The 68493-nt window shown below is 56.2% G+C and overlaps 3 protein-coding genes across 3 annotated transcripts; all 3 read left to right on the top strand.

The window, feature by feature from the left end:
* The first annotated feature begins 23296 nt into the window (after window positions 1-23296).
* On the top strand, window positions 23297-46038 carry IREB2 (iron responsive element binding protein 2). The gene is made up of 20 exons (XM_081114890.1): window positions 23297-23349; window positions 24676-24813; window positions 25501-25725; window positions 27595-27664; window positions 28021-28204; window positions 28916-29055; window positions 31290-31461; window positions 31912-32012; window positions 32947-33063; window positions 34059-34218; window positions 34891-35026; window positions 36231-36315; window positions 36626-36782; window positions 37069-37193; window positions 39162-39266; window positions 39356-39498; window positions 40588-40735; window positions 40819-40941; window positions 42599-42784; window positions 43369-46038. The coding sequence occupies exons 2-20, from the start codon at window positions 24689-24691 to the stop codon at window positions 43477-43479; spliced, it is 2613 nt and encodes an 870-aa protein (XP_080971016.1). The 5' UTR covers window positions 23297-23349; window positions 24676-24688; the 3' UTR covers window positions 43480-46038.
* Window positions 46039-47643: 1605 nt separating this feature from the next.
* HYKK (hydroxylysine kinase) lies at window positions 47644-58504 on the top strand. Its single transcript, XM_081114873.1, has 5 exons — window positions 47644-47788; window positions 52345-52709; window positions 54444-54583; window positions 56322-56505; window positions 57527-58504. The coding sequence occupies exons 2-5, from the start codon at window positions 52364-52366 to the stop codon at window positions 57994-57996; spliced, it is 1140 nt and encodes a 379-aa protein (XP_080970999.1). The 5' UTR covers window positions 47644-47788; window positions 52345-52363; the 3' UTR covers window positions 57997-58504.
* Window positions 58505-59379: 875 nt separating this feature from the next.
* PSMA4 (proteasome 20S subunit alpha 4) lies at window positions 59380-67432 on the top strand. Its single transcript, XM_081114895.1, has 9 exons — window positions 59380-59485; window positions 61276-61299; window positions 61515-61557; window positions 61821-61983; window positions 63386-63463; window positions 63738-63826; window positions 64276-64406; window positions 65513-65636; window positions 67065-67432. The coding sequence occupies exons 2-9, from the start codon at window positions 61297-61299 to the stop codon at window positions 67217-67219; spliced, it is 786 nt and encodes a 261-aa protein (XP_080971021.1). The 5' UTR covers window positions 59380-59485; window positions 61276-61296; the 3' UTR covers window positions 67220-67432.
* The last annotated feature ends 1061 nt before the right edge of the window (window positions 67433-68493 follow it).

The raw sequence follows: 68493 nt of genomic DNA, 5'->3' as shown, positions 1-68493 counted from the left end.
TCGGTTGCGGGCACATCCCCAGGAGGGGGAGTGCAGGAGGCAGCTGATCAATGTTTCTCTCTCATCGATGTTTCTAACTCTCTATCCCTCTCCCTTCCTCTCTGTAAAAAATCAATGAAATATATTAAAAAAAATAAAGAAACACCAGCCACTCTTAAAACCAAGCCGTCATCACAGTCACGGCCGTGAAGAAGGAGCCGCCGGGGAGGGGAGGGGAGGGGAGGGGAGGGGAGGCCGTGTACGTGTGGCCTAAAGCGGCCCCCGGGTCCCCGTGGAGGTGTCTTGTCTTGGCAAAGGAATCACACTGAGCCCGGAGGTCGCCCTCCTTGCAGACGGCTCCGTGCGTGGCGTGTGGGCAGGTGTGAAGCAGGGACCGGAGCAGCAGCTCTGGGACCTCCCCGGTGCCCCCCCTCCCACCTCCCCGTCCCCCCCAACCTCGCCCACGCCCCAAGCTTGTCCAGGTGGGCAGGGCCCAGGCGAGACGGTCTGCGTCTCTGTCCACCTGGGGAGGAGCCAGGCTCGGCCCAGCAAGGTCACGGCAGGTGGTGAGATCAGCATGTCTGGGGGAGCCATCTGTGCTGGGACCACCTCCTGCTCCCCAGCCTCTCAGAGGGAGGCCCCGTGCTCACCTGCTCTGTCCCAGTCTTGCACCTGCTCCCTCCTGAGTCCCAGCTTTCAGGACGTTAAGAACACACCGTGGCAGCCCGGCCAGCGTGGCTCAGTGGTTGAGCGTCAACCTTGAGCCAGGAGGTCACGGTTCGATGCCCGGTCGGGGCACAGGCCCGGGTTGTGGGCTCCATCCCCAGGGTGGGGCGTGCAGGAGGCAGCCGATCCGTGATGCTCTCTCATCATGGATGTTCCTCTCTCTCTTTCCCACTCTCCCTTCCTCTCTGAGAGCAATAAAAATATATATATTTTTAAAAAGTACCTACAAGGTACGTAGCCCAGAGGCCGTCACACAGAAACCTTCACTAAATATGAATCAGCAGCTCTCACCAAAGGAATGGAGAGGCTGGTCCGATAGAAGCTCAGGCATCAAGTCAGAGAGGTGGGGAGGGAGGGATTCTTGCTGCTGCCTTTTAAAAAATATCTATCTTTATTGATTCCAGAGAGGAAGGGAGAGGGAGAGAGATAGAAACATCCATGATGAGAGAGAATCATGGATCGGCTGCCTCCTGCACGCCCCCCACTGGGGATGGAGCCCGCAACCCGGGCCTGTGCCCTGACCGGGGATCGAACCCTGACCTCCTGGTTCCTAGGTCGGTGCTCAACCCCTGACCCACGCCGGCCAGGCCATGTTGGAGCCTTAATGCTTATGTGACCTTGTGTGACCTTGAGCAAGATGCTGGACTGGCTGCCTCCTTCTCCGGCCCTGATAGGCGCGCCCCCTCCCCTCCCAGTGTCTCCCGCCACTCACTCTGCAGAATCTGGTTCTCATTGCCGTCATCTTTCGGGGCCTCCAAGCGAGTTCCGGCGCCTGCTCAACAGGGATAAGTACTTCCACCTGCCTCAGCTATGCGTTCCCGGGGACACAGGACGGGGCAAGCCTCCCCCGCCCCCCGAGTCCCCCAGTCCCGTCCCCCCCCCTCCCCCCGCCCCGACCCGGCAGGGCCTGGCTGCCTCGCATGTGCTGGGGAATCGCTTGCAATGTTGGCCCTTTCCCTCCCCACCACCCTCTCTCTCTCCCTCACCTCCCCCTGGTCCTCCTCCTCCTCCCCCTGCTCCCCCACCCCACCACCTCCCCAGGCTCAGGGCTGGATGCTCCCAGTGCCACGTGGCCAGGGGGTGCCCTTCCCGTGGTGCAGCTCGCTGCCTCTGATGAGCAGTGAAGGACCAGGGTCCAGACCCCATTGGGCTATTTCCTGCCCCCGCTCCGACTCAGGCCACGAAGCCAGCACCGGCTCTTTGCACAGGGGCCCTGAGGTGGGAGAGTTTATCCAAGTCCCAGAGCGGCTGGCGGGCAGGGGCAGGGGCAGGGCAGAGTCCCAGAGGTCTGAGACCTCACCCAGCAAGTCTGATGAAGGCAGGCCCAGGAGGGCGGCTGTGGGCTCCGGCCGACCCGGCTCAGTCCTGTGCTCTGCGTCCGTCCCCAGCCTCTGGGCGGAGACCAGAGGCACCTCGCAGTATCAGGCAGGACGATGCACGCAAGGCTCATGCGGGCCTGGGCTTGACGCCTGGAATCCCACCTCTAGGACCCGGCATCAGCGTGGCTCAGTGGCTGAGCATCCACCTAGGAACCAGGAGGTCACGGTTCGATTCCCGGTCAGGGCACAGGCCCGGGTTGGGGGGCTGGATCCCTAGTGGGGGGCGTGCAGGAGGCGGCAGATCCATGATTCTCTCTCATTACTGATGTTTCTTTTTTTTTTTTTAACTTTATTTTTTTAAAATTGTTTTATTGCTTAAAGTATTACAAAGGGTATTACATATGTCTCCTTTTTTCCCCGCCCTTGACAATCCCCCGGCCTCCCCTACCCCCCAGTGTCTTGTGTCCACTGGTTATGCTTATCTGCATGCATACAAGTCCTTCGGTTGATCTCTTACCCGCCCCCCTTCTGCCCCCCAACCCTCCCTGGCCTTCCCGCTGCAGTTGGACAGTCTGTTCGAGGCAGCTCTGCCTCTGTATCTATTTTTGTTCATAAGTTTATAATGGTCTTTATTATCCATGAATGAGTGAGATCATGTGGTATTTTTCCTTCATTGACTGGCTTATTTCACTTAGCATAATGCTCTCCAGTTCCATCCATGACGTTGCAAATGGTAAGAGTTCCTTCTTTTGCCATAACCGGTGTGGCTCAGTGGATAGAGCGTCGGCCTGCGGACTGAAGGGTCCCGGGTTCGATTCCGGTCAAGGGCATGTACCTGGGTTGCAGGCACATCCCCGGTGGGAGATGTGCAGGAGGCAGCTGATCCATGTTTCTCTCTCATCGATGTTTCTGACTCTCTGTCTCTCTCCCTTCCTCTCTGTAAAAAATCAATAAAATATATTAAAAAAAAAAAGAAAGAAAAGTTTATCAATTTTTTTAAAATCCTCACCCAAGGATATTTTTCCCATTGATTTTTAGAGAGAGTGGAAGGGAGAGACAGAGAGAGACACCAATGTGAGAGGGAGACATCGATTGACCAGTCCCCCCCCGACCCCTCCCCGACCCCCCCCCCGCCCCGCATGCCCCCAATCAGGGCAGGAGCTCACAACCAAGGTACGCGCCTTTGACCGGAATCGAACCCGGGACCCTTCGGTCCGCAGGCCGATGCTCTATCCACTGCGCAACACCGGCCAGGGCTTCCCATTGGTTTTTAAGAGAGTGGGAAGGAGGGGGAGAGACAGAGAGATAAACGTCGATGTGGGAGAGACACATCCTTCGGCTGCCTTCTTCCCGTGCCCTGAGCAAGGCGGGGCATCGGGATGGAAACCGCAACCGAGGGACATGCCCTGGACTGGAATCAAACCTGGGACCTGCCAGTCCACTGGCCGACGCTCTATCCACTGAGCCAGGCCAGCGAGGGCTTGCGTCTCCCCTTTATTCACTGTGATTGCTCTTCCTGTCTGGGTCCCCTTCATCGCCCGCTTGGCCCTTTGTGGGGGGGCGCCAACACCCCCATCCCACCCCAGCAGCTTGTAGGAGCGAAATTCAGAGCGACGGGGACCTGGGAGGGAATCGCTCACATCTTCCCTTGAGGCCCCGACCTGTCTGACAGCCAGGCCTCCCCCCCCCCCCCCCCGTCTCCCTCCCCCAGCCAGACCTGGCCTCAATGCCCAGATCCAGGTGGACTTGATCCCGCCTCAGCCCCCTGGATTCCCCCCACTTCCTGCCCCCGCGGCCCAGGCGCCTCTCAGTGTGGTTTTGGTTTAGCTCACACCTCTCGGTCTGGCCTTGCAGCCGCCCCGACCACACACCTCAGCAGAGGGGAGGGGAAATTCAGACAGCGTCGCACTAGTCCTTTCAACAGCAATGTGCTTTTTTCCTCAAAAACCTTTTTTTAAAAAAAAGTATATATTTCTTTTAGCCCTAACCGGTGTGGCTCAGTGGATAGAGCGTCGGCCTGCGGACTGAAGGGTCCCAGGTTCGATTCTGGTCAAGGGCATGTACCTTGGTTGCGGGCACATCCCCAGCGGGAGATGTGCAGGAGGCAGCTGATCGATGTTTCTCTCTCATCGATGTTTCTAACTCTCTGTCCCTCTCCCTTCCTCTCTGTAAACAATCAATAAAATATATTTTTTAAAAAGCCCAGCCTTTAAAATATATATATTTCAGAGAAGGAGAGGGAGAGAGAAGCATCCACGATGAGAGAGAATCACAGATCGGCTGCCTCCTGCACGCCCCCCACTGGGGATCCAGCCCACAACCCCGGGGCCTGTGCCCTGACCAGGAATCGAACCGTGACCTCCTGGTTCCTAGGTTGAAACGCAACCACTGAGCCACGCCGGCCGGGCTCAAAAACCTTTTATTTTAAAATAATTATAGACTCACGGAAACTAGCAAAAACAATACAGAGAGGTTCTTTGTGCCCAGCTTCCTCCTGTGGGGACCTTTGGGGACACGTGGGCCGGGATCTAGCGTAAAGGGGGTTGGAGCTCCAACCCTGTCATCGCACGGGAACTTCTGCCGCGGCTCCTTGGGACGTCTGGTCTCTCCTTTTCCCGGGACTTGGCTCACGCATCGCTCCAGCAAGCAGTCTTCCTCAGCCAGGGACTCGGGTGGCCCTAGCCTAGCCACATGCGATTTACTGGGGAGGCGGGGGGCGGGGAGACTGGGCTGCACCCACGTCCGAGGGAAGGCTGGGGAACCGAGGGAGAGCCAGGACAAGGATCAGGACAATTAGAATCCTTGGCCAGCCCCGAGGGAAGGGTGCTGCCCTGGTTAGGAACCCATTGTTTGTTTTTTTTTTCTTTTAAATGTTTTTTATTGATTTGAGAGAGGGAGAGGGAGAGAAACATCAATGATGAGCAAGAATCATGGACCGGCTGCCTCATGGATGCCCCCCTACTGGGGATGGAGCCTGCACCCCCGGGGCATGTGCCCTGACCGGGAATCGAACCGGGGACCTATAGGTGCATGGGACGATGCTCTACCAGCTGAGCCACACTGGCCGGGTTCCGGTGCTTTTTGTGTCGTTTCGTTTTCCCGTCCTTGGTCAACCCTCCGCGAAGCTTTTCCACATCTCGAAGCTAGAATGGCTTTCTCTTCCTCTGGCCCCGAGGGACAGCCCTTCCCAGCTGGAGTTTGTTTCCTGGGTGTGTGTGTGTGTGTGTGTCAAATTCTCAGGTCTGTATCGTCCATAATAGTGACTCAACATAGGAAACCAAGCAGGGTTATGAACAAGTCAATTCTGGTGCCTGCGGCGGTTCATTTATTTTGCCCAGTTCTTTGATGTTTTGCATCACCCACAGGAGGGGGGGAAACCACTTATTTTAAACATTTTCAGCTCCTCTGCTGAGTGGGCGTGTCAGAGCAGCCAGGGAGTGAGTTGGGCTTTTTACAATCACCCGACCGCACTTTTATGGAGCCCATGAACTTGCAAGTAACAGCTACAGAAGGTTGTCATCAGCATGAACCAAAAAAATTAAAAAGGCACTTGACCTAGAGGTGCCCTTCTTGAAAACATGGAATCAGGCCCTACCCGGTGTGGCTCAGTGGATAGAGCCTCGGCCTGCGGAGGGAAGGGTCCTGGGTTCGATTCTGCACCAGGGGCACATGTGCCTGGGTTGTGGGCTGGATCCCCAGTAAGGGGGTGTGCAAGGAGGCAGCTGACCCATGATTCTCCTCTTTGATGTTTCTCTCTCTTCCTCTCTGAAATCGATAGAAACCTGATGAACAAAAAGATAGATACAGAGGCAGAGAAGCATGCAACAGACTGTCAAATTACAGTGGGAAGGCTGGGGAGGGTTGGGGGGAGGTAAGAGATCACCCGAAGGACTTGTATGCATGCATATAAGCATAACCAATGGACGCAAGACACTGGGAGGGGGGTGACGGCATATGGGGGGGGGCAGGGGAAGGTTAATGGGGGAAAAAGGGACACATATGTACTACTATTTGTAATACTTTAAACCAGTGGTTCTCAACCTTCCTAATGCTGCGACCTTTAGACCCTTTAATACAGTTCCTCATGTTGTGGTGACCCCCTAACTATAACATTATTTTCGTTGCTGCTTCATCACTGTAATGTTGCTACTGTTATGAATCGTCATGTAAATATCTGAACTGCAGGATGGATTTTCATGGTTACACATTGAACATAACGAAAGCACAGTGATTAATCACAAAAACAATATGTAATTATATATGAGTTTTCCGATGGTCTTAGGCGACCCCTGTGAAAGGGTCGTTCGACCCCCAAAGGGGTTGCGACCCACAGGTTGAGAACTGCTTTAAACAATAAAATAAAATATGTATTTTAAATAAAAGTGGGATCAGGGGAGCGGCCACCTGCCTGTTCCGGGGGTGCAAGGTGCCTGGGGCACTTGGCATGTGAGGAGGAGGAGGAGAAGTTCTGCAAACACAAGCCGTTTCCAGATCCCGTTATAGCTGAACGCCCTCTGGTGAACGATTCTGCAAACTGTGCATAACGGGTTTCCCATTCATTGGTTTCTCATCCACCTGGGAGCTGCCTATGGATGGCCGTGGTTGCTATTATTTTTTATTTAAAAAAATATATTTTATTGATTTTTTACAGAGAAGAAGGGTGAGGGATAGAGAGTTAGAAACATCGATGAGAGAGAAACATCCATCAGCTGCCTCCTGCACACCCTCCACTGGGGATCGAGCCCACAACCAAGGTACATTCCCTTGACCGGAATCGAACCCGGGACCTCTCAGTCCGCAGGCCAACGCTCTATCCACTGAGCCACACCAGTTAGGGCTTATTATTATTTTTAAAATGTATATTTATTGACTTCAGATAAGAAGGGAGAAAGAGATAGAAACATCCATGAGAGGGAATCATGCATCGCCTGCCTTCTGCATGCCCCACCCTGGGGATCGAGCCTGCAACCCCAGCAGGTGCCCTGACCTCCTGGTTCATAGGTCAACGCTCAATCACTATATCTTCCCTTCCCCCTTCCTCTCTGAAATCAATAAAAATATTTAAAAAATAAACAAACGAGGGGACAGAGGGTAAGGACGCGAGGGTGAGGGAAGGCGGGCGTGTGCGCGGAGGGGAGGGTGGCCGCGGCATGGCGAGCACCGCACGGGCAGCTGCCAGCGGGAGATAAGGCAGCGGGTGCGGGGAGCCAGCGGAGGGACGGAGCCGGAGCCCGGGGACTCGCCGCCGGGAGGGAAGGAGCAGGCGGCGCCGGCCACCGCGTCCCGGGCGCGCACGTGGATGCCACGCCGCACAGGCGAACCCAGGCTATCCATCCCTAGGGGAACGCCGACTTCCGCCCCGCTCCGTCCCGCCCACCCAGCGGAGCGCCCAGCCCTAGCGGGACACGTGGGGCCGCACTAAGTAACGGGCCGCCAAACCCGCGACGCCCGCTGCCTACCCTCCCGGCTGGAGATCGCGCGAGGACACGCCTCGCTCTAGCCCCGCCCCGCCTCTTCCTTTGTTTCCTCCATCTGGAGATATCGCGAGAACGGCGCAGCAAATCTCGCGAGCGCGGACTCGGGCCGGCTGGGCTGCTGCTCTCGCGGTGTTTAGGGCGAGACTGCGACCTTCCTTCCTCCTGGCCGCTCGGCCGCCTTCTCCCCTTCCCCTCCCGGCGTCCCCTCCTTCCTTCCCGGTGGCCCGTCCCCGCGGGCTAATATGGTCTCCGGCGATGGACGCCCCAAGTGCAGGTCAGTGCCGTCCGCCGCCTGGGTCCGCCGCCGGGTCCCGGTGTGTGTTTCCGTCCGGAGTCGCCCGGCCAGCGCGCGGGCCTCGGGCTCGGGTCGCTCCCCGAGGCCTCCCTGCGGGGCCCGGTCCGCCCCGGGCCCACTCGCGCCCGGGTCCCGCCGGCTCCTCGTCCCGTTAGGGTCGGGGTAGGGCGGGGGCAGGATCTCCAGGCCCCTCCCCGCGTCCTCGCCCCTCGAAGCGGAGTGGGAGGCGGCCCAGGCCGGGCGTCGGTGGGCCAGGCCCCCGGGCGGGCCACGCACGGCGGCGCCGGGCCTGCTCCTCGCGGTCCCCGCTCCGTCGGGTCCGGGAGGCTCGGACGGCGCTGCAGGCGGGTCCCCCGGGCTGGTCTCCTCCTCGGACCGAGGGCGCCCGGCCAGGCCTCGGGGGCTGCGCACCCACCCACCGCCGGGAGCGCATCGTGCCTGCCCGCGAGGCCGTCCCCCGCCGCCCCCACACCCCCCGGGACGTCCGGACCCCCGAGGCCCCAGCCTCCGTGGTTCCGTCTCCGTTCGTGCAGAACCGGGAAGAGCGCGTCCTCCTTTAGGGAGAAGCGGCCCATTCACCCGAAGGTGTTGTTGCACTTTTGCTTTCACTCTCCAGGCCTGTTGGGGTCTCTCTTACCCGTTACGTGTTGGGTTTTGATTTTGTCCACGTTGTCGAATGCATTCTCATCATCTTTTATTTTAAAATATATTTTCACTGATGTCAGAGAGGAAGGGAGAAGGAGAGAGAGTTAGAAACATCAATGATGCGAGAGAATCCTGGACCAGCCGCCTCCTGCACGCCCCCCTGCTGGGGATGGAGCCCGCAACCCGGGCCTGTGCCCTTGACTGGGAATCGAACCCGGGACCCTTCAGTCCGCAGGCTGATGCTCTATCCCAGCGGTTCTCAACCTGGGGGTCGCGACCCCGTTGGGTGGGGGTCGAACGACCCTTTCACAGGGGTGGCCTAAGACCATCGGAAAACACCTCTATAATGACATTTGTTTTTTGTGATTCATCACGATGCTTTAATTATGTTCAATTTGTCACAGTGAAAATGCATCCTGCATATCAGGTATTTACATGACGATTCCTAACAGTAGCAACATGACAGCGATGAAGTCGCCACGGAAATAATGTTATGGTCGGGGGTCACCACAGCATGAGGAGCCGTATTAAAGGGCCGCGGCGTCAGGAAGGTTGAGAACCACTGCTCTGTCCACTGAGCCCAGCCAGCTAGGGCACATTGTCATCGTCTTGTCCTCTGATGCTTTTTATTTATTTTATTTTATTTTTTTAAATATATTTTATTGGTTTTTTACAGAGAGGAAGGGAGAGGGAGAGTTAGAAACATCGATGAGAGAGAAACATCGATCAGCTGCCTCCTGCACACCCCCAACCGGGGAGGTGCCCGCAACCCAGGTACATGCCCTTGACCAGAATCGAACCCGGGACCCTTCAGTCCGCAGGCCGACGCTCTATCCACTGAGCCAAACCAGCTAGGGCGCTTTTTTATTTTCTAAGAAAAGTCAATCCTTGTATCCTAATTGGGGCGTTCTCAAATTGCCACCTGTCTATGAAATATTCGGGATGTGCCTTCCCCAAACATGCCCGCCCATCCTTTAAGTCACTCTCATTGTCCCTTTCTGGGTTCTTTGTTACCACATTTCAACACTTAATTCTGTTACCGGTTTTTACTTGATAAGAATCGGGGTTGAGAGATGGACTATGCAATGCAGTGGACAGTAGCTGCATGTGACTTTTTATGTTTAAATGAGTGGCCCGGTGCACAAAATTCGTGGGGGGGGGGGTCCCCTCAGCCCGGCCCGCACCTCTCCAATCTGGGACCCCTCGGGGGATGTCTGACTGCCGGTTTAGGCTCGATCCCTCTGGCAATCCAGGACTGCTAGCTCCTAACCGCTCGCCTGCCTGCCTGCCTGCCTGCCTGCTCGCCCTCACAACTGTCCCCCCGTCGCCCCCCTCCAGCTGGCCTGATTGCCCCCAACTGCCTTGGCCCTGCCACCATGGCTTTGTCCGGAAGGACATCCAGAAGGTCTCCCAGTCTAATGGGCATATTACCCTTTCATTAGTATAGATGAATTAAAAATAATAAATGTGAGTTCATCGGTGGCTGTAGCCGCATTTCGAGTAGGTCAGTGGCCACATGTGGCTCATTGCACAGGGCATAAATATAACATTCTTATCATTGCAGGAGGTTCTGTTGGATCAAGTTGATTTCCAGGTATTTTCCCTTTGAGGACGGTCCTTTGTAACTGTTTAATTAACGTATATTTTATTGTTGTTTTTTTTTTCAGGATACACCTTTGAGTACCTTATTGAAACGTTAAATGACAGTTCACGCAAGAAGTTCTTCAATGTACCTAAACTTGGAGGCGCCAAGTATGGTAATGTCGCTTCAGTTTTCTTGGGCTTCTTTTGTTTCTAATAAAAATGCGTTTGTCAAGTTGAGCTGGGGAAAAAAAATAAGTAAATCTATGCCCACCGTGTTGTCAAAAGTACAACTACACGTAGCTCTAACATTTTTATTTTATTTTATTTTTTTAAAAATATATTTTATTGATTTTTTTACAGAGAGGAAGGGAGAGAGATAGAGAGTTAGAAACATTGATGAGAGAGAAACATCGATCAGCTGCCTCCTGCACATCTCCCACTGGGGATGTGCCCGCAACCCAGGTACATGCCCTTGACCGGAATCGAACCTGGGACCTTTCAGTCCGCAGGCCGACGCTCTATCCACTGAGCCAAACCGGTTTCGGCTGCTCTAACATTTTTAAAACTTTTGGGACCACTTTTGTTTGAGAAAGATGTAAGCCCCTGCTTTAACTTCTCATTTAAAAATCTACGTTAATTAAGCAATTAACGTAGATTTTTTTAACCCGTGTAAACTACTAATACAATTTAAAAGAACCTGACTGGTGATATTCTATAGCTATTTATTGTATATTTTAATTTTTCAAGTGAATAATGCCCATAATTCTTTGTCACCTGTCCTTTGAATAGGAGTTAGCAGGGCTCAAGGATTTGAGTTTTTCTCCGGGACTGGCCGTGGTGTGCCCGGCCTGTGCACCAACACTTTGCCAGACCTTTGCAGGCACTTGATCACGGTCCAACCTTTCACTGAGGTTCCCGAAGCGTGAACTTGGCTGAGCCCCAGGGCACTGGATGGAAGTCTTGGCTTTCGTGACAGTTGAGGGACTTTCTCAACCAGGTCAATGACGAGAAGACCTGTTTGGAAGAGGGATTGTTGTTGTCACACTTTTTAGTAAAAACTCCTTGGAAAGATAAATGTCAAATATATTGACATCAGTTTTGGAGAGAGCTTTTCTTTACCTTGTCTTTTTTTTTTTCCTTGCGTTATTTAATTAAGAAGATTGCTTTTGTGTGTGTGAGAGAGAGAGAGAGAAAGGGAAGCATCGATGTGAGAGAGGAGACCCAGTGGTTGGTCGCCTCCCGCACGCGCCCCGACCAGGGGTGGGGAGCAAACCCACACCCCAGGTACGTGCCCTTGACCAGGAATCCAACCTGTGACCCTTCAGTGCTCTAACCATTGAGCACACGGGCCAGAGCTTTATCTGTAGACATTGATGGACTTGAATGTTCTAGATTGCCACTAGCAGTGTTATCGCGTACATTATGAGAAGACTTAGATGTTCTGGAGTATCTTGGAAGAGCCTGTCTTAGAATTCTGTTGCCATTCAACAGCAGACAGCTCACCGCCGCGATCGCCTTTTTAGTGACGTGGGCTGCCTGGCATTCCAGTGCAGTGACTGCAGCCTCGGAGAGTCTGCGTGATTCTCTGAAGGAGATCTTTGAGTTTGGAACTCTCTCTCTTTCCGTTGTAAGAGGGCCTGGCCTTTTCCGAAGGAGCTGGGACTTGAGTTGATGTGAAACGGGTCACAGGACCGTCAGCGCCGGGGTGAGACTGCACAGCATGGTGGGAACACGGGGAGACACGGGGAGACACGGGAGGCTGGCCGGCGGTCGGGAGCCCTGGAGCAGCTGCGCAGCAGGCCTTCAGCCGGCCTGACCTCAGCCCCCCTTCCTTTCCGTTGTCTTGCTCACCCTTTCTTTTTTCCTTTTCTGCTGGTATTTTTAACCACAGGACTGGTTAGTCCTGCAGTAGAGGCAGGACTTGGCGTTCCCAAACTGAAAGAAAATCTTTAATTTTTTGGGAGAGTTTCTGTGGTTTAGAAGAAATTAGATTGGGGTTGAGAATCACACAAAGACAGGACCATTACAGACGGCAGAGACTGGCTTGTTTTGATGCAAATGTGCTGCTTTTTACAGAGGCAGGAAATGCTGTTTGTAACCTTTTTTCCGTAACACATCATGTCATGAGCCTCTTCCGTCCCCTAAACGCTGTTTCTGTCCCTCGGTGTCGGGATCCCCTGGGCCAGGGAGCCGGGGCTGCGGGAGGGGTGCCTGTGGGAACGCATCCGCTCAGTTCGCAGGCCCTTGTGTGGGGAGGTCGTTGCCAGCTTCTTCCTGTTCACAAGTGAAGCTGCTGTGCAGTGTGATGTGCGTTTTGATGCTTATTGTCTAGATGGTTGGGTCGAAAGGGGGGTGTTCTCTCCACCCTCAGCGAATGCTTTTCCTCTTGCGCTTTCACTGCACATCCTCTGTTCCAGTCTTCACTCCTGCATATAAGGAACAAAAACTCCCTTAGCTCAGCGCTCAAGGCAGAAGTTGCCGTTTGCTGACGTCCAAGGACAGCAGGACAGCAGGACAGCAAGCCCAGCCTCGTGGGAACCCGCGCTTCTCAGCCAGAGTCTGTTCTGCTCGTCACTGTCGCTGCTGGGCCCTTTGTCCCTGAGTCCGCGAAGATCTCTCCAGGCTTCTCTACAGCCTCTGACTCTGGGTAGCGCCCTCCACAGCCACTGCGGCCACTCTGTGTATGTGGCGACCGGCTCACCAGCCAGTGAAGACAGTACCTCTGAGGACTTTTCCACCCACCGTGCTCGCCTGCTTAGGCTGGGCTTGCCAGGCGTCTGTGGCTGGGACAGGGGTCCGGGTCCGAGTCCGAGTTTTCTCTTGTCTCCTCTGTGGGCTCTGGAGAGGCCTGTGAGTCGGGTAGGCTGTGAAGCCGTTTGATGGGGCTGTTCACACAGCCCATCCCTTGGCAAGGATGGCCTTTACCCGCCCGATTCCCCTCGCCAACCCTCTGCCTTGTGTCCAAGGTCTGTTGGTGGTAACTGCTTCTGCTGACAGTCTCTGTTGTGGGTTAGGCCTTTGGTGGTAAAGAGCAGACACCACTGGGTCAGGTGAAGGAAGACTCACTGTGGGGACAAAGCTCCCAGGCCGACACGTGGCTGCCTCTTCAGAAGGTGGCCGAGGGCCAGGACGCTCCTTGTTTATTCTCTCGGGTTTCAGATTCCCGCTCCTCTGCTCCCTCTGCTCCACTGCAGACAAGCCTCTGCCTGTGAGCTTTGCACATGGCCCTGGCGGCAGCTCAGCCCCTGCGGCAGCTCAGCCCCTGTGGCAGCTCAGCCCCTGTGGCAGCTCAGCCCCTGACGGCAGCTCAGCCCCTGCGGCAGCTCAGCCCTTGTGGCAGCTCAGCCCCTGTGGCAGCTCAGCCCCTGTGGCAGCTCAGCCCCTGACGGCAGCTCAGCCCCTGCGGCAGCTCAGCCCTGGCTTAGCTCTGACCCTTCTCTGGTCTGGTCTGTGCTGACGGCAGGTCCCTGAGTGAGGGACCCAGTGCTGCAGTGTTCTTCCTCACAGGCTGGTGGTCGTTGGCCTCCAAGGGCTGGTCTTGCTTCAGGGCCGTGGCCAGGGAGGAGGGGACACGGGACCACATTCCATGGAGCAGTGGGGGCGGCCCCTGGGAGCACAGGCCGCTGCCTGCTGCCAGGTGGATGAGGAGAGCGTCTGCACCTTCATCTGTAATAGGGAGCTTTTCTTGTTTCTTCTGTTTGTCCGTGAGTGACAGGATTATCTTAAGCAGGAATCCGTGTGCTCTTCTGCCTTCTTAGACTCTCTCTCTCTGGCAGTCCATGAACAAAGGCTGGTTCTTCACTGGGAATCGGTGCCGTCCAGCCGGGAGCGGGCTGGAGACGCACTCAGACGCGGTGTGCGCTCACCCAGCGTCTTGTTTTGTTTTGTTGATCCTCATCCCAGGATCATCTTCCCATTGATTATGTTCTTTAGAGATAGTGGAAGGGAGGGGAAGAGAGAGAGAGACATGGATGTGAGAGGCCTTGGGCTGGGGACCGAACCTGCAACCCAGGAATTGAACCTTGACCGGGAATTGGACTTGAGGCCTAACCACTGAGCACACCTGCCAGGGCTCCCCCAGGACCGCTTCTCCAGGCCCCTGGCCTTGAGCCGCTTCTGCGGTTTGCCTGGAGCTACTCTGGTGCTGCTCCCGGCCGAGGCCTCAGTGAGCGCGCCCGCCCTGACGCCAGCTGACCAGCCCGTTAGTGCTGATGTCGCCGTGGGGGTTCCTCCGTCCACAGGGATCTCACAGCCCGTGGGCATCACCTGCCCGTCTCCCTCCCTCCTGGGGGATGGGCAGGGACGACGGCCTGTCTCCACTTCACGGCGATGAGGAATGGCGTCTGGGAACTGAGTGGCCTGCAGTCGCACACCTTCCAGTGAAGAGCTGGCCTTAGACCGTCTTCTTCTTCCAGACGTGCTGTCCCCTCCGCGCCATGTTCCCCGTTGGTCTGGCAGCGACAGCTGCTGTTATGGATCATGGACTCCGTTCCTCCTCGGTGGTGGAGGGGCCCGTGAACAGGACTGGGTGAGCCTCTGCTCGGAAGACCTGCCGTCCGGGCCGCAGGCCGTGCCCACGGGGACACGGGAGCGCACGCGGCAGCGCACCCGGCATCGCACACGGCACCACACACGGGGGAGCACACGGCACCGCACATGGCATCGCACACGGCACCACACACGGGGGAGCACACGGCACCGCACATGGCATCGCACACGGCACCACACACGGGGGAGCACACGGCACCGCACGCGGCAGTGCACACGGGAGCCGGCCCTGTCGGAACTGGCAGACTTGTTCCAGCAGGTGATGTTGGTGGTGAAGAATGTCCTCGTGAGGGATTCCTGGGTTTTACACGTTAGATGTCATCAGGTGGCAGCTGTGGCCTCTGCCCCGACCGGCAGGTGTTGCCCAACCTCAGGAGCGGCCGTCAGTCCTGATGAACCAGGTCTGCCCCCTGGGGGCCGCTGGGCCTGCCCCACGCCCCCCCTCCCCCCAGCGCCTGACCAAAGCGAGCCTGTTGTCCGCTCATTTCAGAAGTGATAGCACAAACGTCACTGCTCCAGCCTCAGCTCCCAGCTTGTCCTGTCCCCACGGGTCTGTCTGAGCCGTGGTTACAGGCTTAGCTTGCTGGACTCGGGATCCTGGAGATTCCTGGGGGGGAGGGGCGGGGTTAACCCCGTCAGTTTCTACTGGGCCCCGGGCCCCCCCCCAGCACTGTGGAATTCAGTCCGTCGCATTGGTGGGTGCTCCGTGGGCGGCAAATGCACGACGGCTCCGGCTGCGTCCTTGTGCTGAAGAAGCAGGTGGCAATGGGGCAGGAGCGGGCAGTACAGGACAGTGACCGTGTAGCAGGCGCGGTTCCATCGCCGGCTGCAGCGGGACGTTCCGTGTAAATGGTGACTGACGGTGCAAGGACAGCCGTCCCCCCACCCCGCCCCCTGTGAACGCGGTTCCAGAAATAGTCCCTAAGCCTTAGGCTGTGCGCTGGGAGGAGCGGTGAGATTTTGGGCCCTCCCGCTCCGTTCCTCCCGGAACATGAATGTTCCCTGTCTCCACGCTGTACACGCTCCCACTGTTCGCCGCTGAGCAGCCGTCCGGCCACCGATGGCGTGTCGTGGTGCTGGTGGTGCTGGTGGTGCTGGCGATGCGGACAGGCCAGAGAGAACCTTAAGGCGCTTCCTTTCTGTGGAAAGAGCAGTGATACATAACATGCAAGATTATGAAGGATAAACAAGATTCATTAATTCTTTTCTGGAACTACGTCACTACTAGTAGAATCACTACAGACGTTATCACTTTCTACGTCAGAGTCAGCATTCAAGGGGCCAAAATAAAACTCTTCATCGTTACTTTCAGATTCGCAGTACACTTCTTTCGGTAACTTTTTTTTTGCCATTTTGGAGTATTATTTTGAAATATCTCACCAAGCGAGAATGCCTAATTACAGTTAAACGCAATTTGTAAAGCTTTATTTGAAATTCTGCGAAGTATCTCCGACGCTTGTCGATTTCTTCACTCTCAAAAGGCGACGGACTCGCCACAGTGTTTTGCATGGCGCGTGTGGAACGACCGCGTTTGTTTGTATTGAGTTTCGATATCTCCGATTTGTCGGGGCAATGTTTTGGTTCGTGACAAGGTCGCTTAGACACTTAAGAGCTTTCAGAGAAATTATGAACTGATACACGGATGAATAGAGTTAAGATTCGTACGGTTCCTTGCTGCGGTGGCTGAGAGCAGACATACGACCAGAACGGTACAAAAGCTTTGGTGGCTGAGAGCAGACAAACGACCGCAAAGGGTTAAAGCCGTCGTGTGTTGAGGCTGCTGAGCTGGGGGCTGAATGACTCCTCTGTGAGACTGCCCGGCTTATAGTTGACCTTTTCCACCGGTGTGTGCTGGTGCCACTGGACAAACAGTCCCTCCGAGGGCTGGGGCCGTCCTGGCCGTGACCCTGCGGGTGAGGGGCCTCCTGGTGAGGTGAGGGGTGCCGTGCGGGGGGCTGGCGGAGACACACATGGAAGGAGCTCCGGCCTCGGGAGAAGGTGCGGCTCAGCCTCTAGATCGCGGAGACGTGGGCTGTGTGGCCCGACGAGCTGGGTTGGGGCGCAGGGTGGGGGGGGCACTGAGGGCCGGGCTGGCATGGTGCTCGCTGGCGGACAGGCTCCCGGTGAGGACGCTCACACCCTCTGAGCATCACACACGGCCTGCCACCGCCATCGGCCGCGCAGCGCGTGTGCAGGTGGACGCCCCGGGCACGACTGCGGGGAGCGGGTTGCCTGTGCCCTGGAGGCGGCACAGAGAAGGGACGGCTCCCTCCTTCCTCCTGTTGGAGGGGAGGGGAGGGTCTTGGGATTTGCCTCTCCCGCGGCCGTGAGGCCTGGTGAGTGAGTGCGTCAAACACGGCCCTGTTCCCGTCTGCAACTCCTTTCCCCGGGATTGCTTCCTAACTTAGCGTGTGCTTTTCACAGATAGAGTTAGAGCCACGCAGCACAGGCTCCCCGGGGAGCGCTGTTTCCAGTCTGCGGCTGTTTCTTGTGGTAATTTCCTCTCTATTAGGAGAGAGCCTCACTTATACAGCTGTTTCTTGAGGGTTTTTATAAATATGTATGTTTTTTATTTCAGAGGGGGGGAGAGAGAGGAACATCCATGATGAGAGTGAATCGTGGATCGGCCGCCTCCTGCATGCCCCCCACTGGGCATGGAGCCCACAACCTGGGCAAGTCCCCTGGACCAGAATCAAACCCGGGACCCTTCAGTCCGCAGGCCGACGCTCTGTCCACTGAGCCACACCAGCCAGGGCTGTGTCTTGAGTCTTCAGTCTCTGACAACACTTTCTTCTGTGGAAAGTGGGAATTTGGTGTTTTTCTTCTCTCTCACCTGGACCCTGTGAACCTCTTTCTGGTACAGTTCTGTGATTTTGGTTAAACCAGGATTCGGTGCTGAGGCTGGTATGAGTAAGTGTTCTCAGCTACTCCGTGGAGCAGGTGGCTACACCTCGTTTCTCTTACAGCTTGTGTTTTTTCCTGGGATTAATTGTCTTTTTTCATTTGCTTAGTTTGCTGTGTCCTTATCAATAATTCATCCCTGAAAGAACGAACCCCTCGGGTGTAGTCAGGTGACCTGTCAATCAGCGTTTCCCTCCTGGCGCCGCCCCATCTGGACGGGCCTGGGCCCTGGGCCTGTTGTCCTGGGCGAGCTGAGCCTGGGCTCCGTGCTCCCCTGGGCTCGGTCACCTGCCTCATAGGACGCGTCCTCCAGTAGCCCCTGTGGCTGACGGGTTGTCGGCCTGGCCACCACTTTAGGTTGGACTTGTTGTCGCTTAGAACTCTAGGGGTTGTCCCCTTCCCGCCCAGCTCCTCCGTCTCCAGCTCCCCCATTTCCAGCCCCTCCATCTGCACCACTCCCTCTGCACCCCCTCCGTCTGCACCCCTCCGTCTGCACCCCCTCCGTCTGCACCACTCCCTCTGCACCCCCTCCGTCTGCACCCCTCCGTCTGCACCCCCTCCGTCTGCACCACTCCCTCTGCACCCCCTCCGTCTGCACCCCTCCGTCTGCACCCCCTCCGTCTGCACCACTCCCTCTGCACCCCCTCCGTCTGCACCCCTCCGTCTGCACCCCCTCCGTCTGCACCCCCTCCGTCTGCAGCCCTCCGTCTGCACCCCTCTGCACCCCCTCCGTCTGCACCCCCTCCGTCTGCACCCCTCCGTCTGCACCCCCTCTGCACCCCCTCCGTCTGCACCCCCGCCGTCTGCACCCCTCCGTCTGCACCCCCTCCGTCTGCACCCCCTCCGTCTGCACCCCCGCCGTCTGCACCCCTCCGTCTGCACCCCCTCCGTCTGCACCCCTCCGTCTGCACCCCCTCCGTCTGCACCCCCTCCGTCTGCACCCCCTCCGTCTGCACCCCCGCCGTCTGCACCCCTCCGTCTGCACCCCCTCCGTCTGCACCCCTCCGTCTGCACCCCCTCCGTCTGCACCCCCTCCGTCTGCACCCCCTCTGCACCCCCTCCGTCTGCACCCCTCCGTCTGCTCCGTCTGCACCCCCTCCGTCTGCACCCCCTCCGTCTGCACCCCCTCCGTCTGCACCCCCTCTGCACCCCCTCCGTCTGCACCCCTCCGTCTGCACCCCTCCGTCTGCACCCCCTCCGTCTGCACCCCTCTGTCTGCACCCCTCCGTCTGCACCCCTCCGTCTGCACCCCTCCGTCTGCACCCCCTCCGTCTGCACCCCCTCTGCACCCCTCCGTCTGCACCCCTCCGTCTGCACCCCCTCCGTCTGCACCCCCTCCGTCTGCACCCCCTCTGCACCCCCTCCGTCTGCACCCCTCCGTCTGCACCCCTCCGTCTGCACCCCTCCGTCTGCACCCCTCCGTCTGCACCCCTCCGTCTGCACCCCCTCCGTCTGCACCCCTCTGTCTGCACCCCTCCGTCTGCACCCCTCTGTCTGCACCCCTCCGTCTGCACCCCTCCGTCTGCACCCCTCCGTCTGCACCCCCTCCGTCTGCACCCCCTCTGCACCCCTCCGTCTGCACCCCTCTGTCTCCCCGCGTCCTGGCCTCGGCTTGGTTCCCATCGCCTTTCTGTCCTGTCAGCCCCGCCACTCACCCAGCAGGCTTGTTTCGCTTCTCCCTGTCCCTGTGGGTTTATAACTTTTTTATTCCTTTTCTATTACTTTAGTGGGTTTCAGGAGGGAGTAGAGATCATTGCTGGTGTTTACGTTGCATATTTTACTAGAAATCTGATGAAATGCTTTTTATGAAGATATTCTTTTTTTTTTTTTAATATATTTTATTGATTTTTTACAGAGAGGAAGGGAGAGAGATAGAGAGTTAGAAACATCGATGGGAGAGAAACATCGATCAGCTGCCTCCTGCACATCTCCTACTGGGGATGTGCCCGCAACCCAGGTACATGCCCTTGACCGGAATCGAACCTGGGACCTTTCAGTCCGCAGGCCCGCGCTCTATCCACTGAGCCAAACCGGTTTTGGCGATGAAGATATTCTTAACAAAAGCATTCCTGAATGTTGTTTCCAGAATAATTAATCAGATACAGAGTTAACCTTGTGTATTTGCTTCTGTGTTATTTTTCTTCTCATTGTTTCCAAATGGTCTATTTATTTAAAAAAATTTACCTGTATAATTCCTCTTGGTTTGGGGACTTCGTTCTGTTTCGGATGGAGGTCAGGGTGGAAGCTAATGTTTAGGCGCCTGCTCTTTGTCAGAGGATGGGGGGCTTTAATGCGCCCGTGAGCAAGGAGGTAGACACTTCCCTCCGTGGGTGCTGGGTCCCGTCTCCAAGGGGAAGGCCCCCCCACAGTGAGCAGCAGCGCAGGCCTCGGCGCGGGCTCCGCTGAGGCTCCGCACTCTCTTCGCTCGCAGCTCCATTCATGGGTAATGGGCGTGAGAATTTCCACGCATACAAGTGGGGAGACAGTAGTACAGTAACCCACCATGTACTTGTCGGTTACCAACATTGTGCCAGTCTTTTGTTCCACATATTCCATTCTTAAACCTGTAAATATGCCTTAGTATACATTTTTCAAAACATTTTTATTGATTTCAGAGAGGAAGAGAGAGGGAAAGAGAAACATCCATGATGAGAGAGAATCATGGGTTGGCTGCCTCCTGCACGCCCCCCACTGGGGATCGAACCCGAAACCCCGGGCACGTGCCCTGACCGGGAATCAAACCGTGACCTCCTGGCTCATAGGTCGCCGCTCAGCCACTGAGCCACATCGGCCAGACTGCATTTCTGGTGTTTGAAAGGGCTTAAAAAACACGCGTAATCTTAGTGCCTTGACTGTATTAGTAAAATTAAAAATGACTCCTTACCATGGCATAAAACCCAGTCCATCCGTATTCCTATTTCTACGGGGGGTGTTGACATATCCAAACATGAGCGCATAGCGTTTGGCTGCTATGTCTTGCAAGGCTCACGTTGGCACGGTCCCTCCTCCCCTTCCTCTACCACCTGTGGGGGGGCACCGGCTCCTCACCCTGAGTTTGTGGGGTTGCTGCTCCGTGGGGGGCACCGGCTCCTCGTCCTGGGTTTGTGGGGTTGCTGCTCCGTGAGGGGCACCGGCTCCTTGTCCTGGGTTTGTGGGGTTGCTGCTCCGTGGGGGGCACCGGCTCCTCGTTCTGGGTTTGTGGGGTTGCTGCTCCGTGGGGGGCACTGGGCTCCTCACCCTGGGTTTGTGGGGTTGCTGCTCCATGGGGGGCACTGGGCTCCTCACCCTGGGTTTGTGGGGTTGCTGCTCCGTGGGGGGCACCGGCTCCTTGTCCTGGGTTTGTGGGGTTGCTGCTCCGTGGGGGGCACCGGCTCCTCGTTCTGGGTTTGTGGGGTTGCTGCTCCGTGGGGGGCACTGGGCTCCTCACCCTGGGTTTGTGGGGTTGCTGCTCCATGGGGGGCACTGGGCTCCTCACCCTGGGTTTGTGGGGTTGCTGCTCCGTGGCTTCCCTTCACTGTGGCCCTGTCCCCGTGTTTCCTGTGGACGGGCCGTTAGAGCTGGTGTGTGGTTCGTTCGGTTTGCTTGTTGTTACACGAACGCTTTGCAGTGGGTGCTGTGCTTCCCGCTCCGTCCACAGGCAGGTGATGTCCCCAGAGGCCCCCTAGCCGTGACGCCACGTGGGTGTGGGTGTCAGTCATCACCTGGCCCTGCCTTCCGCCTTCCGAGGCGTCCACATGACCTGCTGATTCAGCCCCGCTGACCATCGGGTCCCCTCCGGGACTTGGTCCGGTGCCTGGTGAGGTTTCTAACGCTATCCTTTCTCTGCATTTAGTAGCTGTGGTTCTTCGATGACTATTTCATGACTGAAGTCAGGAAGACAGGATTGAGGACCGACTCCCCCTTGTCAGTTTCAGGGTCCTGAGCTGCTCTGGCCGCCGCCGTGGTGGTGGGTGCAGGGCGTTCGGTCATTCTGAGCTCAGGGCCGTTCACAGACGCCACATCGCTCAGTGAGTGACGGTCATTACTCCTCCCGATGCTCACCCTGACCCGCAGTGTCCCCATTCGTCTCCGTGACCTGTTTGCTCTCTGACGAGGTGGCCGGGCTCGTCCTGGGCGCCCTCTCCTACGCGCCCCAAAGGGGAGGCTGCAGAAACAGCCGCTGGGCCCTTAGGGGTTACGAGGAGCGGACGGTCCTTGTTTTTGGCGCTTTCACTGAGCGGCTAGGAAGCACATTTTTAAGAAAGAGATAAATAAATCCTAAGTTTGTAGCCAGGATTCCAACTGAAACGTCACTGTTGTGTTTCTCTAACTTGGCCCCTCGGATGGTGCCCTGACCCGGGAGCCTTGGACCCAGGCCTCAGGAGCAGAAGGACCTTCTGCTTTCTCCTCCTTGTGCAGGTGGGGCCGCCGTCGTCCACATGGAAAACAGCACAGTGATTGGTCCAGAGTCACAGGAAGAGGCTGTCTTTTGCCTACTCGCAACTGTAGACCTACTTTCCCCACCCTGTATCTGTGACAGTTTGAGAATTACAGTGTCCGTGTCAGTGCCCGTATCGTCCCTAGTGCGTGTCCCGCTGGGGCGGTGCGGCCACCCAGTGCGGAATAGATGCTGAGATTTCCGTCTGTCCCCCCACTGTCCTTTCGGATGTTCAGTAATAATACGTTTCACATTACATACTTGCTAGGTAGCTGTGTGTTATACTCTCCTGGGAGCGTTGTTGACGCTGCTTTCCTGGGAAGGATCTGTCCTGGCCTCATGGGGCACAGGCCTCGTGCCTTTAAACAGCTGCGCGTCGCCCATCGAGTGGTGACATCTACCCACCAGCCCGCCCTGGGTCAGCCTTTCCCCTGTGAGAGTTGAACACGGCTGAAGACGTTGAGTACTGACTGATTCTGTGGTGCCGAACCCCCGTCATCAAGAATGAAAGATGGTTTTCATGAAGAGAATTTACTCATCTAAGCACCCCAATTCACTTTTAAACTTTAGCCATTTTTGATGGGAACCTTTTAAATCTATTACACACTTTTACGCAGTTTAACCCGTATTTGTCTTAAACGAATGTCTTTGTTATTGTGCTTAATTCACATTTTCTGTGGTTTTCAGTGTTTCTTTGTCTTCCCTGAATGTGCGTTCGCACTCATCAGTCTCACGTGCCCAGGTCAGCCTGCTTGTGGGAAGGTCTCGTCTGCTTTTTCAGGGCCTGGCTGACCCGTGGGAGCCTCTGATGGATAGACGTCCTGGCGCTCACACGGATGGTGCTTTGTTCTGTGCTCACTAAACTAAAATATTTTTAAGTTGAGAAAATATTGCATCTGCGTCTTTTAAAAAAATATGGATGTTTTTATTGATGTTAGAAAGAGGAGGGGAGAGGAAGATGGAAACATCGATGAGAGAAATATCAATAGGCTGCCTCCTGCAACCCGGGCCTGTGCCCTGACCGGGAATCGAACCGTGACCTCCTGGTGCATGGGACGGTGCTCAGCCACTGGGCACTGGCTGGCAGTGCATCTATATCTTTACCTTTTTGTTATTTAAATCTTTATAATACACTAGAGGCCCTATGTGTGAAATTCATGCAAGGGGCTCTGCCCTCGCAGCCCCGGCTTCGTCTGGAAGGTCATTCTGCCATCTGGTCTAATTAGCATATTAGCTCTTTTACTATTATAATACCTAGTTATGACTTTTCTTAATATTTTCTCCTGAATCAGATGTCCTGCCTTACTCCGTACGGGTCCTGCTGGAAGCTGCGGTGAGGAACTGTGATGGCTTTTTGCTGAAAAAGGAAGACGTCTTGAACATCCTGGACTGGAGAGCCAAGCAGAGCCATGTTGAAGTGCCCTTCTTCCCCGCCCGCGTTCTCCTCCAGGACTTCACGTGAGCGGCAGGCCTCCTCATGCGCATTTCCAGCGTTTCCTTTATAAAGCTCCCTGAATATTAGTTTATAAATCTTTAAAAATTGCCCTTTCTAGCCCTAGCTGGTTTGGCTCAGTGGACAGAGCATTATTTTTTTAAAAATTGCCCTTTCTAAACTGAAGCAACTCTTTAAAAATTAGGCGCTTGTTTCCTGTTACTTATTTCAAAGCTACTTCTGTCCAGCTGCGCACTTGTCGTCTCCACCAGCTCAGGCTTTTCAGACTTCACATCCCACGTGATGCCCGGCCCCTCCCTTCCTTCCAGGCCTTGCCCATCGTAGTGACTGCAGGGTGGTCTCCGACTGTCCAGTCAGAACCGAGGCCTGCCCCTGCTTCCTGCTTCCTTCGTACGTGATCCAGGCCGTGTAGACCCACTGCCTCCATCACACTGAAGTCCCATGTCCTCTTGAACGGCCTGCCTGCCCTGGTGTCAGGGATCCGTCGCTAGAAGAGGTGCCCTTTCGATGGTGTCAGTGGAGGCGCAGGAGTTAGCAGGCGGAGAGCACGCCCTCAGCCCCACGGGGACGGGTCTCCTGCGCTGCTCTGGGCTCTGTCGTTGCTGTCACGGCAGCCACTGCTCTATCTTCCCTGCAAAGTCCTCGAGAGCAGCAACCGTCTTGTAGGGCCTTGCACCCCGAAGGCCTTTGGTAGATGCTGTTGCCGGGTGGCTCGGGAGGTGCCTGTATCTGTCGTGGGTAAATGAGGACCAGCAGGAGGGCACTGGGCTGGGGGGGCCTGAGGCCAGGGAGAAGGCGGGGGCCGCCTAACATCGCAGGCCGTCCCCGAAGTTCTCTTCTGTCTGAAGCTCACCTCGTGTGTTGCTTTCGGCACATCCACCTCTGAGCACTGAAGGTCTCAGATAATATCTTATGTGAACTCTCATTAACCCAGGGTGCTTCCAGCTTTGGGTTACAAGTCCATTGTCAAGCACGAATGCAGATGAAAAAGGGTACTTCTTATTTTTTTATTGTTTTAAAATACTTTTTATTGATTTTGTAGAGGAAGAGAAAGGGAGAGAGAGAGAGAGAGAAACATCAGTGAGGAGAGAGAATCATTGATTGGCTGCTTCCTGCACACCCCACACTGGGGATCAAGCCCGCAACCTGGGCATATGCCCTTGACCGGGATCAAACCCGGGACCCTCAGTCCACAGGCCAACGCTCTATCCACTGAGCCAAAGCGGCCAGGGCAGGGGTACTTCTTAAATACAGAAATGAGTGAGTGCATCCTCCTAGCGGGAGCCTGTGTGAAGGAACTGTTAGAGCTCATGTGCTCCTTCTGCTTTCAGGGGCATCCCGGCCATGGTGGACCTCGCTGCGATGCGGGAGGCGGTGAAGACGCTGGGAGGGGACCCTAAGAAAGTCCACCCCGCCTGCCCCACAGACCTCACGGTCGACCACTCTCTACAGATCGACTTTAGTAAATGGTACTGTGACGCAGAGGCTGTGACGGCAGCTGCAAGGGGCGCCCACCTGCTGGTGTGTGGTGTCGCGGGAAGGGGGGTGTTCACGCCGGTGTCCTCCGTGTAGTGTTGACTGACGCGTAGCGAGAGAAGCTGGTGACAAGTTCAGTTGTGATTTTTTTTTTTGCTGGGTCTGAATTATTATCCTGTTTGTTTGTTTCTGCTGCCACTTTTGGTGGAAATATGTAGGGAGCCTAGAGCCTGCCTTTCTGGCTATGACTGCAGGCTTCATCTCCACTCCTTCCAGAGAGAATAGCGAGACGTGAGCCATGAATGTCGTTCATTAGCTGGTGATTGGAAACACCGAGCTCACTCCCTACAGCTCTGGTTTCCTCCACTGAAAACGTTATATTCAGAGGGCCCTTGACCATAGTCAGACGAGAGAAGACGTGGTTCTCACACTCTCGGGCGTCCTCGCAGCGGCTCCGTCGGGGGGACAGCACCTCCGTGCTTGCCCAGTCGCCCCCTGTGACAGGAGCGTGTAGCATGGCTTTACCGGGCACTTAGGTTCCGTTTCCTCCATACGTTGACGTTACCCGGTTCCCTCCTGTGTGCTTCTGGGACCTGACATTGGCGTTGCTGGTGTGTGTTTTGAAGAGCTAAGTGTCTGTCACTTCTAACTGGCTTTTGTTCCCTTGTTTGGAATGACAGTGCGATACAGAACGCGCCCAACCCTGGAGGCGGGGACCTGCCGAAAGCCGCCAAGCTCTCGCCACTCAAAGCGCCGCCCAGGAGGCTGCCCTGCCGAGGCCAGGCCGCCTGCCGGGGGCCCTGCGATCCGGGGGAGCCGGGCCTGGGCCGCGGCGCCGGGAGGCCGTCCACGCAGATCGAGAACACCCCCCTGCTGTGCCCTTTCCATCTGCAGCCAGTGCCTGAGTACGGCGTCTTCTTCCTCCGTATCACTGCCGCTTGTTTCTCAGGGAACCCGTGTAGCATCCCCCCCCGCCCCCCCCACCCACACACACACCCCTGCCTGCTCCCCGGCCTCGTACTGCCTGTGCGGGAGATGCTGCCGTGTGCGTCCTCTGTCCCAGCAGAGCCAAGCCGTTAGGTCTGCTCTGTTCCTCAGGAAGCGACCCTAAGGTTTCCCTGTAAATGTGTTTATAATTTCCTGACTCGTGCAGGCAGAGAAGTTTGCTGTGTCTTAAACGGAGAGCTTTTATTCTAGTGAATGTGTGCCATTCACATGCTCATCATTCACTCATCTTCTGTGAATTCCCTATTTATATTTCTAGCTTTTTTCCCTACTAGGAGAGTTTTATTTTCCTTATTCCGTAATACTGTTGTCGTTATGTGTGTTATAACCTGACTGAGCCGTTCCAGAGAAGTGAGGGCCTGAATGATAGCAGGGAAAAGACTATTCATAGGAGTCGGTTCCGTTTCCTAGTAGGTAGTTTGTTAACATTAAGTTTTCTTTTAATTCCGGCGGTATTGGGTCCATGGAGGTTATAGGGACCTCATGTTCCTCCTTCCCGAGAGCTCAGGATGCTCTGTGGGTCCTTCCCCTCAGTTATGGCATCTTACGTCCTCGCCCTCGTTCCTGCTGCCTGGTGTGCTGACTGGTCAGCATCTCCTCACACACAAATTCTTGAAAAGGAGGGTTTATTGATTCAAACATCACTGATTTTTTTGGGTTGTCTTTCTATAACTGGCAGAGCGTGAAGTGCTAAGATGCTGTATTTTTATTTCTAAAAATCCAATGTGGTGTAACATTTCCCTTGCGTTTTGAGTCTGAATTATAAAGCAGTCAGATGGGTTATATGCAGTCCCGGGCTGTGTAATGACTGTGTGTGTGCCGTGGTGTGTCAGTGACATGTTAACTGCAGGCTCGGCGAGGGCTGAGGGCAGGAGCGGAAGTCCCTGCCTGGCTGATAGAGGGTGGACGGCACTGATGGCCACAGGTGCTGGGTCGTGGAGGCTGCAGAAGCTGCTCCCAGGCCTGGAAGTCTCCCGAGACCACTCAGCAGTGAATTATTCACGTGGCCTTTGTACTGAAAACCTTCCGATTGAACAGCTGTAATTATCCGGACCCTGGAGGGCATGTGTAATTTACGTTGTACTGATGTTCAATCAGACCTTAATCACCAGCTGGCTGGCAGGGAAATGAGCAGCGTAGGACTGGCTGTCACCTGTCTGTCACGGTCTTTAAAACGTCATTAGATGCAGTGAGGTCCCTGAGGGCGGGCTCTGTCCTGCTTGGAGGGAAATGTTTTCTCTCTGAGTCACATGATTCCTGAGCGAATCTCCAGTCCCTGCAGGCAAGCTGCTACCTGCAGGCAAACTAGCCCTTCTGCTCCGGACGAGAAGAGTGCAGGGTTTGGGCCAAAAGCTCTTTGTAAAGTAGAAGATGGTGCTGACCGCCGGCCACTGCTCCGCGGTGACAGCGCCCTGGCACGAGGCCGGTGGTGGCATGCTCACGCTAACCGTGTGTAAGCTGCCTGCTCCTCCTTTCTTGTCATGAGGAATCCAGCAGAACTTACCCTGATGGTTAATACGCTTTAGCCGCGTCTCACAGCGATGCCATGAAGTGCGGTGTGGGACACGTGGGCGTGGCCTTACTGTGCCAGCACAGCCCTGATCCCGCAGTCCTTCCTGTGTGCTGCAGGGGCCGCACCTGACGGGCGGTCAGGAGTCAGGAAGTGGCTGTTCCCAGAATGCTGTTGAAAGTGTGTCTAAGAATGAAGACCCGGAAACAAGGCAGCTCGTCCTATAACACACGCTCTAACGCGGCTCTTCTCCTTTCAGACCTGAAACAGTGTTAAAAAATCAAGAAGTGGAATTTGGCAGAAATCGAGAGAGGCTTCAATTTTTCAAGGTATAAATGTTTGGGGGAACTTTTCCAATTGCAATTTATGAAATATTGGCAGGTAATGGATCTTATGTCTTAAGACCAATAGTTTTTGAACTTCTAGCAGTGAGCTGGGTGGGCTCCCTCTCCCACCCGAGTCCTGGGGACACAGTGGGAAACAACCATGTACCTGGGCTCTGGAATGTTTTTCTTTGACTTCATTGTGTTTTAATCGTCTGCCGAATGGGTATGTTTAGGTTTGGTCTGTAGACTTGGGCCCTAGGGGCCATTGGTAAGGTGTTTTAGTGTCAGTATTTGTATCGTGATGGCGAGCACACATTCGTATGATGCACTAACACTGCGTTTCTTTACACACGACCCAGTGGTGTTCGAGAGTGTTCCGGAACGTGGCTCTGATCCCCCCCGGCACGGGCATGGCCCACCAAGTGAGCCTGGAGTACTTGTCCCGGGTGGTCTTCGAGGAGGAGGCCCTCCTCTTCCCCGACAGCGTGGTGGGCACGGACTCCCACATCACCATGGTGAACGGCCTGGGGATCCTGGGCTGGGGTGAGTACACAGCCTGCATCCTGTTCTCTTGGGCGGAGGACGTCGGGCATGAAAGGGCACCAGCAGCAGGTCGCTGTGGCCTCGGAGACCGTTTCTCTATCCTGGCGGCAGGAAAGGAAGGCTTGATGAGGTGTGCGGGTCAGTGTGTGGTCAGGGAGGATTTATGAAACTCGCACAGTGCCCAGTGGGCGGTCAGCGTGGCCACGACCGCATCTGGGAAGATGATGTGGTCATTCTTGTGTAAAGAGCTTCCGTGGCTCCCTGCCTCTTTGTACTCCCAGGCTCCTTTGCAGCTACACCAGGCCCTGCACAGCCTGGTGCTCCGGCCGTCCCCCCACACACGCCTTAGAGACGGTCGGTACTCCCCGAGCTTCACATGCGCTGCTCCCTCCGGCCGAGCGCACTTCCTCTCTCAGCCTGGGATGACCACCAACTTCCTTTTTTTTTTTTTTGTCTGTGCTGTTAGGCCAAGCTGCTTGAGCCTGACCTGGGCTGGGTTCTGTTGGTATTGTATCTTGAGCGTAGCGCCCTACTTAGCCTAACAGGGACTCAGTGTTTACTGAGCTTAGCATGAAGGTAAAATCGGGTTTGCAGCGTGTGAGCGAGAGGACGCGGGTTCCGAACCCACGTGGTCCCAGGGAAGCAGCGGAGGATCTCAGGAAACGCCCCATGTCCCCCGCGTCCTGTGCTCAGACGTGCGTCTCGCTGCAGGGGTCGGAGGCATCGAGACCGAAGCCGTGATGCTGGGGCTGCCCGTGTCCCTCACGTTGCCCGAGGTGGTGGGGTGTGAGCTGACCGGCTCCTCCAACCCTTTCGTCACGTCCATAGACGTTGTTCTTGGCATCACAAAGGTACGTGCAGGTGCTGCTGGCGGGACTCCTCCGTCCCGGACGTCCAGGCGCGTGTCGCTGCTCACTGGCCTGTCCACTCGTCCTCCTTACGAGCGGGGAGGATGGTGCTGTCACTGGGCCATTTCCCACCTTCACTCTGAGAGAGCGGCACCGTGAGGCCGGCTGACCAGGACGTGGGCCCGCACTCCCTCCCAGCATGGCTCCGGGGGCTCCTGCCCTGCCTTCCGGCCTCAGCAGCAGCTGGGGGCTCCGTGGTGTCGGGGAAAGTCTGGTCTCCTTAACACGTCACTGAGTCACCTGCCCCTTAGGAACCATTCCTCCCACAGTGATTCTCAACCTTCTGGCCCTTTAAATACAGCTCCTCATGTTGGGACCCAACCATAAAGTTATTATCGTTGCTACTTCATCTCTGTCATGTTGCTGCTGTGATGAATCGTCATGTAAATATCTGATATGCAGGATGGTCTGAGGCGACCCCTGTGAAAGGGTCGTTCGACCGCCAAAGGGGTCGCGACCCACAGGTTGAGAACCGCTGCCTAGGAGATCCTTTCAGAAACAGCGCCTGGGACTGTGGTGGCGGCAGCCTTTCTCTTTCTGTGTGTGTCTATTGATGTCAGAGAGGGAGAGAGAGAGAAACATCCATGAGGAGAGAGAATCATGGGTCCGCTGCCTCCCGTACGCCCCCTACCGGGGATCAAGCCCTCAACCCGGGAACGTGCCCTTGACCGGAATCGACCCCAGGACCCCTCAGTCCACAGGCTGACGCTCTATCCACTGAGCCACACCGGCCAGGGTGCGCCAGGCTTTTCTGTGGGCCGTTCTAGCGTTGCTTCTCAGCACTGCGCGTGGGTTCCGTACAAGTGCTCTAGGGTTTCCAGTGAGCCGCTGTCTCGCTCCCCCTCGGAGTCCCGTGCTCTCAGACTGGGTTTTGCTGGGTTTCTATTTGACGCTGAGGCCATAGGACGGCTGCGTCCTGGAGGAGAGCCCTGCAGCAGGTAGGCTTCGTTGCTGCACAAGCTCGGACTGCGACAGACAGTTGTGATCATCTGACTCGTTCACGTGATTAAGGCGCGTGCACCTGGGGCTCGCCGTGCTCCCCGTGGGCCAGGCCCCAGCACTTGGGCCGGTCGGTTGTAGGGGGAAGGCCTTCAGGACACTCCGCGGGGGGAGAGACGGTGCTGCCTCCCTCCCGGCATGCAGTATTGATCTTCCCTAATTTGGAAAGCGTTTGACATCTTACAGAAATGATTGATTTGGTGTGTGGACCACAGATCCAGAAGCTAAATTGAGAATCACAGCCTATTCCTAGAGGAACAGGAGCATCCCATTATGTGTCTGTAGAAATCGATGCTTCCCTGCGGACATCCTGAAATTAACGGGCCTCTCGGACCCTCTGGCTGCATCCTAATAGCGTCCTGAGCCTGGTTTGGCATTTGGTGCTCATCGTGGCGCCTCATTCTTTTGGCAGAAGCAGCATCTGGGTGTATTTCATCTGTCTTCCCCTCGTTTGCAAAAAAATAACCATGAATCGAAGGAGACGTCTTCTCTTAGGCTTGAGTTTGTACATCTGTGAACTGACCCCCAGTCCTCCACCCGGTGGGACTAACAGTCTCCATCGGTCGGAGGTGGTCTCGCTCTGGTCCCTAGGCTCTCCCTGCACCAGCTGAGCCCCTTGTGCAGTGAGGAAGGGTGAGCAGCCGTTTCAGTTGCTTGGGAGTAACTAAGAAAGGCTGGTAGAAGGAACTAAGCTTGAAGCCACCTGCTAAACCCTACCAAAATGGAACTCACCTATAACAAATATCGCTGTGAATGTTTGGACGGGAGGTGGACTTTGAAGAGTATGTAACTGTCTGTTCAATACGCAGTTCGATCAGTGTTTTAGTCTAAGTCCCAGATGCCCTCGATGGCCAGAAGCGCGTTTATTTTATGTCCTGCTCAGCAAGGAAAAGACATGCACACAGGAGTCCACGCTGACCCCAGTCTCAGAACGGGAACATGGGATCCCAGCCATGAGCATCACGCCCTTTCCCACCCCGACTGACAGCGACGCCGACCTCTCCCTCCTGACGGACTGTTCATCTCTAAGTGCCTGCTGCGCCCCAGCGAGCGCGCGTCCTGGGAACAGCGAAGTCCTCTGCTCCCTGTCCCTGGCGTCGGGTGTCGATTGGAGGGTAGGGTTCTCGGAGAGTCTGTGCCCGTCTCGTTGCTAACTGCGTCTGTGTCCCTCCATCCAGCACCTCCGGCAGGCAGGAGTGGCCGGCAAGTTCGTCGAGTTCTTTGGAAGCGGAGTCTCACAGTTATCCATAGTGGATCGGACGACAATAGCAAACATGTGTCCAGAATATGGTGCTACCCTCAGCTTCTTCCCTGTTGACAATGTGACGTTGAAACACTTAGAACATACAGGTAAGAAGACAGGTCCGGCAGATAAGCACGCTGCCTTCCCGTGTGTGTCTGGTGTGTTTTTAATGCTCATGGCGTTACGTTACTTTGGGACAGTGGCTTCCACATAAACCATCAGGTGACTATAGTGTTGGGCCTCAAACCCTAGTCTCCGCTGACCCATCAACATGCAGCTAACCCCCCCCCCCCCCCGCCCCCGTCCCCTCGGTGAGGTGCCCGCCCTGCTCAGCGCTCCTGGTCCTGCTGCGATCGATCACCTTGAGGGGCTGCTGTGGAGCTGACAGAGCTGATCAGAAAGGCTCTTCAATGCTGTCAGGTGCTATTTCGCAAAGACCTCGGTTCTGAGTGCTCAGTAATTTGCAATATTTGTTTCTTGCTCATCGTTGGAATTCAACACACTTACCCCAGAGGTTTTCAGAATTCCTCACTGGATTTCTGTTGTTTATCTTTCAGGTTTTGACAAAGCCAAACTCAAATCCATGGAGACCTACCTGAAAGCTGTGAAGTTGTTCCGGAGCGACCAGAGTGATTCGGGGGAGCCGGAGTACTCCCAGGTGCGTGCGGTCACCCTGGGGCCGGGTCAGCGCGGAGCCTGGCCACCGGGCTTCGTCCCAGCTCAGATTTGTTCTCTGCGCGGCCTGGACAACCAGGTAGCCTTCCTGCCTCGGTGTCCTCATCTCTCAGTGCGAAGGTGCTGTCCACCACACAGGGCTCTTGGGAGAGGGATACACATTCGTCAGGACAGTCTCAGGCGCCTGTGAGTGCTCCGTGCTGACAGCTGTTGTCATCCTCGTTACTGACAGATGTGCGCTGTGACCCTGCGCGGGCCTCACTCACAGTCACACAGAGGTTTACTGCAGTGGGGCTGAGGAGGAGGGAAGGTTCACTCGGCCGCCTCTCCCTCACCCACAGGCAGGGAGGGTCCGAGCCCAGAGGCAGGGAGTGCACAGCTGGCCCAGGCGCCTGTAGAGACAGCGTTCCTGTGGGCGGGAGGACCGTGGGGATAAAAGTTCATGGAGAGTGTACAGTGTTGGTGCGGTAGTTTGCATACGCATCTGCTAGTCTTTTAGCAAATTTTCATATATTTCATAAGTTAAATGGGGTTTTTAAATATCTTTGGTGGGTGTGTTTCCCCATGATAACAAGTTGCGTTAAAAAAACATAAATATGCCCTGACCGGTGTGGGTCAGTGGGTAGAGCATCGGCCTGCGGACTGAAAGGTCCCAGGTTCGATTCCGGTCAAGGGCATGGACCTTGGTTGCAGGCACATCCGCAGTGGGGGGTGTGCAGGAGGTGGCTGATCGATGTTTCTCTCTCATCGATGTTTCTAACTTTCTATTCTCCCTTCCTTTCTGTAAAAAATCAATAAAATATATTTTAAAAAAACAACAACATAAAGATACTTATTATTTCCCAGAAAGTAGTGCTTGAGTTGGAATCCGTCCCTTTGAACCCTCATTCCCCCCCTTCCCTTCTCGCCTGTCCCAGGTGATCCGGATCAACCTGAACTCCATAGTGGCAACTGTCAGTGGTCCCAAGAGGCCGCAGGACAGAGTCGCTGTGACGGAGATGAAGAGTGACTTCCGCGCTTGCCTGAGTGAGAAGGTGGGCCTCGCCGTGGGCGCAGGGGAGAGCGGGCGGGTCTCGGGCGGTCGTCCACACGGGGGTCCTTCAGTTCTCAGTTAAAATGTTGGTTTCCCGGTCACAACACCCTCTTTCAACCCGTCCGTCATGCTTGCGGAGCACGGGCGTGTTCCCACAGTCACAGCCGTTTCTGTGCGATCTCTAGACTCTGTGACTCCCAGACACCAAGGGAGACACCGCCTGTCTGAGCCCCGTGGCTTCCCTCCTCGGTTCTGAAGGCTGGTCCCTCGCTTCCTTTCCAAACTTAAATCTTTATCATTTGTTGATTTTCTTGTGGGAGATGTCAGGCTTGTACAGGAGTAAAACTGTCGTGAATTCCCATGGGCCTTGCTCCAACAGTCGCCAGCTCTAGCAGATTCTGCACACGAACTCACACACGCACACACTCACGCACACGCACACGCACAGTCACTGGGAGCAAATCCTCGGGGCCATTTTAACAAAAAGCTGGTCCCACCTCCTGAGCTCTGCTGTGAGCAGGGACGGTTGAGGACCAGAGCCAAGGGTGAGCCGGCCCCGGTGAGGCTGGGCTCGCAGCAGAGAGAACTGTGGACACTGGACGCCTCCTGGCGGCACACGCGGGGTCCAGCTGAGTCACGGCTGCTGCCCGTCCGGCCGTCGGCACCTCTCACGTGCGTCTGACATCACGTGTTCAACCCCCGCGCGTGTTTTCTTTTTCCTTTTTTTCTCTTTGTTTTTATTGATGTCGGAGAGGAAGGGAGAGGGAGAGATACAGACATCAGTGATGAGAGAGAATCACGGATCGGCTGCCTCCTGCACGCCCCCCCACTGGGGATCAAGCCCGCAACCCCGGCATGTGCCCTGGATCGAGAATCAAACCCGGGACCCTTCTGTCCACCGGCCAATGCTCTAGCCACTGAGCCACCCTGGCTAGGGCTGTGTTTTCTCTGCGTGTCCAGAGCATGCAGCTCACGTTTGTGTGGGACTCTCGCCAGGTTGGATTCAGAGGCTTCCAGGTTGCGGCCGAGAAGCAGAGCGACGCCGTCTCCCTTCACTATGAAGGAAGCGACTACCGCCTGTCGCATGGGGCCGTGGTCGTCGCCGCCGTCACCAGCTGCACCAACAACTGCAACCCGTCCGTCATGCTCGCGGCCGGTAGGTGGCGGTTCAAGGCCATCGCCATCTTTTCCTCTGTCTGTCAGTCTGTCCCGCAGATGGGGGTAGGGGTTGTGTCGAACAGGTCGGACGGTGAGGGCGCTCTGAGGTTTTAGGTAGGTCTTTACGGGCCCAAGGTTGACTTACGTCGTCAGTGTTCTTTTTATGACGCAGGAGGTACATTTTTCTTATAACTTATTTATCTATTAGTTTAGGTCGTGTCTGCCTCTGCTAACCCAGGAGGACTGTGATAGCAGGTCTGGTGTCTGTGGGCGTGGCCATGGCTGTGCGGGGTCCACTGAGCGTGTGAGAGGCGACACTGGCCGGGCTGCCACGCCATCAGTGTGTGTACGTGGCACGTGGTTCCTGTGGGAGCTCCTGTCACGTTACTAAGTGGCTTAGTTTATTGTGATGGTGGCGACTGAAGCAGCTCAGTCTGTGTCGTGTGTGAGGCTGTGCCCTCGGGCTGCGCCTCACTCAGTGCAGAGGTGCTGTGCCGACGGCAGCGTTGGTGTCAAATGAACCAAATCAGTGGAAAAAATGATAAAATAAACGTATGAATGTGGACCTTCACCCACCTGTGAACTGGAGACCCCGCCGGTGAATGGGCCTGTCTTGTCCACTTTCGTGTCGGCAGCCAGCGCCATGGTCACCTGGTTTGTCCCCGGGCAGGTCTCCTGGCGAAGAAGGCGGTGGAGGCGGGTCTGCGGGTGCAGCCATACATCCGGACCAGCCTGGCGCCCGGCAGCGGGATGGTCACGCATTACCTCAGCTCCAGCGGCGTGCTGCCCTACCTGCGCACGCTCGGGTAAGCCACGTCCTCGGCCGCATCGTCCTCTCGGCCGCGTCGACGTGGGCTCAGCAGAGCCGGGGCTGCGCGTCCGGGCCTGTCCTGTGCGAGGAGGGGAGAAAGGCTTAGTCCCCGCAGTCCCCTGGCCACGGCCACGCGCCGCCCGAGGCCTCACCGAGCAGCACGGGGGCAGCCGCCTCAGGCAGGGCGCTGGCGAGAGGAGATGTGACGGGAAGACGGGCAGGTCAGACCGGGTGACAGTGACAGGCAGGGATGGTGCCAGCCAGTGGGCTCTCCCGCGCCCGTAGGTCAGTTCTCAGAAAGGAATGCAGTTCTGCAGGTTGCACTATGAACTGAGTAAGCTGCTTTTTTTTTTTTTTTAAGTATTTTTATTGATTTCAGAGAGGAAGGGAGAGGGATAGAAAGGAATATCAGTGATGAGGGGGATTATTGATCGGCTGCCTCCTGCACGCCCCCATCGGGGATGAAGCCCACACTCAGGTGTGTGCCCTGACTGGGAATGGAACCATGACCTCCTGGTTCCTGGGTCGACGCTCAACCCCTGAGCCACGCCAGCTGGGCTCAATCATATTATCTTACATAAATCGCCAATCCTTGCAGGCCGGATACATTTTATGTTTTTGTGGGATGGTGTTTTTTTTTTTAATTTATAAGAGCATCTGAACATAACTTTGTGGATTTTATGTGTAAGTTTTTAGTTATATCATCTGGATATCTTTGTCAGGGACTCTTCTTTCTTCTGGGCTTAATTGGTTGAGAGGGGAAGGACTGACTGCTGTCAGTCCCAGCCACAGAGCCTCTCGGGCCTTCGTCAGGTGAAGGCCAGGCCCTCAGATACTTCACAGTGTAAATCCTTTGGAAGGAAGTACAGGACGGTTTTGAATCGTTGTGTTCCCAGCAGGAGTCTGAGGGCTTCCTTGTGACAGTTCATCACATCCCCCTGGGCAGCCTCAGCCCCGGCCCCTCCGGGTGTGCCCCTCCTCCTCCTCCGAGGGTGCTGCTCGGAGGGTGCGTGTGGGCGCGGTGGGCAGCCAGCCCGAGGGCAGCCTGGGCCCAGGGCTGGGAGGTGAACAGACGGGCACGGCCGGTCTGTGCTCCACGACTCCTCAGGTAGCTGGTCCAGCGAGGAGAGGAAGCTGCCTGCCCTTCCTCACGCGCACACGTGTGCTGCTCTGGCCAACCTGGTGCTTTTCTGCCGCAGATTTGAAGTCGTCGGCTATGGCTGCTCGACGTGCGTGGGGAACACAGGGCCCCTGTCAGAAGCCGTTCTGAGTGCAGTGAAACAGGTAACGGCTCGGCGAGGCGGCCACACGCTGCCCCTGCACTGGGCTTGGCCATCAGTTACAGAAAGTGTACGCTGATGTGCTTGTTTCTCTAGTCCTCACACAGTCCATCTTCAAATAATTAGAATCGTGTTTTGATTCTCGAAATAATTTCTTTAAAATGTAAGGAGTTATTTTAGCTTATTTGTGCTTCATAATTGGAAATGTGCTTTTTGGTTATCTTGCCCTAAGAAATGTCACATTTGAGGTTGCTTTATGATTCTCCAAATTCGTACCATCTCTTGAACTGACTAGATCTGTGTGTGTGTTTCAGGGTGACCTGGTTACCTGTGGAGTTTTATCTGGAAACAAAAATTTTGAGGGCCGTCTTTGTGACTGTGTCCGTGCCACTTACCTTGCCTCTCCGCCGCTGGTGGTCGCGTACGCCATCGCCGGCACCGTGAACATAGACTTCCAGACAGAGCCTCTCGGTACGCCCGTGTACAGGTGCTCACAGGCGCACCGGGTGTTAGGTTGTCATGTTTCCAAATGCTGCTCACACCGTTCGTTCTGTGGATTATTCCAGGGACTTGTCCCATAGGCGTAGTGATGAATTTCTGCATTTAAAGGAAGAGCACAGAATGTGCGAGTCATCAGTTCTTCCAGCCGCTTAAGCCGGTGAACCATTATCACTGGTTGTTGATAATGCACTTGGTTCTCTGGTGTGACTTTGGAACTGTCTTGAGGGAGTGACAGTTTGTATTAATTTTTTACCAGGCACGGACCCCGCGGGCAAGGACGTCTACCTGCAGGACATCTGGCCGAGCCGAGAGGAAGTCCAGCAGGTGGAGGAGGAGCGGGTCCTGTGCTCCGTGTTCAAGGCGCTGACGGAGAAGATGGAGGTCAGAGCTCCGGGCTTCCTAGTGGCTCATCGCGTGGCCGTGTGGGCGGCACTCGGCGTGCTCTCTGAAGGGGAGAGACGTTGACGTGACGTGATTTGCATGCGCAGTGTGAATGCGTGAGGGTCGCTGTAAGTCTGGGCTCTGATATCTAGGAGAACAGCTGGGAGGACTGGAGTTTGTGTTACTGCCCAGAGAAGTGTAGCGGCTGGCGGGGCTCAGCGCTTGAGCGTCGGCCCAGGAGCCAGGAGGTCACTGGGTGGTTCCTGGTCAGGGCACAGGCCGGGTTGCTCGCTCCCCAGCGTGGAGGGTGCAAGAATTGAGTGCAAACAGTGAAATCTCCCACTCACTCTCCTGAGAGGTGTCAGATTCCTAAGCATCTTCCAGAGGGTTTTTTTGCACATACAAGCACAAAACACATAAATACAAGTCAGAAAAGGCATTTATTCACTTAAATGTTTGAGCACCTGCTCTGGTTAGCCTGTGTCTGTGAATAAAACAGAATTCTCATGGGGAGAACAGACAGTGAGTAGTGCACAGAATGATTAGGTAAGTTATACAGTATGTTAAAAAGGGATGCATGCTATGGGAAAATACAGATACAAAATATAGGACAAAGAGGACCCGTTGGGCAAAATGTGGGAGTAAGCTGCAGTTTCATCTGGGAGGGTTGAGAACACGGCCTTGAGCTAAGGTTAAAGAGGCGAACAGGTCAGTCACATACCTGGGCTGAGAGCGAGGCTTTCCCGGCCTCAGGAGGGGACCTGGAGGAGGCCTGCTGGCTCCACAGGACGTGAGGGTGGCGGGAGGAAGTGATGCAGCCAGGGGAGGGGCCGGCCTGTGGGGAGTTGGTTGGAGCTGCTGTAACTGTGGTCTTTGCTCTGAGTGGAGTGAAGGGAGGCGTCACCATCAGAGGCCAGCCCTGTGTCTATGAGCCGTGCTGGGGGCGCTGAGGCCGGAGCAGGGACGGTCGTGGCCGAGCCCGGGTGATGCAGGGCCCTCGGTGCTGAGCAGTGGACATGGGCATGTGGTTGGGAGGACGATACACGGGGCCGGGGGTGGGACGGGTGGCAAAGCAGAGGCTTTTCTGTCCTTCAAGGTGAGCAGCAGCACCCCCCCACACACACACACACACACACAGCACGCACACTCAGACACACACAGCACACTCACACACACAGCACACTCACACTCACACACACACAGCACACAAACAGCATACACAGCACACTCACTCTTCAGCAGCATGTGCGGACCTTTCTAAATTCTCCAGCCGCCTCTGGATTCATTAAGGTTTTTGGTTTTTTGTGGGCTTTTTATAATCACCTGAGGATATGTTCATTGTTTTTTGGTGGGGGGGGGGAGACACACACAATCAGTTGTCTCCCTTTCTCACCCCAACTGGGCACGGGACCGAAACCTAGGTAGGTGCCTTGACTGGGGATTGAACCTGCAGCCTGTTGGTGCACGGGCTGACGCTCCAACCAACTGAGCCACCTGGTCAGGGTGGATTCTATAGCCTTTTATATTCAGTTTATAATAAAAATTAACTCTGGAGGTGTTCCTGAGAATTCGGCGTGCTGAGATTATTCCTCCGAGGAATGCCATGATGGTTTATTTATTTTTTAATATATTTTTATTGATTTCAGAGAGGAAGGGAGAGGGAGATAGAAACATCAATCATAAGAGAGAATCATGGATCGGCTGCCTCGCACACACCCCACACTGGGGATGGAGCCCGCAACCTGGGCTTGTGCCCTGACCGGAATCAAACTCGGGACCCTTCAGTCCGCAGGCCGATGCTCTGTCCACTGTGCCACACTGGCCAGGGCGCCATGATGGTTTAGAATGCGCTGTGTCGCCTTTCTTAGGAAATGGATAAGACCTTTCTTATTATCCTAACCTAAGTGCTACTTTATCCCCGCGACCATTTCCATAAGCCTCGTCCTGACTCCGCGTCTCCTTCCACAGACGGGCGACAAGCGCTGGAATTCCCTGGACGCACCAGATTCCGTCTTGTTTCCGTGGGACTCCAAGTCCACGTACATCAGGTGTCCCTCGTTTTTCGACAAGCTGGTAAGCACGGTTGTAGTTTTCCTCTCTGAGGGGTGGTTGTGAAGGAACACCCCATGGAGTTCAGCGCCTTCCCCTTCCTTCACCTTTAGACCAAAGAGCCGGCCGCCCCGCAGCCCATCGAGAACGCGCACGTCCTGCTGCACCTGGGGGACGCCGTCACCACCGACCACATCTCCCCCGCGGGGAGCATCTCCCGCAGCAGTGCCGCCGCCAAGTACCTGACGAACAGAGGGTGGGTGCCGCCGTGGTCACTCCTGCCTCGGCGTGTCTGCAGGGAGCACACGCTGCCTGGCGGCCGGTGCGGGCCTCTCGCACCTACCTTTGCTGAGAGCTTTGAGGTGGAAATTGATTTCAATAGAGCCCTTGTGGTCTACACGAGAAACCGATCGGAAATGAGATTTTTTTCCCCGGTGCTACTTTGTTGGAAGGTCAGCGTGGCCCTGGCCGGTGTGGCTCAGTGGGTGGAGCTTGGTCTGCCCTTCCACATAAAGGCTGGTGGTTGGCTCTGGCCACGCTCCTGCGTGGGAGTGCAGACTGTCCATGTGCTTGGTGGGCTGTAGAGCGGGTGCCCATTCCTGAGGCTGAGCTGGGCTTGTATCAAATCAAAAGCCAGGTGTGTTTTTAATCCTCACTCATGGGTAAGTTTTTCATTGATTCTAGAGAGAGGAAGGGAGAAACGTTGATGGGAGAGAGAAACATTGGTTGGTTGCCACGCGTATACGCCCAGCCGGAGCTCGAACCCGCGGCCTGGGTCTGTGCCCTGACCGAGAATCCAACCCGCCACCTTTCTGCGTGTGGGGCACCACTCCCACCACCTGAGCCACACCAACCGGGGCAAGACAGGTCTTACCCCGCCACGGGACCCCACGTCGAGTATGAGGATACGGGGGCGGAGACGTGTGCGATGACAGCATAGAGAGGCGGTCGGCACAGCCTGGGTGCAGAAAACGTGCCCTGAAGTACAAGGGGACAGAGAGACGTTAAGGGAGTGCGATGACGGGATGAATTTATGAGCCATATGTGCACCCTGATTTGAACAAACCATCAGAAAGGCCTGGAGACAGTCAGGGCCATCGAGTGTTAACTGGCTACGCGACAGTAAGAAATCATAGCTGCTTTTGTTGTCTTTTTTCTTTCTATTTTGTTAATGATCTTTTTAAGGGTCCATATCTCCTAGAGAAAGGACCTGGAATGTGTACAGTTCAGATACGCCGAGTTCTGTGGGCATTCGCTGTTCCCTTTCCCTGCTTTCCTAGATGCTGGAAATTTCCTGTAATAAAGTGCTTTCGAGTAACTTTTCCGATGCGTGGCTTTCTTGCAGCCTTACCCCTCGAGAATTCAACTCCTACGGGGCCCGGAGAGGCAACGACGCTGTGATGACAAGAGGCACTTTCGCAAACATCAAGCTTTTGAATAAGTTTATTGGAAAACCGGCTCCCAAAACCATTCACTTCCCGTCGGGACAGACGGTGAGGATGCGTGCGAAGCGTTGAGACCCGTGCTGACGGAGTCAGGCCTCGTGTGAAGGGTCTTTGTTTGTTTTCTTCCGCAGCTGGATGTGTTTGAGGCTGCAGAGCTGTACCAGAAGGAAGGCATCCCACTGATCATCTTGGCGGGAAAGAAGTACGGCTCCGGGAGCTCCAGGGACTGGGCGGCCAAGGGGCCGTATCTGCTGGTACCGAGTCTTACATTTCACCCCTTAAGCCTCAGGTTTAACTGTTTACCCGCAATGTCCTGTCAGGGTTTATCTTACTCATTTGGACTTTCTGGCTTGTCCTGATCTTTGTGTGTGGGGTTTTTGAGGTGCTCTTCTGGGAGCTAGCTGCATTAATATCCTGAGTCTGCGCCCGCATCACCTTTTCTTACTTGAGGAAACCGGTAGTCATGTGTCCCCCCTGGTGGCGCTATGTGCCGGGCGCCCGGGAGGTGAGCACTCGGTGTGTGGGCCCAGTTTTACTGTTTCCTGACGAGGCCCTGACGGTGCCCGGGGCTCCGTCTCCTGCGGCTGCTCCTCGGGGGTGGGGGGCAGCAGCCGAGGGCGGGCGAGCACAGTCCCGTGGCTTGCTTGACACGTGTCCCCCGCCAGCTCAGACGTCAGGCGCGAGCGGGTCCCTGCAGGTGTGGTGGGAGGCTGGTCACGCCACGCCCCTCTCGCCCTCGCGTGCGTGAGGCTCCGGTCTTCTCAGTCCTGACGCCCTGAATGGACACAGCCTGGGGCTGTGGGCACATGCAGCTTCTCTTTCTGAGGTTCTACAAGGACCGTGAACACTCATGATCGGTGCAGCCTTTCTTCTGGAATCTCCTTAGTCTTTGGTTCACGTTCTGGGCCTCGGGTGGTCCTGACTGTCGGTTCAGTTGGACACTAGCACGCAGACGGCACGGCTGGGCTGGGCTCTGGCAGCGGGGGCCTTGCTCGGGTGACAATGGGGGTGGCAGAAGCTACGTGTCTCTGAGCCGTTCAGTGTCTTCAGGGGGAGACCCTTCGGGACACGGCTCAGCATCGCCCTTGCTCCAGAGGGGGTCCCCCGCCTGCCCTGGGCCGGGTCCTTGTCTCAGACCCACGGACAGGGTGGTGCCCTCCAGGGGGCGCAGACCCGTTCTCCCGTTAAACCGGTGCAGGCCCAGGTCTGCACACACACAGATGCACGTGTGTCTGTGGTAAACTCCTGGGGGTGACGGTGAGGAAGGTGTGATGGGGGGAAATGTGTAAAAAGGCCCCTGAGGGGCAGTGATTGTAAAAGTGGGGGAGCCGGGTCTGGAGCTGCTCTGCCTGTTTTATCCAGAGAGAACCCCCCCTCTTCGGGAGCAGGACTGGCCGCACAGCTTCCTGCTGCTCCGACTCGGACGGCACCGGCTCGGAGCCTCGGCCCGAGCCCCGCCTGTGCCCGTGTCTTGTTGTCTGTGGGTGGACCGGGCCTTCCTGGTTCCCGTCGTGGTTTATACTGTTGTCAGCGTTGTCTGCTCGGCCGTCCCCGTGTCCTCCCCTGCGTGGCACAGAGTTCACTCAGCTGCTCCCTTCTCGGTTCCCTGATCGCAGTGGCATCTCCGGAGGGAGTGCACGCACATGTGAGAGCCTCAGGGACAGCCAGACAGAAGCCCCTGGGCCCAGGCCCCCCGCGCCCGTCAGAGCTCGTGCTGTGTGCGGGCCCGCGCCCGGGAGGGGCAGGGGCACAGACCCGCCTGTGAAAGGCTCTGATGCTCGGATGCATCGCCCTTAGTGTGGAGTGGGCGCTGGACGGTTTTACAGGCCAAAAGCGGGATGTTTCTCCTTTAAGATGTGCAGTGAAGGGGCTTCCAGAGGAGGGAAGGAAGTAAGCATGCATGTGTTGCAGGGCGTGCGGGCTGTGCTGGCGGAAAGTTACGAGAAAATCCACAAGGACCACCTGGTCGGCATTGGCATCGCCCCCCTGCAGTTCCTCCCCGGGGAGAACGCCGAGACCCTGGGCCTGACCGGCAGAGAGACCTTCTCCCTGGCCTTTCCTGAAGAGCTGTCTCCCGGCATCACGCTGACCATGAAGGTACCCCTCAGCCCGGACGTAGGGCCTGCGCCGTGTGTGGGGAGACGCTGCGCGTGAGGCCCCGCCGTCCCGGGGGCTTGCTCTGTCGTCGGGTGGGAGCGTGAGCCGGGCAGGTGGCCGGGTGGCCTTGCAGGGGTGAGATCTCCGAGGGAAGGCGGGCAGCAGGGCACGTGGCCCCGGAGGAGGGGCGTGCGCACGTGCTGGCTGCCTTTCCTGCTCTCGCCTCTGTCCCGACCTCACGTTCATCGGCCGAGGGGCCTCTCTCCACAGGAAGGCAGAGCCGAACGTCAGGTTAGGGCCACAGGCTTTCAGGCAAAGAAAAGGGGGGACAGGTGTTCTGGGCGATGATGTTTGATGTAAATGGACGTGAGTAGCGGGTGCAGCTTTCCTGGTCAGCAAATCAGAATCCACGGGACGGGGTTCACGTTCTAGGCGAGATCACGTGACCCTTCAGAGTCAGGGATGACGAGGTCTCTTTAGCTGCGAGGCCCGGGGTGGACGGAAGTGTGGGGGAGCAGTCCTTGCATAGGACAGCGGTCGTGGCCACTCAGGGACACTCCCGCGATGTTTCTGTTTGTTCGCAGACAAGCACTGGGAAAGCGTTCCGCGTGATCGCTTCGTTTGAGAACGACGTGGAGATAACCTTGTACCAACACGGAGGATTGTTGAACTTTGTGGCACGGAAATTCTCATAGTACCCACTCCCCACGGACCCCTTTGCCCCTGGTGCTGGACCGGGACCCGCCCTCCCTGTCTCACCGCGGGGGCGGTCGGCTCCGAACCACGTAGCGGCAGAACGAACTCTTCCCGATTTTAATCCTACACGAATGGTGCTATTCACATTGCTCGTCAGCGTGGAGTGTGGTGGATGAGAGGTGAGTATGAGGCCCGCCACCGATTGTAAATAAAGGCGGGACTTGGCTGTGCTGGAGCTGGCCGCGTGCGGAGCTTCCTGAGTGGTCTGTTCAGTGTGCATTGTGAGAACTGCGTGCGCTGTTGTTGGTGTGAGGGCAGGAGAGGGACACGTCAGACGCCAGATGAGACTCGTGTGGGAGTTGGGATCTGATGGACTCCAGGTGGACGAGTTCCTCCTCAGACGGTGCTGGGGCAGCGGCTGGCTTCGTGGAGACATGGGCCAGGTACCCTCAGCCTCAGCGCCACCTGCAAGGGGAGGACCTGCCCGCACGGCCCTGTCCAGCTCCGCTCGTCCCTCCCCCGCGAGGCTGGACGGGACACCCTGAGAGTGGCCCCGCCACGTGCCAGCGACGAGGCGTCGTGTGCAGCCCTAACGTCAGGCACTCGCGGCCGAGCCTCTGGGAGGACGGGGCTGGCCCATCTGAGGGGGAAGAGGGGTTTGCTCACCTGATGTCGTGCTGTCACCCCCTGGCACCCGATGGCTAGGGACCGCCAACCAGAATGTGGGTGCTCAGTCCGAGGCATTGTCAGTGTTGGCTGTTTCTTAATGACTTTGGTTGATGTCCTGTCATTTTGAATCCGTGTTTTACTTGGTTTGGATGATCTGTGGGTGCTGTCACTGTTTTTGTTGTCACCAAAGCTGACCCTCAGGCTAGAACACGAGTTCTCTCACCTCGAGTGCTGTCTCCAAGAAGCGGGGCAGCTTTTAAGAAAAAGTTTGGATAATGAATTTCAGAAAGTCCTACGCCCCTTTTTAAATCAAGAAATTAACTTACATGGCAAATTTTCTCACAGAAGGTCTTGAGTGTGACCCGATTCGGTTGCTGCATTTGAGCATCAGTTCACACGGCACAGGAAGGGGGTTCCTGGCTCAAATGCTGGCGCTCACCCAGTGGGTGAGGACCCCTGAGGCCTTTGCACACAGTCAGTCCTGCCGTCTCTTCACCGTCCCGCAGACACGTGCTCAGACAGTTAGCCAGGCTGGAGCTTGACAATTCCCTTTATTTAAAAATGTTACGTGGTACTTATAGATCCAATGGTGTTCTTGATTATTTTATTCTGTGTATTTGTCCATGCATGTGTGTTCCTAATTTACATGAAGCTATGAGTTAGGGATGGAGAAATTCCCAGGTGAATGTTGAAATGCCTGTGATAGGGTTTGAAGAAATGGTCATTCCGGATTGGGCTGGGGCGGGCATCAGTGTCGGGTTTAAGGATGTTATAATGTATCGCCTGTGGCAGAGGCCTGGGTGTCGGCATAAACAGCTGGCCCAGGAGATGCAGACCATAAAGCAAGCTATGAATGAAGCACTGAAATTCCCATCGGCCTCGCCGAGCAATAGTACAAGCAAACCTCGTATTTCAGGGACAGAATCGAGGGCCTCTTAATCTCTTGCTTATATACAATGAACCAAAAAGCTGGATGAGCATGGTTATCGGTCGGGGAGGAAACTGCTGTATGTCCCAGTGTGTCCCTTACAGCTGCCTCCAGCCAAACGCTGTTTGCAGAAACGCGGCCTCGGCTGGTTTTTGTTTGACTTCCCTCCTTTGTTAGCTCTGTCTGGGCAGTGACGTGTTAAAAAAATAAGAGACGAAAGTCGGTGTTGGAGAGTTAAAGCACATGACGCTGCACAGCGTTGCCTGTCCATGCCTTGGGGTTGTGTGACTCCTGCAAAGTGAATCGGTGAGAACGCATCCAGCACCGTGCAGCCATGGTTATGCCGAAGGTTCCCAGGCCGGCGGCTGTCGCATTTCTTGTTTTGTCTCCGATGTCCGGGTGGCACCTGAGAGCAGTGTCGGGACCCTGTAGCCAGGTGCTCAGTGTCTCACTGGTGGTCACACTGCAGTGGCTCTGAAGGGAAAGTACAGCTCGGGCTGGCAGGGCCGTGGCCTCTGCCTCCGCGCGCACCGTGTGCGTCGCCCGCGCGGGGAGGAGAGGCGGGCGGGGAGAGATGAGCTGACTGGCATGTCTCCGCGGCTGAATTAAGAGACACCTTTCTCCCGCCTTTGGGTTGAGGAGACGGTACTAAGGTGCTGGGTGCTGGGGGAATGAAGAGGGAGGGGAAGAGATGGCCTTGGGCTTCCTCGGGGGCCTTCTCCTGGAGTGTGACAGTGCCCATGTCCCATCCATTCACACAGCACCCGACCATCAACACCTTATCTCCTTCAGCAACTACCGATTGTCAATCACTTAAGCCAACAACACAGTGTAGCAGTTTCAAGTTCAATGATGTTAAGTATTGTATAGAAATATATTGGAGGCAAAGTTCAGTTGATGACAATTGTGTATATGTTATTGATGCTGTAAATTATTTTTAATAAAGAAAATTGTATTATCACCTGTTTGACTCTTCTAATAAAATATTTTGTGGTGATTGCAAACAAAACACCTAACAGAGAGAAATAGGGTGACATCTAGAATTTTCAAACAGTGGGGTGTGCAGGAGGCAACTGATCGATGATTCTCATCATTGATGTTTCTCTCTCCCTTCCTCTTTGAAATTAATAAAAATATACTTAAAAAAAGAATAGGGCCCTGACCAGTTTGACTCAGTGGATAGAGCCTCGGCCTGTGGACTGAAGGGTCCCAGGTTTGATTCCGGGCAAGGGCATGTACCTTGGTTGCGGGCACATCCCCAGTAGGGGGCGTGCAGGTGGCAGCTGATGGATGTTTCTAACTCTCTATCCCTCTCCCTTCCTCTCTGTAAAAATTCAATAAAATATATTTTTAAAAAGAATAGGACAAAATGAACATAGTGAGGGGGGAGAATTCATGAGCTGCCTGAGGGACAGGTATGCAGGTGCCCTAATGGGCCAACAGGAGTCAGATTCTGGCCACAGAAAACCGAATCAGAGCTGGTGTTTCACAGCCTAAAGGGATGAGATGTGTGGAGACTGGGGCTGTAGGAAGCTGCTACTTGGAGATAAGAACCCAATCTAACGGGAAAGGCCAGCCCTCAGCAGAGGTTTGGGACACATCCGAGGCAATCACGGGGCTGCAGATAACCGAGGGCGCTACACGCTGATGGAAAAAAAGAATAAAAACATGAGGTGGGGGCTGTGCATTCACAAAAAACAAGGCCCCAGCTGCCTGCGTGGGCGGGTGGCGAGATCCCCCCTCGGAAGTCCCGTGTGGGCTGCAGGAGTGCACCCAGCTGTCCATCAGAGCCTGGTTGCCCTGGACAACGAGGGTTACCAACTATTCGCGAGGCCTCCTGAAAATCACGTGTTTCCGCACTTTCCCGCGGGGAGAGAACCCCACTATCCTACAGCTTCTGACCCAACTACTGATCCGCCTCCTTTCCATCCGTTATACTGAAGTCAGTGGCTTGGGAAGAGAGCAGGAAACGGGGTGCTGTGTGTCTGGCCCCTGCAGCTCCCCATCGGCACTCGGAGTCTGCACACCTACCAGGATTGCTCCACCCGCGATCCTGGGAGCTGGGTCTGTGCAGAACGCAGCCAGCCCATCCGCCGGGACCTCCCATCGGACCTGCAGCTCCGGGGACGTGGGTCCGAAGGCGGCCTCCGGGGTGCGTGCTGCCCGCAGGAAGGGGAGGAAGCAGAAAGGGTGCGAGTCGCGCCCAGACACCGACGATCCCTAGAAAAAACGGTCCTTGGAAACCTCCTACCGGGACTGTGCACCCCAGGCAGTGCAACTCAATAGCCGGAAGCAGCCCCCTTAGAGCTGCTCGCCGGGGGGCGGGGCAGGGTACCGACGAGCCAATCAGAAACAAGGAGCCCCGTTACGCGGCGAGGCATCCAGATTTTGACTGACGTGAGCCCCGAGAGGAGGCGGGGTCAGATTGCAGAGAGCTAATCAGAAGCCTAATCTCATCCTGAATATTCTAGATAGCGCGGGGCGGGGCCTTGCCTTCCCTTCGCCCGCGCTGATTGGCGGCGGCGTTCTCTCAAGGAACCAATCAGAAGTCAAGGGTCGCGGGCTCGGAGCTGGGGCGAGCCGAGGTGGTGCAGGTCAGTCGCTGCCACGCCGCGCGAGACCTGACCGCGCGAGACCTCGCTGCGCGACCGTCCGCCCTCATCCCGGGCTGCTGGGCAGCGGACGCCGCCTCGGACCGCGGGTCGTGCACGGTGAGCGGGCGGGCGGGGGAGCGGCCGGGGAAGGGGGGCCGCCCCGAGCGCAGAGAGGCTCCCCGCGGGCTGGGGGGGTCGGTGCCTCGGGCTCAGAGGCCGCCGGTGCATGACCGCTGCCCCCTCCTGCCTGACCCCAGAGCTGGAGCGCGGACACCCCACGGGGGTGCGGTCCGCTGGGCCCGGGTGCCCCCTGCAACCCCGACGCCCCACTCAGCCCAGCGGGAGCCCCTCGGAGCGCCCAGCAGTGAGTGCATCGCTGTCCTGGAAAACCAGACTGGACTTGCCCTGCCTTTCTGTGCCCCGACCCCCTTTGGGGTAAATGCCGGGGAGCCTCTGGGTTTGTTAAAAATTGATTTATATTTTTAAATATATTTTTATGGATTTCAGACGGGAAGAGAGAGGGAGAGAGAGAGAGAGAGAGAGAGACATCCATGATGAGAGAGAATCATGGATCCGCCGCCTCCTGCACGCCCCGCACGGGGGATGGAGCCCACCACTCGGGCCTGTGCCCTGAGCGGGAATCGAACCCTGACCTCCTGGTTCCTAGGTCCACGCTCAGCCCCTGAGCCCCACCTGGCCGGGCTCGGGGCGCCCCTGGCGAGAAGGCAGCCCCTTCTTTCCCGGGTTCCACCCGGGCCAGGTGCTGGGGTGCAGCCTGGGAGGAACGGCAGGTGACGGGGTAGAGCTTCCTGGACTTTGTGACGCGCGGGGAGCGGAGGGGAGGGAAGGGTGAGTCCGGCGTCCCCCGCGCAGAGTGTGGAGTGTAAGGGCCGGCCCGCTGGTTGCAGGGCAAAGGTGGTGAGGTTCTGGCAGGAGGCCTGGCGCTGGCACCTTCTCGGGGGGCTGGGTAAGACCCGGTTGGCGGGGGGCGCAGACCAGCTGCCTGTGGGATTCGGAGTCCCTTCTCCGCCTCCTCCAGACACTCAGGAGACATTTGGTTAAACGCCTGTCTTTGTATTTATTTACTTTCCGGAACTGGCTTGATCTGGGCGGTTAGTTCCATAGTTTGGGGTCTTTCTATACAGAGAAGAAGAAAAAAATGCAAATTTGCCCTGGCCGGTGTTGTTCAGTGGATAGAGCCTCGGCCTGCGGACTGAAGGGTCCCGGGTTCGATTCCGGTCAAGGGCATGTACCTTGGTTGCAGGCACATCCCCAATAGGGGGCGTGCAGGAGGCAACTGATTGATGTTTCTAACTCTCTATCCCTCTCCTTTCCTCTGTGAAAAATCAATAAAATATATTTTTTAAATGCAAATTTAAGTTAAGAAATAATTTTAGAAGCATAGAATGAATGGTAGAGCTACAAGGGGTGATGGAGTCCAACTCCCCGAAGAGATGAGGTAGCAAAGCAGGGACTAAATTATGTTTTATTTCTCACAGTGTAACAACTTTTTTTTTGTTTTGTTCCATTTTTTAAAATCTATTTTTATTGATTTCAGAGAGGAAGGGAGAGGCGGGGGAAGAGAGAGAGAAACATTAATGATGAGAGAGGATCATGGATGGGTTGCCTCCTGCACACCCCCCACTGGGGATCGAGCCCGCAACTCAGGCATATGCCCTTGACCAGAATCGAACCCAGGACCCTTCAGTCCATAGGCCGTCACTCTATCCACTGAGCCAAATCAACCAGGGCCATTTTTTTCCATTGTGATAAAATACACTTAACCAGCGTGACAACTTTTATTACACTAGTCTGTCTTTATTTTGAATGCTCTAATAATTTTTTTTAAGTTTCTCTTTATTTTTATTTATTTTTTATTTTTTTATATTTTATTGATTTTTTACAGAGAGGAAGGGAGAGGGATAGAGTTATGAGAGAGAAACATTGCATTGCTTTACACTCATTTAGAAAACAGGACTGTTCGAGCGGAGGCTTAACAAGCCCCATTCAAGGGTGTTATAGGAACACTAGAGGCCCGGTGCACAAATTCGTGCACCAGTGGGGTCCCTTGGCCTGGCCTGCGGGATGGGGCCGAAACTGGCTCTCAGACATCCCCTGAGGGGTCCCGGATTGCTAGAGGGCACAGGCCAGGCCAAGGGAACGCACTGGTGCATGATAGGGGCCGGGAAGGGACACAGGAGGTTGGCCAGCCGGGGAGGGACCGTGAGAGGGCTCCAGGGCATGTCCAGCCCATCGCACTCAGTCCCAATCCGTCGGACCCCAGCAGCAAGCTAACCCACCAGAAGAAGCACCTGCCCCCTGGTGGTCAATGCACGTCATAGCGACTGGTCAACTGATCAACTGTCTGCCCCCTGGTGGTCAGTGCAGGTCATAGCGAGCAGTTGAGCGGCCTTAGCATATCATTAGCATATTACACTTTGGTTGAATGGACGACTGGACACTTTCATATTAGGCTTTTATTATATAGGATTTTGTAGAGGGAGGGAGATTGGTCTTCACCAATTGCCTCTAAGGTTCTTTCCAACTCTAGGGATTTATAATTCATAACACATTCAGAATTCTCCTGGCATCCTTAACACTTAAAAGAATTTTTTTTAAATATATATTTTATTGATTTTTTTACAGAGAGGAAGGGAGAGGGATAGAGAGTTAGAAACATCGATGAGAGAGAAACATGGATCAGCTGCCTCCTGCACACCCCCTACTGGGGATGTGCCCGCAACCAAGGTACATGCCCTTGACCGGAATCGAACCCAGGACGCCTGAGTCTGCAGGCCAATGCTCTATCCACTGAGCCAAACCAGTCAGGGCTAAAAGAATTTTTTGTCCCTTAAAACTTTAAAGCTTTAGTTAAAGCTTTACCTCTTTAGTTAAAGAGTTAAAAGTAAAACCCTGGACTTTGTGTTACACACCACATTCTGAATATTGGCTTACACCAGTGTATAAACCCCCAGAAGGAATAATGTTGAAATTCCATGTCAAGTCTTAAGCCCAAATTTTGGTTCCCAAAAGTTTCAGGCGCGGGAATGGTTTTGAAACCCCATTCAGGCTTTGTCACAAGATGAGATCCACTTAATTTGCTCCTGAAAGCAAATGGCCTGATCAGAGAGTCAACATGAGGAGTGGTTGGCAGGAATGCGATGGCTGCCCTGGCTGGTGTGGCTCAGTGGATAGAGCGTCGGCCTGCAGACTGAAGGGTCCCAGGTTCGATTCTGGCCAAGGGCACATGCCTGGGTGGCGGGCTTGATCACCAGTAGGGGGTTGTGCAGGAGGCAGCCGATCCATGATTCTCTCTCATCATTGATGTTTCTATCTCTCTATCCCTCTCCCTTCCTCTCTGAAATAAAGATATATTTTAAAAAAACCAAAAAGAATGCGATGGCTGTAACAGGTGGTGGGAACAGGCCAGGCCCAGGGGTGTGCCAGTTTGGAGCCAGAGGAATCACTTTGGATGGGAACGTCAGCGAAGGTGGCTATGGGGGGGAGTGGCAGTGAGGGTTATACTTTTCTTTTTAAAAATATGTTTTTATTGATTTCAGAGAGGAAGGAAGTGGGAGAAAAATATATAGAAGCATCAATGAGAGAAAATCATGGACCGGCTGCCTCCCGCACGCCCCACACTAGGGATCAAGCCTGCAACCCGGGCCTGTGCCCCGACTGGGAATGGAACTGTGACGACCTGGTTCATAGGTCAAAGCTCAACCACTGAGCCACGCCGGCCGGGCTTGAAATTATATTTTAACTCAAATGAATTTATATTTTAACTCAAATGGTAACATAGTCCAAAGGACATCGTCATGGATTAGGGATCTTGGGAGCTGAGTTCTTGCTCTAAGTTGGTCTGTACTTTTGGGCAAAGCCCATAACCTCTCAGGACCTAAATTTCCCTGTAAGTGAAGTTGATGGGGGTGGGTCAGGGGAGGAGTTGGACTAGCTGCTACCAAGGTGCTTTCTTGGTCTGCGTTCTATCCCTAGAAACATCCCTTCAGTATGGGAAGTGAGTTTAAAATAATCTATGGGCCTGGTCAGTGTGGCTGGTGGTTGAGCATCGACCTATGAACCAGGAGGTCAGGGTTCGATTCCCGGTCGGGGCCCAGGCCCAGGTTGTGGGCTGGATCCCCAGTGGGGGCCGTGCAGGAGGCGGCCGGTCCATGATTCTCATTGTGGATGCTTCTCTCTCTCTCTCCCTTTCCCTTCCTCTCCGGAATCAATAAAAATATATTTTAAAAAATAATTTATGGCACAAGGATATTCATTCACCTGCAAAACATCTACTTCTTGACCTCACTGACCTCATTTCCTAACTTTACGTGTGAAAATTGATCATTAGAAGGACAGAATCAGTGCTGAGAAGCACGGGCCTGTCTTAAGGAAAATCGTTTTAATAAATATGTTCAGCCCGGCCGGCGTGGCTCCGTGGCTGAGCGTCGACCTAGGAACCAGGAGGTCAGGGTTCGATTCCCGGTCAAGGGCACCTGCCCGGGTTGTGGGTTCCATCCCCAGTGCGGGGCGTGCAGGGGCAGTCGATCCATGATTCTCTCTCATCACTGATGTCTCTCTCTCTCCTCCCTTCCTTTCTGAAATCAATAAAAATACATGTTGTAAAATAAATAAGTAAATATGTCCGTTACATTTCTAACTCCCTTCTCTAGCTTGTGTCCCCCCGACATAATGTCAAGTGGAGATGACCGGCGGTCGCAGGCTCTGGTCAAACCCGCGCTCAGCGAGGCGCAGGCCTGTGCCGTGGTGGAGTCCGAGTTCGGGTTCCAGGTGTCCGAGATCCAGCCACTCCCGAGCTACGACGACCAGAACTTCCGCGTGCGCGTCTCAAGGCCCGGGGACGCTGCGGGTGGCCCGACGGAGTACGTCCTCAAAATCAGCAACACCGAGTCCAGCAAGAGCCCCGACCTGATCGAGGTGCAGAGTCACGTCGCCGTCTTCCTGTACGAGGCGGGGTTCCCTACGGCCTCTGTGTGTCGCACCCGCGACGGCGGCGTCACCTCGCTCGTGTCCGTGGGTAAGAGGCCCCCGACGGGCCGGTCACCGCCGGTCTGTGTACAGGAGTGGGTTTTGGTTCCAAATAGAAATATCAACAACAGGCTCGTCAGCCCGGCCGGCCAGCGTGGCTCAGTGGTTGAGTGTCGACCTAGGAACCAGGAGGTCAGGGTTCGATTCCTGGTCAGGGCACAGGCCCGGGTGGCAGGCTCCATCCCCAGTGTGGGGCGTGCAGGAGGCAGCCGGTCCATGATTCTCTCTCGTTGAAGTTCCTCTCTCTCTCCCTCACCCTTCCTCTGTCTCTGAAAGTCAATAAAAACATATTTAGAAAAAAATACTTTCATTCCTCAGACCAGCTGTATATGTCGGTGCTGTGATGTCACAGAAAAGAAGGCAGAACCAGAATCAGGAACTTCAGGTCCCAGCACTGTCATGTCCCATACGCCCTCGTCTGTGGGAATCGGGGCCTTTCACCCCTCGATGCCAACATGCTTCGGGTGCACCTGATCGAGGTCTGCAAGCGGCAGCTGGAAATCAGTTCCCAGGAATTTATTTTTAAATATATTTTTATTGATTTCAGAGAGGAAGGGAGAGGGACAGGGAGAGAAACATCCATGATGAGAGAGAATCATGGACCAACTGCCTCCTGCACGTCCCACACTGGGGATCGAGCCTGCAACCCAGGCCTGTGCCCTGACCGGGAATCGAACCCTGACCTCCTGGTTCACAGGTCGACGCTCAGCCACTGAGCCACGCCGGCCGGGCCCCAGGAATTTTTTTCGGTTGGAAATGTTGCCTGTTTCGCTCCTAACTGTGCTCCCATTCCGTCTTACTGTGCTTTCCTCCGAACCCGTGAGCCTTTCCGGTCCCTGAGGGTTAGTGTTCGTCCTGGGTGGCTAGCAGCCTGTTCCTCGGTTGGCTCCAGCAGAACCTGTGATTCCGGAACAATCTTTTCTTTTTTTAAATATATTGTTATTGATTTTTTGCAGAGAGGAAGGGAGAGGGATAAAGAGTTAGAAACATCGATGAGGGAGAAACATCGATCAGCTGCCTCCTGCACACCCCCCTACTGGGGATGTGCCTGCAACCAAGGTACATGCCCTTGACCGGAATCGAACCCGGGACCCTTCAGTCCGCAGGCTGACGCTCTATCCCCTGAGCCACACCGGTCAGGGCAGAACAGTCATTTCTTCATGTCACACCTCCCTTAGTTGTAGCCCCAGGAGAAGGTGTTTCTGGCATCCATTTACCAGAGTAGCTCATGGGTGTGCGGGCGGGGACCGGCAGAGTTGGGCTGTCCTTTTGCTGGGATGTAAATGGCTGATTCCCATGTTCTGAGGTTCATTTGTTCTCCTTTTTTTTTATTTTAATATATTTTTCATTGATTTCAGATAGGAAGGGAGAGGGACAGGGAGAGAAACATCCATGATGAGAGAGAATCATGGACCAGCTGCCTCCTGCACGCCCCGCACTGGGGATCGAGCCCGCAACCCGGGCGTGTGCCCTGACTGGGAATTGAACCCTCACCTCCTGGTTTACGTGTCGACCTCAACCACTGAGCCACGCTGGCTGTTCTACCTTCTTGCTTCGTCCTCTCAGCTCTGCCTCAGAGAACCCTGCTGATGGTTTTAGGTTAGCACTTTTTTTCTCTCTTGTTCTGTGAGTTCTGTCTTACTGGCAATAATAATCACAAAGGCGGAATGGCCTCTGACTTTTCTGAGACGACTTGACAGGATGTATCCTTCTGTCCGTCCAGCCAGCGGTTCCCAAACCAAGAGCCACTTGGTGAGGCTGCTGACGTACCTCCCAGGGCGGCCCGTTGCGGAGGTCCCTGTCGGCCCCCAGCTGCTGTATGAGATCGGGAGGTTGGCCGCCACCTTGGATAAGACGCTGGAGGTAAGACTTGGGGTTTTGTTTCGCGTGTGAGCATTTTTTATTTGTCTGGGTGTGATTTTATATTATTTTAAAAAAATTTTTTTAATATATTTTATTGATTTTTTTACAGAGAAGAAGGGAGAGGGATAGAGAGTTAGAAACATCCATGAAAGAGAAACATCCATCAGCTGCCTCCCGCACACCCCCCACTGGGGATGTGCCCGCAACCAAGGTCCATGCCCTTGACCGGAATCGAACCTGGGACCCTTCAGTCCTCAGGCCGACGCTTTATCCACTGAGCCAAACAGGCCAGGGCTATTTTTATTGGTTTCAGAGAGGAAGGGGGGGCGGGGAGAGAGAGAGAAAGAGGGAGGAAGGAAGGAAGGAAGGAAGGAAGGAAGGAAGGAAGGAAGGAAAAAAGGAACATACATCAATGATGAGAGAGAATCATGGATCGGCTGCCTCCTGCATGCCCCCCACTGGGGATCGAGCCCAAAACACGCACATGTGCCCTACTGGGAAACGAAGCGTGACCTTCTGGTCAGCTCAACCACTGAGCCACACCGGCCGGCCTATATTATTTTTAACATAAGCCCGGGTCAGGCTCTCGCCTTACGAGTGGTGCCCCCTGAAGTCTTACGAAGACAGCGGGACCCTGGACGTGTGACTTTATGACTGGAAGGCTTCTTTCCTGCCCGTCTGTGCTTCCCTGGTTTCCTCGCAAGATCCCGGGCGTGGTTAGAAATTCACGATGGTCTTTACGCTGCTCACTGAGCACAGCCTGCGTCCGCAGAGAAAAACCCGCAGTTCCCATCCAGAGGAGGCGTGACCAGCCAAGCGCTGTGTGAAGCAACCTCTGTGTGACGAGTGGATGGAAATGATTTGCGTTAAGAATGTCTGTCCTGGCCCTACCTGGTGTGGCTCAGGGGATAGAGCGTCGGCCTGTGGACGGAAGGGTCCCGGGTTCGATTCCGGTCAAGGGCATGTACCTTGGTTGCGGGCACATCCCCAGTGGGGGGTGTGCGGGAGGCAGCTGATCGATGTTTCCCTCTCATCGATGTTTCTAACTCTCTATCCCTCTCCCTTCCTCTCTGTAAAAAATCAATAAAATATATTATAAAAAAAAAAAAGAAAAAAGAATGTCTGTCCTATAGAAACGCTATCACGTACGACGCGTATCCACCGAGTGCCTGTTACATGCCGGGCACCGGGGGAAAGGGAAGGAGTCCCCTGTCCGAGAGGAGCGTGTCCCAAGGGGACAGATGCACACTTTATTTTTAGTTTTTTAAAATATTTTTATTGATGTCAGAGAGAAAGGGAGAGGCAGGGGGAGAGAGAGAAACATCCATGATGAGAGAGAATCATGGATCGGCTGCCTCCTGCACGCCTCCCGCTGGGGATGGAGCCCTTACAACCCAGGCCTGTGCCCTTGTCTGGAATTGAACCCAGGATCCTTCATTCCACAGGCTCTATCCACTGAACCACACCGGCCAGGGCCAGGTGCACACTTTCAAAGGGAATCACACCTGTCTTCATCCTCTTAGGATGAAGCGAGACGGGAATGTGCTTGCTCTGAGGACTGTGAGCCTGAGCCACATGAAGGGTCACCATTCGTGGATGTGTGTACCTGGGCGAGTCAGGGCCCAGGAGAGAACGCCAGCCCTGTCCCCAGGCCTGCCGCGGGCGGGTGCGGCCTCCTATCACAGACCCCTCCGTCGTGGTTGCTCTGGCCGCCAAGCGTTTCTTGCTTTCGGTTTAGGAGTTCCATCACCCAAAGTTAAGATGTCTTCGCCGGGAGGACTTCATCTGGAACCTGAGAAACGTCCCTCTTCTGGAGAAATACCTGAGTGCCTTGGGCCAGGATCGGAACCGGGAGATTGTGGAAGAGGTCCTCCGGCTCTTCAAGGATGAAGTCACGCCCAAGTTAAGTCATTTCCGAGAGTGTGAGTATTCGTCTTGATATTTAAATTGTCAAATTTCAGCCCGCCGGCCAGCGTGGCTCAGTGGTTGAGCGCCGACCTAGGAACCAGGAGGTCAGGGTTCGATTCCCAGTCAGGGCACAGGCCCGGGTTGTGGGCTCCATTCCCAGTGTGGGACGTGCAGGACGCAGCCGATCCATGATTCTCATCATTGGTGTTCTATCTCTCTCTCCCTCTCCCTTCCTCTGTGAAACCAATAAAAATACATTTTAAATTGTCAGATTTTAAATCATCAGGAAAAGTGTGGAGTTACAACGTAGCTTTACCGAATTGTCATCAGAACAATTTTTTTGGAAATCTGAGGTTAAAATAAAGAACACAGCCGGCCCATCCTCGGACCCTTCGCTGCTGGTGATCTGAAGGCATGCGTGTTTTTAACATTTCTGGCTGGAGCCATTCTCCGTTTCCCTTTACTCCTCCGGTTTGTGAAAATTAAGTGTTTGCAGCAGCTCCATTCTCCATCTGCTGGCTTTGTACTGATGAGAAGCAAAAACACCACCAAAATGAGCTGCTTTTGTCCTTTTTCAGAGGAAGTTATTTTGCTTTAAGAAAAATAGAGTTTGGTTTGGCTTACTTATTATTTTTTAACCCTCGCCTGAGGATCTTTTTTCCATTGCTTTTCAGAGAGAGTGGAAGGGAAGGAGGCAGGGGGAGAGAGAGAGAGACGGACAGGCAGACAGACAGGCATGTGAGAGACACACGCCAACTGGCTGCCTCCTGCACTCGCCCCCACAGGGTGGGGAGCAAATCTGAAACCCAGGTACATGCCCATGACTGGGCATCGAACCCATGACCCTTTGGTATGGGGACTGACACTAACCACTGCGTACACCGGCCCGGGCAGGGTTTGGCTTTTTTTTTTTTTTAAATCTCTGACTGCTCATCAAATGACCCGAATGGCCGTGCCTGAGACGGAGAAATGGAAAGAGAATGAACTGGGTTCTGAACGATGGCTGTCGCACAGCGGGCTTTTCTCTCCTCGCAGGTGTCAATCACGGCGACCTCAACGACCACAACATTTTAGTGGAGCCCGGCGAGCCCGCCTCCGGGGAGGCCGCCTTTCGCGTGTCCGGGATCTTGGACTTTGACGACATGAGCTGTGGCTACTACGTGTTTGAGGTGGCGATCGCCATCATGTACATGATGATTGAGAGCCGGGACCCGATGGGGGTCGGCGGCCACGTCCTCGCGGGGTTCGAGAGCGTCATCCCGCTGACGCCGGCGGAGCGGGGCGCCCTGTTCCTGCTGGTGTGCGGGCGTTTCTGCCAGTCGCTGGTCATGGCCGCGCACTCCTGCCGGCTGCACCCGGAGAACGCCGAGTACCTCATGATCACGGCGAAGACGGGGTGGAAGCACCTGCAGCAGATGTTTGCCATGGGCCGGAGAGCCGTCGAAGACCTCTGGTTCGACACGGCCAGGTCCTACGGGTCCGGGGTCCCCGTGGGACGTGCGTAAACGTTCACAGGACCCTGGGTGGTTAACCCCATGGGACCCAGTCGCAGTCGAGGGATTTTCCTGCGCAGTTAACAGTGAATCGATGGAGCCCTAACCAGTTTGGCTCAGTGGATAGAGCATTGGCCTGGGGACTGAAGGGTCCTGGGTTCGATTCCGGTCAAGGGCACGTGCCTGGGTTGTGGGCTCGATTCCCAGTGGGGGGCGTGCAGGAGGCAGCCGATCTATGATTCTCTCTCATCATTGATGTTTCTCTCCCTCTCCCTTCCTCTCTGAAATCAATGAAGATATATTTAAAAAAAAAAAAAAAAAAGTGAATCGATGGAACGGGTCCGTGCGTGTGAAGCCACCGAGGCCTTCAATCTCATGATGATATTTTAAACTAAGAAACACGTGAACAGTCATGTTTTCCTGTCGGTCTCGCGTGCCCTGTCCATGAAACACAATGATATTTCGAATCAGATAGCCTCTCACCTTCTCTTCCAGACCTGGTCAGCCTTCTAGCCTCACCCCCCCCCCTAAAAAAAAACAAAACCCCCAAACCTTAAAACATGAGTAGTAAATAGTTCGCATAGGGGTGGAACCCAGAAAGGAGCGATGGATGGTGAACGCATTTGAAAGCGGAGTTTCAGTACAGAAATGGTGCTTGAGTGTGATGGTCGGCGCGGGGAGTCCAGCCCGTCGGGACTCGGAAGGTTTCGGAAGGCGGGGGGGGGGGGGGGGGGGGGGGGCGGGGGAAGCAGGGAGCCAGGTTGGGGGGGGGGGGCCCGCGGGCGCTGTCCGAGCCGGCAGTGCTGAACGGGAAGCGGGCACAGCGAGAAGGTGCAGAGCACGATTAGCCGTTAACCCCACGTTCTCCTCCGCGGGGGTTTTCGGGTGCTCCCCCCACCCTGTGTCGCCCCCTCCTCAGCTGAGGACCCCGCCGGGCCGCCGCACCCCATCTCCCTGCTCCCACAAGGTAGCAAGCAGCCCCTGCTCCGGAGGACTTCCGCGTTCTAGGCCCCGCCCCCGAGGGTCTTTCTTGTCCTTGGCACCGCCCCCGGAGGCCTTTCGCACCCTCGGCCCCGCCCCTGGAGGACTTCCGCGTTCTCGCTCCGCCCCATAAGGACTTCCGTGCCCTCGCCCCGCCCCTGGAGGACTTCCGCGTTCTCGCTCCGCCCCAGAAGGACTTTCGTCCCCTTAGCCCGGCCCCTGGAGGACTTCCGCGTTCCCGGCCCCGCCCCAGAAGGACTTTCGTTTCCTAGGCCCCGCCCCTGGAGGGCTTCCGTGCCCTCGCCCCGCCCCTGGAGGACTTCTGCGTCCTCGCCCCGCCCCTGAAGGACTTTCGTGCCCTCGGCCCCGCCCCTGGAGGACTTCCGCATCCTCGGCCCCGCCCCCGGCGGCTCTGCGCACGCGCGGGGGCCATATTGGCGGCGGACACTCGCTAAAGCCGGTGGTTTTCTCCTGCCGGTGAAGCCGTCCGTGGAGACCTTAACTCAGTGCCTTCTCTCCGGTGAGTCCGCGCCTCCCGGCACCGCTGCAGCGTGGCCGCCGTCCCCGCGGGCGGGCGGGCGAGGGTCGTGGGCGCCGCGGCAGAGCGGGTCCGGCCTGGAGCCGCCGCGCGATGACTGTGCGGCGCTCCTGGGCGACGGGCTGGCCCCTGGCGGCCGCCGTCGGCCCGGCCCGGAGCGGGCTCGCGGGGCTGAGGCCGAGGTGGGCGGCCCCGGGAGCGTGGCTTCCGTCCCGGGAAGGGCCGCGCACGGGGAAGCGACCCCGTCCGTCGGGGCCCGCGGGGGAGGTCGCCCTAACGTGCCAGCCGGGCCCGGAGGCCCCCGCCTGCCGCCGCCCCGCGGAGCCCCGCTGCCTGGAGGGAAAGTCCCCGCGTCTCCCGGGGCGCGGGCCCCGCAGACACCACGCCGCGTGTCCCGCTTGGGGCGATGGGCGTCGGGGTCCGAGGTCTGAGCCCCGCGGCGGCGCCGGCCGGGCCCGTTAGCGGTGACGCCGAGCTCGCCGCCCGCCGCCCGCCCTCCCGCCCTCCCGCGGGGCCAGGTAAAAAGTTCAGACGCTTATTTTGTTTTTTAAATCGTTGTTCATCCGCTTTGTGCTCCGAAGGAACCATGGTCCCCGGGCTGACGCCAGCCTGACCCTCTTTTTCCTTTTTTAAACTGATTTTTGGACAGAGGACGGGGCGGAGAGAGGGAAACAGAAAGGGAAAGAGAAAAGCGTGGACGCCAGAGAGAAGCGTCGGTCCGATGGCTCCATGTCTCCCGCCGGCCGCTGCCCGGACCGGGGTGGCACCCGCCGCCGCCTCTCGGTGTGCGGGACGGCGCGCCAACCATTGAGCAACACCGGCCGGGGCCTGACACCCCCCCACGTCCCCCCCCCCACGCACACACCCCTTCTTCCTCTTAGACCCGGGGGTTCGCGCCGCCTCTGCCAGGACTCACGTGGGCTCGTTGTCTGTGTTCTGCTGGTTTTCTTTTCTTTTTTTTTTTCAGAAAAGCACTTTGTTGGCTTCCTCCATCCCTCTTCCCCACTCTCCACCCTGGTGCCTCCGTCGCCATGTTGCTCTGTGTCCCCCGACCTCCCGCCTGTGGACAGGGACGGTCTGACCCCTCCCGGGGCTCCAGCGCCCGGCACCACCTGCCGCACTGGGCAGCCGCTGCCCCAGGAAGTCAGCCAGATGAGCCCTGGCCGGTGTGGCTCAGTGGGCAGAGTGTCAGCCCCGGGGCTACAGGTCCCCGGTTCGATTCAGGTCAAGGGCATGGACCTCGGCTGCGGGCTTGGTCCCCGGTCCTGGTCAGGGCGCCTGCCGGAGGCAACCCGTCGATGTGTCTCTCTCACATCGCTGTTTTTCTCTCTCCGTCCCTTCTACTCTCTCTAAAAATTAAAAAAAGAAAAGAAAAATCAATGGAAAATATCCTCGGGTGAGGATCAACAGCAAAATAAAAGAGAGATTGGACTTGACCGTGATTTAAAAAAAAAAAAAAAACCAAATGAGGGGAGTGGACAAAACATTTTTCTTAAATATGTTTCTTTATTGATGTCAGAGAAGAAGGGAGAGAGAGAGAATCCATGAGAGAGAATCACAGATCGGCCGCCTCCTGCACGCCCCCCACTGGGGATGTGCCCGCAACCCGGGCCTGTGCCCTGACGGGGAATCGAACCTGGGACCCTTAAGTCCGCAGACCGACGTTCTATCCATTGAGCTGGCTACAGCGACAAAACATTTTTTAAAGTCAGTGGGAATGCTTCTTAAATTGTGAGTTTCATTTTAATAAGGATCCTGTTTTCCCTTCGCAGGAGCCGTGAAGTTCAGGAAACATGGTAAGTTGTACACCTGCCCTAAGCTGTCGCCTGACAGGGCGTCCTGCTGGTAGCAGCTCAGGCGTGGATGGTGGATGGGGACGCGGGCGGGAGGGGAAGGAGGCGGGGGGCCTCGCCCGCCGGTTCCCGTGGACACACGGACAAGCCGGGCTGTGCCGGGACGCGGGGGCGGCAGCTGCTCCCGAGGCCCGGCTCACCGCGTGCTCCCTCTGCAGTCTCGCAGATACGACTCCCGGACCACCATCTTCTCCCCAGAAGGTAAAGGCGTCTTGTCTGATGGCCTCACAGTGTGCTCAGTGTGTGACGTTTTTGGAGGGGGTGGGGCGGGGGAGGGGGGGCCTAGGCACTTTCTTTGTCGTGGCTCATTCTCTGCCTGAAGTCACTGGTCACCAGGGTGATTCCCTGCCCACGGGAGCGTGGAGGCGGGACGCGTGTGTGTGGCTGCGTGTCCCGCGGACTCTCGGGCCAGTGCTGCGGGCACCAGAGCTGGCGTCTCGGCGTCTCACCGTCGTGTCCTGCAGGCCGCCTGTACCAGGTGGAGTACGCCATGGAGGCGATCGGCCACGCCGGCACCTGTCTGGGGATCTTGGCGAACGACGGTGTGTTGCTGGCAGCCGAGCGGCGCAACATCCACAAGCTTCTGGACGAAGTCTTCTTCTCCGAGAAGATTTACAAGCTCAACGAGTGCGTGGGCGCCGGGCCGGGGCGGGGCCGGGCGGGGGCGTAGGGGTGGGGGCAGGGGGCAAGGTGGGGGGCGTCCCGTAGCTCCCGTGCCCACATAGCAGGGCCTCACCGCTTGGGGAGGGCTGTTCCCGGCGACAGGAAAAGGGAAGCGAACAGGTTGTGGTGTTTTTACTGGCGGAAATGTTTGAGTTTTATTTAATTTGAAACCTCTTTGAGGCTTAGGACCACGTGTAATTTTTTTTAATATATATTTTTATTGACTTCAGAGAGGAAGGGAGAGGGAGATAGAAACATCCACGATGAGAGAGAGTCATGGACCGGCCGCCTCCTGCACGGCCCAACACGGGATGGAGCCCACAACCGGGGCCTGTGCCCCGACCGGGAATCGAACCCGGGACCTCCTGGTTCCTAGGTGGACGCTCAGCCCCTGGGCTGTGCGGTCCAGGCGTGGAATTCTTTTAAGTGCAAGGACTAGCACTTGGTGGAGGAACGTGCTTGGTGTTGAAAGATTACCGTGTGGTGGTGACAGGTTTGGGTTCAGTCCATGCTCTGCCGATGCAGGCGGTGTGGCTTTGCAGCAGTTGTTTAACTTCTCTGGGCCTCAGCGCCTCCTAGTGGTGGTGGCAGTTTAATGAAATGGAATAAAGTGAATGAAACACTAGCCCAGTGTCGGACAAGAAGCAGGCCCGCAGAGTGTTGTTCAGAACGGCTGCTCGGGAATTTCATGCGTTATCCTGACTCCCGCCTCCTGGAGGTCCGGGAGCAGGTCAGATGAGCCCGTTAGTTTCAGATGATGCGCGAGCAGGACTGCCTGGCTGGCGGGGCTGGATCTGCCCAGGAGAGACTTCCCGAGTGGCGGGCCGGCTGAGTGCCGGTTCTAGGGCCTGGTGATAACTCGCCCAGGGAGACGTCACCCTCCGCAGTCACTGTGGTTCCCCCTGGGAGGCTCGCAGGCTCGCACAGGCGCAGTGACAGCGGGTGTGGGCTGCCGGGAGCTGGGCAGCCCTCAGGGAACGGGGCAAGGACAGGAAGTGCACCCTTGGAGCCGAGCCCTGGTCCCCTCCCTGCACCCCGACCAGGCCTTGGCGGTGGAGAGCAGGGGAGCCTCCTCCTGTCTAGCAGAGCCTTTTCCGAATCGCCTCGGGATTTCCGTTGCTTCCTGGTGGTCATTCTCTGCCGCGGTTCACAGTGTGGGGGTGACAGGTCCGCCTGTTAAAGAGCTGAAGGGGGCGGGGTCTCCTGTCGCGTGACATCAGGTTTCTCCTACGAAGGTAACTGTTCAGACAGAAGCTTCTGTGGCTGGAAGCAAGCGTGGTCCCTTCCAGGAGAAGGTGGCACTTGGTGCTGTCAGGGACGCTCGGACGTCGCCCGCTCACACACCGACGTGTTCCTTCTCCCCCAGGGACATGGCGTGCAGCGTGGCGGGCATCACCTCCGACGCCAACGTGCTGACGAACGAGCTGAGGCTCATTGCGCAGAGGTACGGCCTGAGGAGCAGGGTCAGGATCGTGAACGCAGAGGCGGGGTCACTGCAGATCTACTCACTGAAAATGATCGTGTGATTTCAAAAACATCTACTCGTAAAGTTACTTCCGCGGGCACGTCGGGGTGTTGGCATCCCCCCGCCCCCTCCCCTTTCACGTGACAAGTGGCTGTCGCCTTGTCCCCATGGCACAGACTTCCTCTCAGAGGGCACTTGGCTTGGAACGTAATGTGTTTTAGGGAAAAGGTAACCTGCCTTTTCCTCGTCCCAGGTACTTACTGCAGTACCAGGAGCCGATCCCCTGTGAGCAGCTGGTGACGGCGCTGTGCGACATCAAACAGGCCTACACGCAGTTCGGAGGTAGGACGTCTGGGGCAGGTTTTATTCCAGAAAGGGAAGCGTTTTCTGGGGAACGGTAGCTTTGAGATGGTGCAAGACATTGGAAACTAAACGAGTAAATACGTTCCGTGCTTTCTGCCTCATGAGATAGCCGGCTTCCACGGTGTAGATGATCATGTTTTATTAATAGGCCAGTGAGAGACCAAAATAACGGTTTCCGATCTGGAAACATTGCTTTTTGCATAATAATGGATTCGGCGCGGGGCCTGTGCTTAGGCCGACTCCGGGCTGCGTCCCAATCCTGGGAACAAAAGTGGACGTTTGGATGGAGCTGGTCTGGTGGCCGGAACCCAAAGCAGCGACACACACGTAGCCCCACAGCACGGGGCCTCAGCTGCCGCCGGGAGCTCAGTCACCATGGTGACGCTGCGTCTGATTGTCGATCCCTGACGGCGTTTTCTGTGTGACAGGGAAGCGTCCCTTCGGGGTCTCACTGCTGTACATCGGCTGGGACAAGCACTACGGCTTCCAGCTCTACCAGAGCGACCCGAGCGGGAACTACGGGGGCTGGAAGGCCACCTGCATCGGCAACAACAGCGCCGTGAGTGTCCGCGGCCGGGGTCTGGGAGCGGCCGGGGGTCTGGGAGCGGCCGGGGGCCTGGGAGCGGCCGGGGGTCCGGGAGCGGCTGGGGGCCTGGGAGAGGCCGGGGGTCCGGGAGCGGCCGGGGGTCCGGGAGCGGCCGGGGGTCTGGGAGCGGCCGGGGGTCTGGGAGCGGCCGGGGGTCCGGGAGCGGCCGGGGGCCCGGGAGCGGCCGGGGGTCTGGGAGCGGCCGGGGGTCTGGGAGCGGCCGGGGGTCCGGGAGCGGCCGGGGGCCTGGGAGAGGCCGGGGGCCTGGGAGAGGCCGGGGGTCCGGGAGCGGCCGGGGGCCTGGGAGAGGCCGGGGGTCCGGGAGCGGCCGGGGGTCTGGGAGCGGCCGGGGCCCGGGGGCCCGGGAGAGGCCGGGGGTCCAGGAGCGGCCGGGGGTCCGGGAGCGGCCGTCGTTTGAAATCGTGGTGAATGTGAACAGTGTGTGCAGAGCTGCAGCGCCCCTGGCGCCTATGGTTGCTGTTGGCAGTGAAGCCACAGGCCCTGCCAGTCCCACTGGGTCCATCGCCTGCGTGTGTAATGAAAGGAGATGCTAACTTTTACAAAATAAATCTTTATTGATTTCAGAGAGGAAGCGAGAGGGAGAGAGAGAGAAACATCCATGATGAGAGAGAATCATGGATGAGCTGCCTCCAGCACGCCCCCTGCTGAGGATGGAGCCCGCAACCCAGGCCTGTGCCCTTGACCGGAATTGAACCCGGGATGCTTCAATCCGCAGGCCGATGCTCTGTCCACTGAGCCACACCAGCCAGGGCAAAATGCTAATTTCAATGAGAAGTGGTGAAAATAAGATGCAGCTTTTTTTATCTCCTGGTTCACAGACCCCTCCCTGAATTTTTCATGGAACCTTGCAGGTCTGAGGCCCCAGGTTAAAGACTCCATTCACAGAGCGTCAGCACCCCCACCCCTACCCACCCCATGGCTACCCTCCCTGCCATCAGAGTTGTTCCTGTTGGCTATATGCTAATCATAATTCAGGCGTCATCATTCTGCCCAGGTCCTATTCCTAAGAAATGCAAACGCTTAAAGGGAACCCTCTCTGTCGATGTCCTGTTTCCCAGGCAGCGGTGTCCATGCTGAAACAAGACTACAAAGAAGGGGAGATGACGCTGAAGTCGGCCCTTGCGTTGGCCGTCAAAGTCCTCAATAAGACCATGGACGTCAGCAAGCTCTCAGCCGAGAAAGGTAGCTGGGGCCCCTGAGGTGCTAACGCGAAGGAGGGATTGAGCGGCCGCTGCGCTCGGCCTGTCGCCTGTGGGCCTGACCTGTGGGTCAGGTGGCCTCACACCCGTTTCCTCAATGGAGCCGCAAGGCCTGGGAGGGGGAGTGGCGTGACTAGGTCAGCAGCCATACGCTGTGGAGCCACCAGCCACAGGACGTCCAGGCGTGAGGACTCGAGCCTGGTGTCCTCATGGCCAGAGCTGGGATCTGAGCAGTGCTGCTTCCCGTCGGTGATTGTCTTACCGACTTCGTGACCGTGGTGTCTGTGTTCGTGTGTCCCTGTGAGCATGTGTGTAGTTACGTGTTTATATGTACGTGTGGGTGGTGGACTTTACCGGAGGCATAACGTGTGGGTTGTGGTATCTGTTCTGAGTCTACTGATCTCGTATGTGAAGTCCCCGCCTGCAATTTTTTTTATTTTTTTTTTATTTTTTATTTTTTTGGTGCCCTTGACCGGAATCGAACCTGGGACCCTTCAGTCTGTAGGCCGATGCTCTATCCACTGAGCCAAACCGGTCAGGGCCCCATCTGCAATTTTATTTTTTATTTATTTTTTTAATATATTTTATTGATTTTTTACAGAGAGGAAGGGAGAGAGATAGTTAGAAACATCAATGAGAGAAACATCGATCAGCTGCCTCCTACACACCCTCCACTGGGGATATGCTCGCAACCCAGGTACATGCCCCTGACCGGAATCGAACCCGGGACCTTTCAGTCCACAGGCCGACGCTCTATCCACTGAGCCAAACCGGTTTCGGCCCGTCTGCAATTTTAAATGCTTTATGTAGCTTGTTATGTCGCTGTATAAGGCAGTATTTCACAGTAATGTTTTTCAGAAATGGTAAGTCAGCAGATGAGTTAGTTTAGGAGAACGTCCCTCCTGCCCTCAGTGGATGCATGCTTCTGCCCATTCCCACTTTCCACTCCATCCTCCGGCTCAGAAATTCTTCTCCTTTAGATGTCAGTCTGCTTTTTTGTCCACAGTCGGGGAACCTGCGCTTCATGCCTTTGTTTTGAAAAGTCCGTGAGAATCAGGGAAATTACTGGTCAAAGGTTCCGGCTGAGCCTGCAGGGGTCCCAGCAGGAAACGGGGCTCCCTCGGCCACCAGCTGAGGCTGGTTAGCGCCAGCAACTGGCTGGTTGTCCTGTGTCCAGGTGACAGCGCAGCAGCTCAGGTTGGAATGGTAGGAGGAAGGCATTTACGTAAAAGTGACCATGAAAGTGCTGAGCTGGGAGGTGTTTTGTCCCCATAAACGTGCCTGTGAGTCGTATCAGCGTCCGTCCTGGGAGGTGGTGGGCGAAGGCGGGAGGCTGCATGGAGGGAGCTGGCGGAGACGCCCAGCTGGGCTGCCGTGCGCGTGTGCGGCTGTAACGCTGTGCTTGCTGCAGTGGAGATTGCCACGCTGACCAGGGAGAACGGGAAGACGGTCATCAGGGTCCTCAAGCAGAAGGAGGTGGAGCAGCTGATCAAGAAGCACGAGGAGGAGGAAGCCAGGGCGGAGCGCGAGAAGAAGGAGAAGGAGCAGAAGGAGAAGGACAAGTGAGACGGGGCGGGCGTCGCCGACTCCGGGCACCACGGCGGGAGCGGCCCCTTCCCGTCCCCCTTCCCGTCGGGAGCGCTGGCCTCCCGGACGGAGGGAAGAGGGGAGCCGTCGATGGGCCCGCGGTAGCTCGTCCAGTCGAATGATAATCGCTCTTCATGGACCTTTTAACCTCCCTCCCCCTTTTTTGGGAATAAAACTTGGAAAGAATGGAAATGCTGCAGGACACAGTCTGTGGCAGCGATTGTGGGCACAGGGTGAGGAGGTCTGTGGTCTCCGTGCGTTCGTGCGCTGTGTACTGGCACGCACGGCGTCAGAATGGACAGGATGAGCGTCACGAGGAGGGAGAGACGGGCTGTGCCCTGGAGGTGTCTCTGCCGCGTCCCCTGCCGTCCGGTAGGACCCTGGCCCAGGCCTCTGGCGGGAATGTCGGGGGCCCGTCCAGTGGGTCAGAATCACTCCTCGGGGTCGCCAGCCTTGGGTGTTGATGGCTTTTCCTCCTGGACTCGACGTTGTGCACACACATACATATAAATACATACATGTGCACACGGATCACACGTACAGCACGACAGGCCCGATGATAGCGAAAGCCCCGTGCCCACTCCCGCCCTCAGCACCAACAGCCAGTGCTTCAAGCCCCCTGTGTCCCTTTCAGGCCTCATTCTCTCCTCCCCTCCGCCCCCGAGAGAGAGAGAGAGAGAGAGAGAGAGAGAGAGAGAGAGAGAGAGAGAGAGAGAGATGCTCCCTCGGTTACCCCTCCTCTTAGCTACGGCTCCTGCAGCCTGCGTTTCTGTCCCTCAACCCCAGGTGGGCACAGCCTCAGGCTGGCCCGGTGACCTGTCTGTCTGCAGGGACGGGCGGGGGAGTGAACCCGGGCTGAGCCAGGCCAGGGCTGTGTGTGTGTGTGTGTGTGTGTGTGTGTGTGTGTGTGTATCCCGCAGCCAGGACAGGCCCCCCGCAGGCAGGTGGCAGGTGCAGGGGGTGTAGGCCGCAGCAGAAAGGGGACCAGCCCCGCCACAGGGAGCCCCCTGCCGAGCTCACCCCCCGCCCATCCCGCCCCCTGCCTGGAGTTCTCAGAGTTGCTGCTGCTGGGACGGCAGGTCCACCTCCAGCTCCCCCCGGGGACTGCTGGCCCTGCAGATTCTGGGGTCCCATCCCCCACCCACCGGATAAGAGTAGACATGGCGTGGAGCCCAGCCGTCGTGCTCACAGGCTGACATTGGAGATGTGGTTTGCTGCGTGTTAGAGTCACCTCGAGGGCTTTACTTATTGTA

The sequence above is a fragment of the Myotis nattereri genome (assembly GCF_964212035.1).
Source record: "Myotis nattereri genome assembly, chromosome: 21".
Lineage (NCBI taxonomy): Eukaryota > Metazoa > Chordata > Mammalia > Chiroptera > Vespertilionidae > Myotis > Myotis nattereri.
This window is presented reverse-complemented; position numbering and strand designations above follow the sequence as displayed.

Coding starts and splice junctions, on each gene's coding strand:
- HYKK (XM_081114873.1), top strand. CDS start 52,364: ATGTCAAGTGGAGATGACCGGCGGTCGCAGGCTCTGGTCAAACCCGCG. Junction 52,710..54,443: donor CACCTCGCTCGTGTCCGTGG/GTAAGAGGCCCC, acceptor CTGTCCGTCCAG/CCAGCGGTTCCCAAACCAAG. Junction 56,506..57,526: donor GTTAAGTCATTTCCGAGAGT/GTGAGTATTCGT, acceptor CTCTCCTCGCAG/GTGTCAATCACGGCGACCTC.
- IREB2 (XM_081114890.1), top strand. CDS start 24,689: ATGGTGGACCTCGCTGCGATGCGGGAGGCGGTGAAGACGCTGGGAGGG. Junction 29,056..31,289: donor TTGTTCTTGGCATCACAAAG/GTACGTGCAGGT, acceptor CCCTCCATCCAG/CACCTCCGGCAGGCAGGAGT. Junction 33,064..34,058: donor GCGCTTGCCTGAGTGAGAAG/GTGGGCCTCGCC, acceptor GACTCTCGCCAG/GTTGGATTCAGAGGCTTCCA.
- PSMA4 (XM_081114895.1), top strand. Junction 63,827..64,275: donor GGCCTACACGCAGTTCGGAG/GTAGGACGTCTG, acceptor TCTGTGTGACAG/GGAAGCGTCCCTTCGGGGTC. Junction 64,407..65,512: donor GCATCGGCAACAACAGCGCC/GTGAGTGTCCGC, acceptor CCTGTTTCCCAG/GCAGCGGTGTCCATGCTGAA.